The following is a 72,089-nucleotide window of genomic DNA, read 5'->3' on the forward strand; positions in this document are numbered from 1 at the left end:
CTCTGCTCTTTATTTTCCACCTCCTCCCAGTGTTGATTCATATAATTTTTTCTTACTGGTTTCTTGATCTCTTCATTCCTCATTTATTATCATAACTGCTACTCTCAGTGAAACCTCTATCTTGTTATCATGGTACACGAAAGAGATTCAGGCATGGGCTCACCTTTTATTTGTAGGGGTAGAAACAAAACTATGCAAAAGACAAACACCTCTTCCACTTGAAGGAGGATCGGGTAACGTCTGGCAGCACAGATTTTGCATGCTGTGATAAGAGTTTACAGTGGGGATGGGAAAGACAGACAGGACCTCAATGCTAACACAGCCCTTGTACCACTCAGAAACAGCAAAGGACCCAAGTTTGCCTGCTAGGCAGAACTGCCTTGATTAAAGAGAAATTCATCACAGATAAAACCTTGTAGCTGCTTGCCACTCAGTCTCCATCTTCCACATACATGCCAGGGAGGAAGGCACTCAAGAAGAGGCCAGAGTTTGTGAGGAAAATATGCCTGATCTATTCCAGTGCTTCTGGCTGCTTTAATATCACTGTGAGCAAACTAAGATGAACAGAATTGACTCCCAGAATTTTACACTTGAGCAGCACTAGGATTCAGGGAAGGATTTCCTTTGACACGTGTGGCAACCCATTGCTCCCAAATCCATGGGGTGCTGGCTTGGCTCACCACTGACTCTCTGGGGCAGTGACTGGCTTTTTCTGAGACATGGGCCTACATGTAAACACAAAACTTCAGTTCTGCATAGATCAGCCCTCTGTAGAACTTTAGAAATTATAGTTTATTTCATTCAAGTTTACTTCTTTTTACCTTTTCCAGTGAAGCCAATTATTTGGCTGTGTGAACAGTCAATTAGCTGATGCTTATTCTTTCTCTTTCTGGATCTGACAATCACCTTTTTGAAAGTACACAGTGGGAAATGACCCATGATGACACTGTAATAATCAAAAATGCCAAATGTGCCTTTAATGAGTTACACCTCCAGTGCTGAATGCACAGGGCTCACACTTCCAGCCTTAGCACAATTTAACAATGGTAGAAGAAGAAATAACAACCTTCTTTTATCCTGATTGACAACTCTTCATTTACAGGACAAAATGCAGCAGGGCAACCACACTTTACAATAACTTTTCTCTCTTTATTTCTTGTTTTTGTGCCTATTAACCCAGCATTTTATTTTTGGAATTCAGGAGCATGTGAGAGACACACAGAAATCTGAAGTCTAATTAATTTCAAGTCAACAAGGAATACATCCTATAACCTCCTTTTAGAGGCTTTTTGAGGCTTTTTTTCCCTCTCTCCTTTTAAGGTCTTCTACCATTTTACATTAAAATTAGGATCCTAGGTGAAACAGGAAGTTTTTAAAATGTGGATTCCTTGGCTGGGCATAGTTTTCATTTACAGAGTTGTTGCTGCACCTGTAGTGGTCATAGCTACTCTGAACTACCACAGTGGCTTCACTGGCAACTGCTCATGTGGTTTGCAGGGCATGGCAGCTGAATGTGGGACAAAAAAGCAGTGACAAAAGCCATTTCCCACCACTCTCCCCCTCCCCCTTGAACCATAGTGTTATGTAGTGCCTTCATTTCTGTGGATTTTTTCTGGCTATGCTAGACTGCTGGAGCACTGTTAAGCTGTTGGTTACCTGAAGGCAGCTCAATGTGCCTGAGGCAAGATGTGCACTATCAACCTATCAGCATGGAGAGTATGTGAAAGAACACAAACTTCAAAGAAAGAAACACTTCAGAAGACATCTACAGGCTTGGAGGAGGATCTGAGCAATGTCAGAGGGGATTCAGTCTGGCTGCAGAGATGCTAACACTCTTAGGAAGCAAAGTTCAGAGATTCTTCCTATCTCAACATAGAAGCAGAATGAAATGAAGAAAATTATATACTTTAAGGTATTCATTTTCTTAAGGATAAATATTAAGCCCAAGAAAGGCTCTGTATGCATGAACAATGCAGAGAAAGGGTCAGGTCTATGTTAACATTGCATCTGAGATAGCTGTCCTTCAAAGCTTGTCACTGTGATATTTTATGGAAAATCTCTTTGCCAGGATTTCTTCTCCTGGGAACCTTCAGCTTCTCCCTGTTTTGCTGCTTTGGAATGTGATTTGGAGAATTGTTTACCCAGCATGTGAAATTGTTTTAATTTAATGACCAATCCCAGTCCAGCTGTGTTGGGACTCTGGTCAGTCAGGAGTTTTTATTATTCATTCCTTTGCTAGCCTTCTGATGTCCCCTTTCTCTTTCTTTAGTATAGTTTTAGTAGATATTTTCTTTTAATATCATATCATCATATCATATCATATCATATCATATCATATCATAAATCAGCCTTCTGAGAACTTGGAGTCAAATCCTCATCTCTCACCTAGTCCTGGGGACCCTCACAACACCACAACAATTAGTGACAACAAAAGCTATTTCAACACCCAGCATGCTCTGGATATCTGGCATCTCATGTCCCTACTGACCTTATTGGCAGCTGATGCTCAGTTGGAATTTCAAGAGAAAACAGGCCCAGCTGTCTTTTTGTCCCCACCACCATTTTTTTCCAGCAGGAAGCCACGACAGACAGTCTTGTCCACCTGTCATGGTCACAAGACATCAGCACACAGAGTTTGGATGGAGGCTGTGGGGCCAGACAAAGAGTTAAAACCCTTTTGAGTATTTCATACATGAAAAGCTTTTTCCTGTGTACAAGGGGTACCCCTGGGGATAGTGGGTGAAAAACTTGGCCTTGATCTAGGTAGTTTTCTAAAGCAGAAACCTTAAGGTTGAACTCTGAGAGCTCCCTATTTTTGTCTGGAGAACAAGCGAGATATGGAGCAGGGGAAAAACATTTTTAAAGAGCAACTACTTTTAAAACAGTGGAAGTGCATTGACTGGAGCCAAAAATCTTATTCTGAGCATCTAAAATTATACAAGCTAGTTATTTCTAGCCAGTTTAGATGCATGAATCTATATTTTGTGGTATTTATAAAAAGTAGGAACTTTTGAGATTACTGTCTTGACGTTTATCCGTGTCCTTCCATGATCCACATTGCTGCTCCAGCCTTTGGGTATTTTTGGGTGACACCTGAGCAGTCAGCCAGTCAGTTGACCTCCATCCCTACTTGCTTACAAAGTAGATTTTAAATTCTCTGGAAAGCCTTTGCACAGGTGGCTGCAACTTGATGTAGGCAGATCAAACACTCCCTCTGTTGTGTAAGTGCTCAGTGGCCTTTGTGAACTCCATAGCAGGGACATACCAAAAACACTTACAGAAATTTGGCTTATTCTAAATGATTTCTCATTTCTTTATTTTTCCTGAAGACTGTGTTACTGAACTGTATTTATATATATTTAGACTACATATGTGGCCTTATAAACTGTAAATGTTTTTTTCATTTTTCTCAGGTTTTTTGTTTGTTTAGTGTTTTTTTTAACTTACTTAGCAATTGCAAGCCCACTGCAAGAAGACAGAACAAGGCATGAAGGATGAGGGAAGAAAAGATGTTTGCTCTGATGCATCTGACAGTCATGCAATTAAGCTGCCAGGAAAGAAAACCAACGTGCTTTACTTGTCTAAAGGGTGGTTTCAAGCCAAGCACATTTTGTACTGCACATTCAAGGAAGTAATTAGCATATCTGGCATTGTAATAGCCCTGCTGATGGGCAACAAGATATTAGTCATTGCAAATAGCTGCAGTTTGTGACTAAAGTAAATTACACGGATGCTTGTTTGACACCATTTATTTGAGGAGAAGGAGCACACAAATGCATCCAAATAAATTAGAATGCAAAATTACATTTGTGCCTTCTTTTTGAGAACAGGATTAAATTTATTGTCATAAATTTTACATGCTTGCCCCACATTGACTGGTGCATTTTTAAACTAAGTGGGCAGGAGACAGTGAGCAGAGATCCCCTAGCCTGTGCATTAGCACATGGGCTCTAAGAGCTGCAGAGGTGGGGATTATTCTAGCTGAGTCCATTATTTGCAGTAGTGATAAAGACAAACAGAGTAACAACAGATGTAACTTTCTTTGTGTAGGACTCTGTGTTCCTCGGGTGAGTCAAAAACCAATTCATCTGAATCAGGTAACCATGAAAATGCAGGTGTGATACAAGACCCAGTGCAGAGCAATGCCAAGGTAAGGAAGGAAATTTTTGCAAGGGACTACACTCGGGCCCAAAATGTCAATGTCAGATGGGAAATAAGTCAGCCTCTGTTCTCACACTGCATAGCCTGAGATCAAGGACAACCACATTATTTCTTTTTCTGGCAGAAGCAAAACGAAACAAAACAAAAGCCAAACCATAGAAAAGAAATTAAGTCTTTCCAAGTACTGCTTTCCATAAAATTTCCACTGGGTCTTCAGAAAGTCTGTGTGTCCCTGCACACTCAAGGATGTCACCTGCTCAGCTGACACAATACAAATGGCAGATCTGATACAACAAGCATGTGTCAGCTCACATGTGACAGCAAGTTTAGCATTCAATTATCCATAAGCACTCACTAGATGAGTCTTTGTAAAAGTAAGGTCTCAACTGAATAGCAGATCTCTGTGCATTGGGGATGGTAACCAAAGCTCTTTGCTAAACTGGGCTGCTGGTGCAGTGGCCTTGGCATTGGTCTGTGCTGTGAAACCTGCACATCACTTTTTACAAGATGCTATCTTAGATAAAACTCACCATGGACTAAGTGACAGAAAGGACCTATCAAAGAATCCCACACATGGCAAGGCAGGGATTTCTTTTTTCACCTAGAAAAACATCTGATTTAGGCACACAGTGAAATGTCAGCTGTGATTATCAAGATTACCACCGTAGGCAGGTATCCATAGGAAAATTGTGAAAACAGATAAAGCAGCATATTACCTGCATCTATTATTGATTACATGAGAAACTCTGGGTATACAAGGGGCTTTGAAGAAGACATCCAAGAGGGATATGTTTACTTTTCTTAAAAGCCTCAAAAGGCACCAAATCAGTTTTGCTCTTTGTCAGAGGACTCATTTTCATTTTATTGACCAAATCAAATTGAACTTTAGTAGTTTTAGATACAGTGTTCTTGGACGACTCATCTACTGGGAATCTCTCTGGATAGCCCTTGCTGGCACAAATGTTGGCAACTTTGGTGGAGAAACACAGACATAGAACTGCAGACTTGCAGGTGGAATTGCAGTTTATATGTGAGGAGGAACCACAGGGGAAATTTAATTCTCTTCAGGGGAAAAATTCTCTTCAGAAAGATTGCATTCTCTTTTATTTCTCAAGAACTTCTTCCATCCTGCTGCTTTTATTTTGATTCTTTTTTGGCTCTTGGCTACAGCTTATGCTTTTATAAATTGGCAGTGGGAATACTGAATGCTTCCAAATTCTCACTACTGCAAATGTTCTCATTGCTCATTCAAGAATTAATCCTGCATCTGGAATACAGTTAGACTCCTATTCCTAGCCCAGGTAACCACTGTGAACTGAACTATCTAGCCTTTTATTATTGACACATACAAAAGTAAGATCATGACCTGATCTGAATATTAGCTCATGCACAGCTGTGTATGCTGCTTGTGTCCAAGCTCTCCCCTGACAGAGCTTGACTGGACTGGAAGATGAGGGCTGGGCTCCTGAAATCACTGATTTGGGTGCTGCTGCTGAGGTCTGTTCATATTCAACCTGCTTTCCCCACTGCCTTGTTCCTGGCCCTCTCTGGGACATCCCCTTTGGGTTAAAAAAAGCCTTTATTACTGCAGAGATGAGTGAAAACTTGATACATATATAAATATCTGTACAAAATGCAATATCAGAGTGAGGCAGGCTCAAGGAGTATTTTGCTTTTCCTATTTATATATTTTTTGTGCCTTTAGAATTACTTAAAAACTTTTAAAAGTAATAAATGGGCAAATCTAAAACTTTTTCTGTGCTATAGGTTTCCTAAGAAACATGAGCTATTTGGCAATTCCCTGGTCAAAGGGACTAGGTCGGTGTTTTCATTTGTCCCTTATACAGACAAAAGCCCTATCCAAGATTAAAACCAAGGCTGTAGTAATCTTGATAGGCAATAAATAAATCTGTGAATTTGAAAACCCTTTACAGATTGCACACAGCAGCCATTGTGCCAGTGCTCCTCAGAAACAAGAACTGAACAGTGTTACCTTGGCCTTAATCATCACAGAGGGCAATGGGACTGTTCCAGAAACAGGACTGTGAACTGCAATGAATCCACCTGCATATTCAGGAACTCTCCTTTGGATGCAGGGAGTAAGAACACTCTTCTTCCTGGAAAAATCTACCTTTGTATGCAGAGACATGCTCTATCTATCTATCTATCTATCTATCTATCTATCTATCTATCTATCTATCTCATTTGTTTCTCTGGAATGCGTAGTTATATTTGTATCAAAATGCTTGCAATTTGAATGGATGTTCCAAAGGAAGATGTCTCATTGATGAATTAAATCTAAATAATACAAAGTGACTCTGAGCAGTCAGAGTAATTTGTCTGACTGCTGTCACCAAGCATTGCTTCTGAAGATAGAAGATAAAACTCCTTGAGATTTTCTGTTTCCTAGGTAAACAGCTGAAGGAAATGTGTCTGTGTTCCTCTAATCTTGCCCTAGAGCATTTGGATTAATACTGACATCACCAAGCCCTGTGTCAGTGGACCGAAAGAAGAATAGCACATTCTGGTGACTAATTCAATACCAACAGGAGCAAGCAGCCTGAATTCAACATAGAAAAATATTTTTAGTGGATCTCTCATGGGTTTAGGACAGAAACCAGCCCTTGGCAAGTGTCATCACTCACCAGACAATCAGCTGGAATTTTGAAAGCATTTGAAGATATGAAACAATATATTCTTACCCTTTAGCATTTCACCTTGCACAATCAGTTTAAAGATAGCTCCATTTTTAAATTCAACTTCTTTGGACAGACCAATTATTTAGACATATCGGGCAATCTGCAGTGCTGATTTGAGCACAGAATTTTATAAACAAAACCAAGCAACACGAGCCAAGGTACACTTAGAGAATTAAAACCACATGACTTTCACTGCAGTTTAGTATGTTCCCTTTGCTTCCCTTTGCCTTCCTTTTCCTCTTTTTTGTCGCCTTTGCATCAATCTAGTTAGGATGTAAGTAGTGTTTAATAAGAGCACATACTGATGGGCAAGGCACAGAGTCACCCTTGCAAACTGAAAATTGTGTTGGTAGGAAACAAGCTGTTCTGGTGGGACTCTGTTTTTGCAGGGAATAGAGGAGCTGGGGGCAGGCAGTTTCTTTTTGAGGACAGGACTTGCTATTGCTTAAACAATAGAAAGTCAGAGCAGAACCCCACAGTATCTTCTACAACTGCTCTGTGTTATGAGTGAAGTCATTCAGGGCAGAGTAGGTTGGTTTTCATGTCAAGTTCTTGCTCTCCATGCAGGTGGCGAGGTAGAGCAGGTAGGGAAAGGGCTCAACTTGGTTTTTGCAAAGTATCATTCCAAATGGAAATGACCTGGATGTGAGAAGATAATAACTTGTAATGAGAAGAGTCACTTGTGCTTTCCTTTCTGAAGGAAAAAAGAGACCCCATGAAGACAGTGAAATGTCACAGATTACACTGCTCCAGGCTGATCCTGGACTTCACAAGTTCTGTCTCTGGGGAGAGAAGTGAGGCTCAATCCAATCACCTAAATGTCACCCATTAAGGGGAGGGGGGTACAGGAGCTGATTGGTGCAGAGGTGGCATGCCTAGAAGGGAACAATACAACTTTTCCTTTCAATCCCACACCTTGCTGAAGTATGGTCTCTAGCTGGAACAAAATAGAAATTTATATTCATTGGTAAATGGGAAATAATCTAGATGTGAGTTTCCTGATTACATATATAGCTCTTGAGGTCGGAGAAAAAAAAAAAACTCAAAACATTTTAATTTCTTAATATGCTGACCAAGCTATTCACATAGCCTGCACTTATAAAACATTACTGCAGATGTACAATTAGTTTTCTGAAAGCTCTGCTTGGTATCATTTTACTTGAGTATGTAGCCAGCATTTGTCTGCATAATAGGACTTAAATATCCAAAATTCAATAAGAATTCAATGTAAATATTTAAATCTAATTTTTACTAGCTGACAAGCACACACATAAATATTATCAGACTACAATGTCAGTCAAAATTACATATAATTCAGTGCACTTGCAAAACTATCAGAGCTTATATGAGCTTGTGAGTGCTTTATGCAATTAAATGGATATGAAAATTAGCTTGCATTGCCATGCTGTAGGCAGATTGATACAATCCTCTAGCTAAGACCCTGTGTGACACCATGGCTGGGCAGTGTCAGCTTTCCTTCACTCATTTGAAAGAATTAGAAACCAAGCTCTACTGCTGTTCAGATAAATGGTTTTATATGCCTGAATGACATTTGTTTTCCTGCTAGAGATATTTATGTAAAACCACTCTAAAATCAGGCCAAGGGAATAATGGGACAGAGCTGAAAGTAGCCAAACATGGTGTAGTTTGACAGTATATTTTGTTTTCTTTTTCTTATCTACCCTGGATTTCTTCCTTCTGTCTCATCTCAAAGGCTGCTTCTCTGAGACCTCCTGAATAGTGGTTGAATTTATGGTTATGCTGATCTCATTAAGAGCCTTTGTGCCACAGCTAGGGCACATGACTCAGTTTCTGCTGCCAACAAAAACATTTGTGAGATGAGAATGATCCCTCATGTTATTGTAGTGGACAGTTGTTTTGAATACAAAAGTGATTTCATGGAGCTTGGGAAGAAGATAAGCAAATGTTTCTTCTGATGCTTGCAACTGTTTCATGATTTTGTGACAGGTTCAGTTCCCAACCTTTAACCTTAGTGGATTGAATTTCTCAGGTTTCAGGAATAAAGAACTGATCAGTAGTTTAGGAATAAAATTTTTCTAATAAAAAATAGACATACATTTCCAGGAACACCTACTTTTAACTTTTAGCCAATGGCCACAACTCCTAACCAAAATTTTTCTCCAACTTCTTCCAGGGAAGAGGGCAGCTGATTCCCTGTCCTGGTGTGGTGCTCTCCAGCCAGGTGTTTCCTTAGCAGTTAGAAGACCTGGCACAGTGTAAACCTCAGCATGTTTAAGTCAGAGGCACAAGCTACAAGAGAAAAGCAAAGAATTGCTTGATGTTGTCCCTCTGGATGCCTTCCAGGTCTGTGAGGTTGGCTGCTCTGCTGGTCAGGCCCCCTGACCTTAAGAACCCAGGCACAGGTACTTTGTTTGGCTGTAATTTGTTAAAGGTGAGGAAGGTGCTGGGTGACTAGGATGGTTATTCAGCTTGCTTCAGACTTGGTATCACAGGGATTTTGAGTCGGATGTTTCCTTAACAAAAACTGTTCAATGACTATATGATTTAGAGATGTCCAAAACTGATAGCTATGACTTGGTTTTAACCAGATGGATTTAGCAAACACATTCTAAAGATCAAGGCTAAGGTCAGAGAAACTTATGAGGCAGGTTCTTTGTGGACTTCATGGGTTCAGAGCTCAGAAATAAAGAGCTGAAAAGTCAAGAATTCCCAAATGTAAATTCCGTTCTGTTAGTTTCATCTATAATTAAGTACAAAACCATTATTGTATTTCAATATCTTTTGGGATTTTTTTTGTAATACCAACAAAATTAATATTCAATGAGTGAAACACTATTAATTCTGCAAAAACATGTCTGCACAATCCCACTATTGTTAGAACTTTACAAATATTTTATATTCATATAACATCACATTTAGCATTTGATATCTAAAGTCTCAGACATTGACTTGGTTCCTGAAACTCAGTGAGCATGTCGTAATAGAAAACCTCACAGAAAGTCTTATTGAGTCAATCCAATTTTGATCCTCAAATGCTCTGAAATTATATTATGTTGTAAATTCACAGCAAGCCCTGTGGCAGGGAAGAACAATGCATCTGACTCCACGTTGCCAGAAGGCTAATTTATTACTTTATTATACTATATTATAGTAAAGAATACTACACTATACCATACTAAAGAATATAGAAAAGATACTTACTGAATGCTAAAAAGATAATGATGAAAACTGGTGACTCTCTCCAGAGTCCCGTCACATCTTGGCCCCAATTGGCCAATGAGTGAAAACAACTCACACTAGAAACCAATGGAACAATCACCTGTGGGTAAACAATCGCCTAAGACATTCCACATGTGAGCACAACACAGGAGAAGCAAATGAGATAAGAATTGTTTTCCTTTTCTCTGAGGCCTCTCGCTGCCTTTCAGCTTCCCAGGAGAAAAACCCTGAGCGAAGGAATCACATTCAGAAAATGTGAATACCACAATGTTAGAGCTGGGACACAAAACAAACTCTTGTCAGTCTCTCTTTGGAGCAAGGCAATTGTGTTGACCATTTTTCTTGAGCAACAGCACTAGAGCAAAGAGAATTTATACAGAACAGCTATGAAAGAAAGTAAAATGGGAAACTGTGGCTGGTAACCTTAACTGGAAATGCACTCCATGATCCCATGTATAACACAGACACAGAGAGAATTGATATTTTTTGAAGGCTGAGGACATAAGCAATATATTCTGGAGATGGCAAAAGAAGCACCTGAGTGTGAGTGAATATGGTCACCACTTCAGCAGGAGAGTTTAGGCTGTGATTGCTGCATTTTGAAATTCCAAGGGGAAGAATAATAGATCAATTTAAGCATGGTGGATATGTTAGGCAAAATCAATGCTTGTGCAAATCAGAGCACTTGCACTGCTCCCAAAATGTCACTATTCAGAATGTGACAAGCGATAAAAATTTCTGTCTTTATTATGCCACAGACTTAAAGCTTTTAAAATGTTTTGTATGTAATGCTTTTAAAATATGTGTCTGTCTTCTGAGTTGAAAAACAGGTTCTGTTATCTACAGCAGTAGCAGCAGGAGGGCATTTATTCAACTTTCAGAATGACATAGTAAACAATATTGTGTGAAAATCATATTTCTGTCTCCTTATCTGAACCAATGTGTTTTAGCAGGATAAGAGGTTACTGCACATATATTTTTAAATCATTTGCTGCCTCCTTATGCATCACAGCTTTTCCTTTGGGAGATTCTCACATATTCTATGCAAAGTGCAAATCCAAGAAGAGGAATGGGAGTTTTATGGTCTAGAAGATGGGAGATCTGGATTCACTTCTGACCCCTGATTTTCTCTGCATCACTTTTAAAGGTGTGGTATATTTTGTGCAGTGACTGAAAGATAGTGCTGTTCTATGTGTGCAACAATACTCAATATTTTGCAAGATTTTATCGTGTTTACTTTCTACTGGGCTTTTTTTGCCTTTTTTTCTTCTCCTCTCTTCCTGATAAATCTGCTTCCTTCTGGTTCTTGCACCATTTTAAGCTGCACATTGCTCAGCTTCTCACATTGCTCAGCTTCTCTGTGGGCTAGTAAATTTCATTATTGTAAGCAATGAAGATATACTCAGGAGTGACTGAAGCAAAAGGATTAGGACTTCATGCAGAAATTATATTTCACAGACTGCAGTGAAATCTTAGAGATGATCGTGTTGCTTCTATGTGAATTACAGACAGGTTTTCAAAATAAACTATAATATTCATAACCCTCAGAACCCATCACTCTAATGAAAATTAGTATTTTATATGTGAAAGAGACAATATTAAGATTAAAGGCAGTGGGAAATTGGAAGGACATTACTCTTGCTAGAGAAAGACCAGTGGTTTTCCAAAGGAAACAGAATCTTTCAATCACAGATATTGACCAAGTTTTTGAACTGAAACAGAGAACAGATAATACCTTAGCAAAAACTTGACTTGGAATAAATTAATGTTCAGCCATTAGAGATCAGAAGGAGGATGGGAACCTCACATATATATCTCTCTCTATATCTATCTATCTATATATATCTAATTTCTCTTCTGGAGAATGACATATCTCTGCCAAAGGTCAATTGCTTGTATGCTGTTTTTTTCCCAGTGTTTGTAATATGGAACTTAAGCATCTGGGTAGAATGGAAATAGATCACATCCAGCTGATACTGAACTCTTTCACCTTGGTTTTCCTCTTTAAACAGTCCTTGTAAGTGCCAGCAAAAATCTGCCATGCTTGAGCCTGCCTACCCTGGGTAATCATTGCTTCATAAGGTGTTGTCATTAACGCCAATTCAGCTTAAACATAAATCCTACTCAAATCTGACCATTCTTTTCCATTTAATGGTGGTAAAGTTCTTGTCTATTTGATCTATATGACTGTGCAACTAGAAACAAAGAAGATGGAAATTAGGCTTGTATCTCTTTACTGAGATACTTCACTATTCTTAAATACTTTAAAAATATTAAATTGAATGGTTAATCCATTATTTAAAACATGGTCTAATGGCTTTGAAGATTACAGTAAGCAATATCATAGCAGGAAATGGAAGATAGTGTGGAGAGAATTACACAAAGTGGAGCCGCTTGATTTAATTGTTTTCACTCAAGGACATTCTCTCTTGAACCTTGCAAATCTGGTGGCAAAAGTATCCTTTGCTTCTTCAAGGTGTAGAATTTTAGAATTTGAAAGTAACAGGTTCATGAGAAGAAAAGACCTTGGATATAGACAGGGCTGCTCAACTTGGGGGCATTGTAATCCATGGATCTTTGTAGGCCTTTGAAAAATGCTCTTTTGTAAGAATGACAGAAAAAAGTGAATAATTTTAATCACTTTATTTCTTGTTCAAAATACATATGAAACAATTAGAATAAAATTATTTCAAATGAACTCTTTGATTTTTCTTGTCTTTTTAAATATAAAATTATCACAAACTGTACACTTCATGACATTTTTGAGGTTTCATTGTTACATATTTTTTTCAGAACTGACAAATAGATTCACACTTTCTAGAGAATACATTGTAAAAATACTGAAATGTGTTACAGCTCTCAAATGCTAGTGCAAAAAAACCCATTTACTATCAGTAGTACAATTTATGTTGTCAAATTTCACAAATGGCCATTTAGCGCATACAAAAAGCCAGTAACACAAGTTCAAAAAGTTTTGTTTTCTTGTCTCTATAACGCAGAAGCCAAGGATATTGACTTGAACAATGTCTAGGTATCAAATCACAGACTTCATTTAAAAAGTCACATCATGAACACTGAATAAAGGGTACTAAAACAGTCAGGTATTTAATATTAGATCTTGGTCAGCCAACACCACATAGCAAGAAGAGACAAAATCTTAGAAGAACTCTGCAGTTCTTTGTAAGCTACATAGACTTGGCAACATTTCTGATCTAATCATAAAGAGTACTTTAAAGGTAGGGAGTTCTGTTAGAGTTTGGGCCAGTTAGGGCTTAATCCAGAGCCCTCACTGTCACAGCAAATCCTGACAGACATTGTGTTGGGTGCTGTTGTTAAGATATCAAGTGTTTCAATACTAAGTGGGGTTTTTTTAGCTGTCAATATTTCCTGTGGCCAGGAACTCCATTTTAACTTCCTACCTTTTGAAGCATACACTCTGGAGAATGCCTTCCCCACAAACAAGCATATGCCAGGAAAGCAGGATGTTCTGTGCTGAAGCAAAGATGTGGCTGATTTCTGTTCTCCTCCCCCCGGTTCAGTGCTCACGAGGAGCACACTGAAGCCAGTCAGCTCGAATGCAGCATGGACTACAAGCTCATGGAAAGGAAGGAGAAGCTTTTTGGGACTCCCCTTGTGGTTGGTGGCTGGAGGAGCACCTGGATGGTTCAGAGGAGCTGGTGCTGCAGTCCTGCTGCCCAGGGCAGAGCAGGGCAAGGAGGAGATGCCATCTGGCTTTGCCCACTCCCATCCCAGCCAGCAGGGCTGTACTGCCATGGAGGGAGCTGAGGTTAACAGGTCAGAGTTAACAAAACATTTCACATAGTTTTCTGAACAAGCACCCTCATGATCTCCCCCAGAAAGTGGAGAGAGCACGAGTCAGGAGTGCCTCTCCAAATGAGGGTGCCAGCTTGCCAACTTCTAGGGTATAAAATGACCCATATCCCATCCTTAGACATGTGCATTTGAGTCCAACATATCCTACAGAAACCTAAATAGAGAAGCATAGAAAGAATTTAGACCTACACTTGGAAGAAAAAGAAACAAGGAACAATACTAAATATATATCTAGGCTTTTTCCTTCTATTGAGAAATAGTTTTCTATTTATTTAACAAAATTAAACTTTGTTCAATATTTTTTCCATAGAAATATAGACTGAAAAGGAGTGCTTTATATCTGATGTGCAACAGGGCTATCTAAAAATTCCATATCAAAGGTTTAGTCTATACACACACCCTCTGAGCTTCAGAACAAAATGGCATTTTGTGAAAACCTGCAGGCCACCATTAAAAAGGAAAAATCTGTAAAAACACATCACCTCCATGTCTGACTACGTACAGCAGACATTTTTATTTACCAAGTCAGGCAGCTGAGGCTCATCTTTCCTACCAGTATTAGTAAAATCAGCATTTTCAATAGTAGCTCATACCCAGAGATGTGCTGAAGATTTCTAATACAGTCTGAGCTGTCAGAAAGTGACAAAACCATGGTGGATGTAAGAGAAGTCATTCTGCTTGCCTTGAGACTGGGCTCTTTTCATAAGATGCTGTGACACATCCTCACATGTAACCTGATGAGGAGTGCACCGAAATCAACAGCAATGGTCCTGCTGGATTTCAGTGTTGGGCTGGCCAAGTACAGAATGCTTTCAGAGGAAATTACATATTAAAAAGACCTACAGAGTGACTTTACTGGATACATTTAATGGTCTATTGTCATGATATTAAGAAAATATTTTTGTTTTAATCAATACAAGAACTATTGGGGTATAAAGTAGCAAGTGATTAGCCCAAAAGAAAGCCCCTTTTTAAAGCATGCTAGAATTCTTGTATATTTGGAATAGGATGATAAATAGATTTTTTAGGGATGCAAAATATATAAATGAATGTGTATTGTTAATACTTACACCTTAAGAGGCTGAAATGAATCACTTTTATTGTGCTATATTATTCCAATAGCTATTCAAACTACAGTAGATACATTTACAATTTTGTGTTTTTCTTGAGATAGCCCAAAAAGGGAGGTGGAATATTCTAATTCTAGTCAGAAAAAGTCACGTATAAAGGAAAATGCCTTTTTGCCAGCATCTTTGTGTTTTGCTGCCACACATATTTTTTGCTGAAAGGCTTTTTAACTTCTTTTTTTTGCATCAGTATTATTTTCAGTGCATGAGTAGATTGGTACTTTAGTACCATTTTTTGCCCTACTAGAGATTAAATTAGAATATTCTGTCTTGAGAAAAACTCAATTTTTAACAACAGTACATGAAAAAAAAAAGAAAAGGAAAAATTTAAAAGTTATGTTGATATAATTTGAATGAAATCTCTTTTCTCAGCACAGCTTGCTCATCATTAAGCCCTCTTTGGGTAGAACTGCTCTTTGACTTGATAGACTGCCCTGTGCCTGGAGGGCAGGCAGAATAAGAGCCAGGATTTGAGGGGTTAATCCACAGAGCTTCTCTGAAACCTGGCTGTGACCTACAATTGTCTGCTACTGGTAAGTAGCTAAAGTGCAATAGTGCCAGGCTCCCTTTCAGAGGAATACAGAAAAGGTCCAGCTGTGCAGATTTTGGCTGCTGGCTAAGATAAAGCTATACTTTCTCATTAGTGACTTTGATTCCATAGCCCAAAGTTACCTTTGTGGACTAAGAACTGAAAAGGCTTAGGTTTAAATAAAATTAATCAGGTTCTTGTACTATAAGGATAATTAAGGTCATTAAACACTTATAATACATGAGGCTTGAAAGGAATAGATGTAAGAGTGGGACGTGCTCTTTGGAGAGTCCCCAAAATCTTTTTTTTCATTTTCTGTGGTAGCCAAAATCTCCATTTACATGAAGAAGAAAGACACACCCATCCACGCATATCCATTTGACAAAAATAATTACAGCTGGCAATTCTCTGTCTTGTTCAGCTATGCAGTCATTTCCCTCATAACTATTATTACACAATTAAGCCTCAGAAAACCATGGTGAGGGAAGTAATGGTCTTCTGTTGATCACTCTGATTTTTAATAAGAGGCAGCCACTCCCAGGGTGAAACATTCACTGTACACCCACTACTATGTGACAATCTGGGACAAAGGAATAAAAATTCATTATTCTGCTGAACCTCCATAAATAGGAAGAACAGGAGGAGACAGAATTTGGCTGAAACCTCAGTTCCAGGACTCTATTCATGCACAAAGACCTGTGGGATATTAAGGGAGAAATACACCATAATTATGACTTCTTATTTTTGAGTCATCAGAGAATTAGCACCCGCAGCAGCCCAATGACTTGTCCACCATTTTATGGTATTAGTTGAGGCTTGACTTGAGAACAAAGCCAGGACCTTGTGTACCACAGCAGCATTTCCAGAGCTGTTTCCTATTGGCTATTCAAGCACTCTGGGTCAGGAGCTTTGATAATGTGAAGAGGTGACATTATATAAAAATGTTTTTTCATCTGCTGGAGATCTTACAGCCTTTGTCAGGTGCAAATAAATAGGAGGCCATTACAGCATCCAGAGAGGAATGTGTCTGAGCACATGTGGGAAATGTCCTTTTTTTTGCCTCAATTGTCCTGCAAGAAAAAGACCAGGGGGATAGGATGTGCCATGAGCAACTACCAGTGCTCTTTACACTGTGAATCCTCTGAGAGCAAGATCTGTGGGGCAGAGGGTTGTTTTTATTTTAATAACAGACTCAGGTTCTGAAATTGGCTCCCACTACCCTCGTGAGCTTTCAAATGGCTGTACAAGATATGAAGTGGGGAAATTATGTTAAAAATCCCTTTCTGTTTGAAATATTTGTTACACATTTATTTTTCTCTATTGAAAAGACTCCTCAACCCCTTTTTATATTTTTGACTTTGCCTTTAAGCTTTTTACCTTTTTGGTTTTTTTTTTTTTTTGTTTGTTTGTTTAATTTTCCAGAGGGCTCTCTTCATACTCTATAGGCTTTTCCCTTCCTCTCTTGTCTCCTGTTATGGCTCAGATGTCATAACAAAATTTTAAATATCTTTATTGTTCAGTCCACTTCTGATCCTATTATCAGTCTCAACTCATAGCATATTGAAAAAAAGCAATTCAACCCTTTTTCTCTCTCCTCTTGCAGACTACTTTTATGGAAATGTATCTGCTTCACAAAAACATCTAAGACCCTACAATTTCTCCTGAAATTAACCTAGAAAGTGTCCCAAAACACCCAGATTCTTTTTTGTCAATGCTAATCTTAAGTGCCTGAAATTCCTACCTGTGATGTTGATGAATATTTGTTGGAACATTCCTGATATTTGAAATCACACAGAGCCAGGCAACTAGGAATTCTATACCTGCAGGAAAATATTGCTTTATAATCAGAAACACATCTTTCCCTTTCAAACTACGAGGTCCCAGGATATTAGGTCTTAAATCTATACCATTATTCTACACAAGCAATTTTAAACATGTTCTAGAGCTTTATTTATTGTACAGAAAGTTTTTACTCCCTGCTCTTGTTTAAATTTTATCCTATTTTCCTCATGGATGGATGCATGGATTTACTTTACTTCAGGGTCTTGAATTTTTAAGGTATGAAAATATCCCAAACTGTTTAAAAGCAATCTCTCAAAGACACTCATATTCTTGTATTTTGAAAGAGAGGAAAATCGTATAAAAGGTAGGTTGCTGCCATGAAAACATGTTTCTGGCACTCTTTTCTAATCAATGGCTTTGTGAACCCTGAAGTTGGGATGAAATAGCTGTGCCCTCATCCTTTCCTTGGTCTGTCTTCAGTTCTTTTGTTGTGTCAGGCTTCCTGACTTCACCTCTCCAGGGGAGAGGCAGGATTTCCCAATTCTTTAATTTTTGCTGGGCTTTGGGACACTGTGTCTGACTTAACTGTGTCAACACAGGCAGTCTGAATGGATGTGCAGCTTTTCTTTTTGAGAGTCTGTGAGTACTCTACTTCATTAAAAATAGAATGGCATTTAAATATTTAATCTTAAATATGCAAACTTAAATATTTCAAATAAATGGAATTGAAAATAACAGTCTATATGCATATTTGTCCTGTCTCAAGCTTTCCCACCCATTCATGGGAGAGCAACCAAGCCTATTTTCTCTGTGAACTACAGTACCAGCTTGCATCCCCAGCCTGCTCAGACGTAAATCTTGTCTGCTCTGAATCAGATCTCTTGATCTTTCCTGTGCCTTTTTCCTTATGCCTGCATGGGATTTCTCCATTTTAGATGAGATGCATTTTTCAGACTGGCTATAGCATCAGCAGACTCTCCCAGGCCACCAAGATGGACATTAACATTTTATACAACTCATTTGCTCCTGAGAGACACTCCCCTGTCAAATATTTTCTGCCTGTTTTTCCCTAAGATAGATTTTTTGAACTCACCTAGTTCAGCACCAATAGTCAACTCAACATATTGTATTCATAAATTATTACTGAGCAGCTCCACTTTCATCACAGCAGCTCTGTGACTTCCTGCAGATCCAACTTCCAGAACATACTGCCTTGATTTATTTTTCAGGGAGTCATCATTCCTTTTCCACAGGAGGAAGCTTTAGTGTTCTGGCCACCTATTTAAGCTGTATTTATATGTATTGGTTATATTTTGACAATGTTGGTACTGAGGATCTTCAGTAGCATTGACATGGCTCAGCAACACAGGCTTAGCCGCAGAGTGTGTAAGAAATGTCCTCCCTTGGATCAGCAAGGCACAAACACTTGTCAATAATACCAACAAAGTGACTAGTCTCCATGATAGCACAGTGCCAAATTGGTTTTTCCTGTTCTTCAAATTTAACATGCTTTGTGCCCTTCCAGGGGACTGGGCCCCATGGAACACAAGAATCACACTTGGGTGGAAAAAAATTCACGTGGCAATAGCAGAGGCATTCTCCTCTCTGAGCCTGTAAAGAGGTTTCCCAGCAACAGCAACATTGTAGAGGTGCTATCAGATAAAACATCAAATCACAGCCCTGAGCACCTGCTATCATCAAGCATCCCTTAGCACTCAGCACAAGATTGAAGGTGTTAGTTCCATCTTCCTGACCAGATTGCCCTGTGAAATTCAAATCCCACCTGCAGCTTCACTTTCTCTTAGATTTCTTGCTCCTGGTTTCCTTCATGCTGTCAAAACCTGCCATTTTCCAGGGTTAAGGAAAAGTGCCTCGTGCAGGAGATATTTATTCATCTAGATAAGTAAACAAAAGACACTTTTAGAAGTTAAGGTATATTTGCCTTGGAAAAGGCAAATGGCTGTGATCAGCACCTCAATGAACTCCTATGCTTAATGCTGATGCTTCTTCAGGAATGTACTTCTTTTGTCCAGTTTTCCAGCAGAGAAAGAAAGAACAGGTGGTAAAACTACTGGAATTATTATCAGTTTCAGGAAGAAGGTTTCAATTTCAGGGCATTTGCAGATGCATGGAACAGCTTTGTGTCTACTGCCACATTTTCCTTCATCTTTCCTAGCTCTGAGTCTGCTCTGTGCCATAATGTGGCTGTTTTCAGAGAGCTCAGTTTAGACTGGCAAGACTCAGAAGCTAAATGAAAGTGAATCTTGAGTTAAACTGAGTCTCTGCTGTGGTGTGAATGAGAGAGAAAATGTCCCAGCAAAACCTGCATTAATATTTCTCATATGTATGGTATATTTTATCCGTATTTTGGATGGTCCGACACATATTACATGAGCTTTGTCCAAAAGTCACCTCACTGATTATGAAATATGCATCATATTTTAACAGCTATAAAATTTTCAAGCCTGTTCATTTGTAGAAATAATGTCATATGAACTTCTCAGGTCAAGGAACTGTCACTCAGTACATATTTGTCAAGTGTTTATCATGAACTGAAATGTATTTCTGATTAGCTGTGAGTGTCCTGTTGTAACAGAAGTGCTAAACAATAGTGATTGTACATCCAGCAAGTGCAAGTACTTGTATGTGCAAACCTAGGTTTTTGCATGCTCAAATAAGGTGATTTTCAAATTTGGCAGGCACATATAGGGATTTCTGAAAAATGTTACATTTTCAGCAGAAGAAGAACTCTATTACTGAGTTCTGAAATACCCTTCTTTTGAATGTTTCCTCACTCAAAAAATACAGACAAATGATTTCAGATGTATAAAGCCTATTAAATTAATGGAGTATAATAAAAAGTTAGTACATACAAAAGTTTGTAAAAAAGAGATAGCAAAATAATCTTGTAACTAGACTATCACGTATATGTTGTACATCACCATGTTAAAAATTTTTAAAGAGATTGCATTGAATCCAATTAAAAAGCTGAGAAAGAGGAGAAAAGGATGGATCAGATGAGTCTTGTAACGAAACTTTTTTCTTAATATTGCTCCAAAAATGCATCCACAGAAAGAAATTAGGTAACTGCTTTTTCCCTTGAAAAAAATCAACCCAATGAAAACATTTATTGGTAGCTCAATACTTTCCTAACAAATATGGGAAGTGGGGGTGATTCTTTAAGAAAAATGTATCATTTTGTTACTTAACCATAAGTAGTCCGACGAATTGCATTTATTGGAGAAGAAATTTTGCAGGGGAAGTTGCTGGCCACTTTATTTCTGACAAATATTCATATCCCTAAGACCAGCATAGACGAAGATGGTGAGGAAGGAGCTGGTTGCCTGCTGGGAGGGTGAAGGGAAGGGCCATGTCAGCAGGACTGTAAAATGCTGGGATCCAAAGCTGAGGTCATGGAGTGCAGAACATGACTTAAATCTTTGTAAGCTTGTGCTCACCTGTGCAGTGTGGGAGTATAAAGAAAGCCTGGCCATGCAAATACAGTTCTTAAGTACTGGTGCTGTATCCAGTAAACTGCTTCAAGCAAAATAAGTTAGGCCTTTAGGAAAGGAAGATTTTCTAACTGTTGTAAAAGTAGTACAATATATTTTAAACCAGCCTTTTGCCACATTTTTCTTCCCCAAATCAGGGTCATGTATAAGATAAGGGAGAAATGTGGATAAGCAGAAGAAAAAAGAAAAAAGGATGGGAGCAGAGAACTTGCAACTTCTCCAAATTTCCAAATTAAAATATTTAGAATTCCTTAATGAAGATATGCATCGAGCAACATATTCCTTGACTTAAACTGTGCTAAGCTCTTCCTTGGTGCTTTTGTGATGTCACTGGGAGTAAGTTGTGAACCAGGCTCTAAGGCCAAGGGATGGGTTATGCTAAGTATATATCCTGTCTTTTGAGATGGCTAAGGAAACAATGGAGAAAAAAAAAAATCTTTTTCACTAGTTCTATTAATCACTGCAAAGGGAATAAAGATAAATACTTAAGGGATCATTTCTGAAGCTAGATGTCCAGATGATTTTGCAGCCTGATTTCTCTAGATGAAGAGCACCCATCAATCAGGTTTAGACACAGAAGTCATTCACTGTTGTTATTAACAACACCAAAAATAACACAACAAGGGGGCACAAGCCGAGCCTTTGGTATTTGACAACAATTAAAATTTAAGAAAATGAGTCTTGAAGTACCTTACCACCTATGATGAAACACACAAGATACTCAGAGAACAGTAAAATAGGTAAAAATATGTTGCTCATTGCTGAACACTTATGCTACATTTGATCGTGAATTTGTTCGCTTTTTGGATATTAGGTGCAAAAAAGTGCAAAGAATATTTAATTAACTCTTACAGTACCACATTACAAAAAGTATTCTCTAGGCCAGAAAAGCCACTGTTGATATAATTTATATTAAGATAAATGTATACATAAAATAGTTTTTCAATCTCCGTATATATATATACATATATATCTGTTTCTATATCAGCCTTGCAGAATCGTGTTGAAAATTATCTAGGCCACAGAATTTTGTTAGGATAACAACGATGAGAGGGGAAAAAATCTCACAGAGGAGAGTTTGTTCTCCTGTTAAAAAAATTACTCATCCAGACTAAAAGGAGGAATGAAATTCTGCAAGGCTGCTCTGTATTTATGGTGATGAAAATACAATCTTAAGCAGGGAGGATCAGTGTTCAGCATTACCAATCCTCTCTGGGAGAAACCATTTCTGCCTAGAGGCCATGAATAACAACCTGAAACAGGCATTCAAAAACTTGGGCTGGAGCCTTTTCTTTTTTCCCTTTTTTCTTTCTTTTATTTTCTTTTTTTCCCCTTATTTGTAAAGACTGTCTGAGAGATTGATTTTTATATTTATTTGCTTTCTTGCTGTGTTCATAGGCACAGGAGGCAAGGTATAAAAGTGCCTCCTTTTTTGACGCCTGTAATGTTAAGACCAGCCCTGCTAGCTTTTCTGGAGCAGTTTAAGACACTTAAAGGTATTTTTGTCTGTCTTAGAGATCAGTCAGTGGCATGGAGGGACTGGATCTTTAGGGACTGGACACTGGATTTTGTGTCGGCCAGGCTAAGCCAACTCAAAATGGTTCTTCAGAAGTTTGCCAAAATGACTTTTTCCCTTCATATCCAGATGAATTCTCAAAATTTCTTTCATTGTCATAGATCAATCTTCCTGTGTAACTTTTTTCCTGCATGACACTTCTGTAAAAATGCTGTTTTGGAAAACACAATCTCCTCTGTTTTCTTTATATATATTGCAAAGATACAAAAACTGCCACCTCCTAACTTTTTCTAATTACAATCCAGCTTTCAAAACCTCAGACCCAATCATGCTGTCTGTGCTACACTCTTCACAGAAAGAAATAAAAGAAAAAAGGAAAAAAGAAAGTAACTATCTAATTTATCTGATTGAGGTAAACTGCAGTGTTTGGAGATAAATCCTCAGAATAATATGCAGTTCTCTTCTAGTTTTTAAAGTATCTGACTACAGCAAATAGATTTTTGCATTTGCTGTCACTGTGTATTGTAATAAATGAGTTTACTTGCTTGTAAAATAGTCACATTTCGATTTGTCTCTCCATAGACTGACAGAAAACACATCTCAAATTCATATTTAGCATATGTGTCTAGAGGCATCCAGCCAGCAACCAGAAACTAAATTCCATGTGTGCTGTGCACTCAGTAAAAATAACTTCAAAGAAATCTAAGTCTGTCACATTAAATCAAGAATCACTAAAATGTTGTGGGTAACTGCAATATTTGGTCAATTTTGTGAAGAGATAAATCACATTAAATCAATTCCTTTATGTCTGAGCATTCTCTCCTCTGTAGATTGACTTGTGTAAAGATGCAGCTGTCATCATGAGTGCTGGAAGGTTATAACTGCATAGATCCAGTTCTCATACCTGTTTCAGAAGGGCTGGACTAAAACCCATTGAAGTCAGTAGATCTGCCTCATTGGCTCCAGTGGGCTTTAAATCAGCCCTTCCTCCCTGCCCAAGGAATGAACTGATTTTCCAGCTACTCAGAACATGACAACAGTTGGTTTTTTTCATGCAACATTCAGTTTGAAGTGCTATCTTGCAAAGTCATAGAGAATTTAGTGCAATTTAGAAGGAATTTACTACATGAGCTGTCTATGACTATTTACTCAAAAGAATTAGGTGTTAAAAGGTGCAGAAGTTTTCAATTACTTAAAAGATCTTTTTTTCTGGTTTCTTTGCCTCTGAAATGATACAGGCCCCATCAAACCACTGCTTGAATACGAGCCTGAATATATGCCAGAGCTAAAGCAGGTGGATGAATTTGCACAAGGAAGGGTTATATTTGACTCGAGTCAGCCTCATTCACACTTTAATAAATTGTTATAAACTGCTGTATAAGACTTAGAATAGGAAAGATGTATTTTGATAAAAAAATGTGCATACAGTTCATCTGCAGAATGCAAACCTTCTGTTGATGTAGATGTGAGCTAGGGGGAGCTTTGGACACTGAGCACGATGGATCCATTCTGCCTCCTAGGGTGTAAGCGGTGGTTTGGGTGAGGAACAGGATCCCTGGCTGTCAAAACTGGTTGCTCTGCCAGGTAGCTGCAAGAAAAGTGTTATTTTTACAATGTCATCACATCTGGATGTGCATCATACTCATTTCAGAGGATGAGAGACTCTCTCAAAAAAGAATCCAGATCACATCCAGACCCTTTTTGGTCTCTGGATCAAAGTCTCTGTCATCAAAGCCTCCAGCAGAATAATGAAATGACAATTTCTGAAGTGACCTTCTAAAAATGCCTCTGACTCCTTTCATAGGAATGGGTTTATTTCACCAACAAGGGTGGCACCTCTGTCTCCTAATTTACATAGATTAGACAGAGCCATGAACCTCTAAAAGACACCTCTCTGCTGCCTTGACTCAGTTGCCTTGCCCCCACACTCTTCTTGGTGGTTTACTGAAGCCTTGATATGCTTTTGCTACTTCTCACAGGACATGTTGTGCAGCCATGTGCTACAGAGTGGGGGAATCACATGGTCTCAGGCAGCAAATAATTTTTCTGCAGATTGCTTTTGTGATGGGCTAAACAGTGTCTCTGTGCCCCTGCTGCTTCCTAAGGCTTCAATATGTGTCTTTCTGAGTCCAGAGCTGTGAGGATTTTGTGTACAGAGCACCAACAATGTGTGGCCGCAGCAGATCGCAGAGGGAGTCCAAGCCCAGGGACCTGTAGATATAATCACCCCTACATTTGAAAAAGCTTCCAGTAAGCATCTGTTGAATAACTCTGGAGGGAGCTGCTGGTATGTTGCCACAATTTAGCCTAATTTGCAGGCCAGTTACAGATTAATGTTTTAGCAACAGCAGCTTATGCTAAAGATTTTTGAATAGGAAATGATTGCTTTTGAAATTTTTGTAAATGATCTCTTCTAAGTAGCTGTAAGCTCTTTATAAAAATCTCTGGAAATTTAAAATGCCTAAATGCAATCTTACAGTGCCATCAGAGCATCATGGAAATTGTTGAAATGGCCCTTTCAAGTGATAGATAAACCCATACAACTAGATTTAGGCTGTGCTAATTATCTTCTACATGCTCTATTGGTGCTGCACTGATTTTCATGATTCTCAGAAGCCCATAACTGTGAGGAGCAAAACCATGCAATATCAAGGATAAAATTTTGCTACTTCTTACCTCTACTAGCGGGTGCCAGTGAGTTATTGGTTTACGTGGGTAAGCCAACATTTCGTTCCAGTGATCTCTTCCAAGGCCTTCGGCGTCAATTCCTGTCCGGCACACTCCAATGACCTCATTGTGCCCTACTCTGAGAATTGGAGAGTGAGAAAGAATTTATTTTTTATAAAAAATAGTTTTAATAACATCTGTTACACAATCCTCTTTACTGGCTTAGTGTGGCACAGAATGCATGACCAAAGTTTTCTCACCATTTATTACAGATATTAGTTGTAATGGTAGTATAGTAATATTAAATTCTGTAATGGTAACATCAAAAACCTCCAGCCACTACCAGAGTGCTTCTAGCAGCTATAAAAATAGCAATGAAAACATTATCCTTGCCATTAAAAGGTTACAACCCAAAAGACACAAGGTCAGAAAAGGATCATAATACACAAAGTTATCTGAAGTTTTTCGTGCTTGAATTTTGTGTGAGAGGAAGGTGAAGGAAAATGGTGGGGAATACATTTCCTGCTGCAAATGCTTCAGACATAATTTCATAAACTATTTCTTTGCTCTAGCTGTTGTGATCTTTGGAAATTCAGTCAAAATTGTGAAAGATAAGAGTCATAGTTGTAATAGGCTATACCTTAATACTTTGTGCTCCTCACAGTGTCATGAACTGGTTGAGGAACACCAGAAAGTAATTTTCTATACCTTGACTCTATGTACCTTAGAATAATGCTTTCTAATTTCCCCTTAGGAAGTGCTGGGAAGGGAGGTGCTGAGGACTGAAAGTGTGCAAGCTGCTGTGCTCCTTCCCTGCTAATGGCACCACGGTGCCACTCTCACATCTGAGTGAGAAAGTCTTCCTGGCAGAACTTGGAGGACAACCAGAAATCTGATGGCAAGGGAAAACAATCTGAAGGGTGATGTTACTAAATTGGACTTTCACTGTTTATTTGCCCTGCAGTCTCAGGAGCTCATTACTAATAGCACTTGAATGAAGCAGACTTGGCTTGGGCAGGATTCTGTCAGTCACAGTCTTGATCAGCCTGCAGTCCTTGAGCCACTCTAAGCAAGAGTCTTTTCCTGTCAGTTCTCAGTGAAGGCATAGATAATTAGCCTAAGACATGTTATCAGTGAGTGCTGAACCCAAAGGTTACTTATTGAAAGGTTATTTTACTGTCTGAATCAATCAAAGAAATAATTACTACTTAGTTCAAAGACATAATTAGCACTTAATTCCTTTTAAGCCATTGAAATTTTCTTTACCTTCAAATACTTGCTATTTAAATAGAAATTTGAGGTGTGAGGGACTTTTTTAATCTAAAAGAGATACCTGATTTATAAAGTTTGTACATAGTCCATCCCCAGAAATGGCAGCAATGTATGTCAACCCTAGCAGCCTGGAAGAAAATGGAGCCAGATTTCTTCCTTATTTCAGTCATTTATGACACAGATGGAAAGCCATGTGCTTTAAAAGGCATGGAAGCTTTAAACTTCTTCATGAAAAGGCCCTAAGGCTTTATCTTTTGTGATGCTGAAGCTGCTTGTAAGCTCAAGGCAGAAAGCAGTCACTTGCAGTGATCAGGAATTGTCTCTGGTCAGAAAGAGAACTGTGCTTACCTGTCATAATCCATCACTGCAATGGAGAGGCTGACCTGGTCCACGTTCTCTGGAGGGATATCAAAGATGATGGCCTCATTATAAACAGGATTTAGTGTGTTCTTCTTTGTGGTTGTTTTCCTCTTTTTCAGCCTCCGTCCCTCGCACATCAGCGACACTTTGACATACGGATCTGAGTAACAGATAATCAGTTCATCCATTAGGACTCAAAGCCATTCAAATGGTAGCATAAGAACAATATTTGTGGTAGGAATGTTATACTGCTAAGGTAAAAGGTTGCAAAGACTTGAGTGAGCCTGGAAAACACTGATTCCATCATGCTGTAAATGCAAAGGAATTGTACAGCCATTCTGAACGGACACACTGGCTGCCAGTCCACCCAAACAGGGTCTGTGTTCATTCTCTGCTACTTCCATCCCACAGCCATGTCAGACACACAAAACCCAAGGAGCTCTTACTCATCCCCTTCCTGAATAGACTCTGCCTTTTTAAAAAGAAATAGATTCACCTGATGCACCAGTTATATCCATTGCTTTGAGATTCCGACATTTGATGACTGTCAAAGTCATTCTCCCAGCAGTAGGCAAATAACAAAGGGAAAACATGATCTCACCCAAATCTATGTTTTCCTGGAAAAGAATAGCAATTATTAGAAACCTGATCATGCTACCCAAATTCAGTTTAGATCATGCCAAACTAATTTTTTTTTAACATGGAGAGAGGCTTCTTTTTCAGCCTCAGCTGCTTCTGAAGAAGTCACAAGCAATTTTCAAAAATTATTTCTGTAAAGTACAAGAGGAGCAACAACAAAATAATAGTTTAGAGACAAGATCTTCAATTACTAAACTGTGAAATTAGAATCAGAGACAAAACTTTCTGGATTCCTGATATTTTTGTGTTGAATTCACACAAATGAAATGGTACTGAAAGTAGAATGTTGAGTTCTGCTCTTAAAAACACTCATAGTCCATCAGCACAAATAGAAAAAAATCTGATGGAATATTTAGATCATGCACATTTACATGCCATTTAGACACTGGAATTTATGTAGGAGAATAATTTCTGCACAGGTGTGTGTATAAAAAGCTAGTCCTGTCAAAGTGCTTCAAAAAGAAGAGCATGCTCCTAAAAGTTCCTTTTTTTACTGCTCTCAATGTGCTTTAAGAGGTTGTTCTGTTTCAGAATAAAAGCAAAGGAGTAGCAACTACTATATGAATTCCATATGAATTAATAATCCTCACAAAGAGACAGGTTCTATATCGAGACCATGTGCTAAGAACTCATGAAATAAGATATTGCCTTACAGTTTAGATGCTACAACACTTGAGGTGTGTAACCTAAGGGAGTTTCTACCAGTTCTTATTTTTTCCTTTTCTCAGTTATACAATTATGCCAGCACTGCTAAAGTTTAGGTTTTGAGATGTTTTTTATGTTCAAAATTGTTCCTATTCTAAATTTTAAATACACCTTTGCTACCTCCCCACCCCCAAAAAATTGCATATTAAGAACTTAGGCTATGAGTTTCTAAGGGGCTTGTAAGGAAGCTATTCTGTAAGGCAGCCACTCTCAAGCATGTTCATGTGATCTCAAAGCACTTTTATTTTTGGACTAATACTAAAAAGCTTATTTTTAACATCTCAGCTTCAATATTTTATCTGTCCAACCTACAGTTACCCTGAGAGCACAAATTTGTTTGAGAGCTGCTGGATTTACCATACAGCTGTTCTAGCATCAGAAGGCAAACATAATATACTTTTAAATGAAACATATTAAAATAATGATTGCTGTGTAGATGACAAATATATTGTTTACTGTTATAAGACAAGACTGGGCTTCTTGTTCACATTTTTCAGCTGCTGTGAACAGTTTTATTGACTCCCTTCAGGCTAATACTCTGTCTAAATTGAAACAAGTATTTCACATCTTTCTTGAGTAAAGATGAACTTAATCACATGCTTCAGGGTGTAGGTATTTTTGTATTATTTTTTGTTATTGTTTTTTTCCCCTGCATTGCAGACTAGATTGAAGAATGCAGTTTTGGAATAGCTTTAAAGTCTCTGTTGCAGTGGTAATAAAATATTGACTTTTGTGCAGGTTGGTCAATTCACAAGTTCAGTCATTTTGCTGTGATTTTGTTTTGACAATTACTAGTATGATAAGCATGTGAACACGCACTGTGAGCAAATTCCATGCTTGTCAGAATTTCAGATTTCTCAGAATTTCAAAATGATTGGGCTCATTCAGTTCACACAGGACAAATGCAGCTGTTTGACCTCCCCCTTTCTTTGCCACAAAGAGTGCAGAATTTTGTGCCAGAGACTAAATTCCCAAACCCAATTTTCTATTTCAGAAAACAAATAAAACTTGAACAATTGAATGGCAATTCTTTCCACTCATTTGTTACAGTGGCAAGTGATGTATTAAATTTTACAGTTCTGACATATCTGAACACTGTTTCAAGTGCAGCTTCTCCTACTGGCATTACTCTCTGAGTTTAGTGTCTGATGGTTGTTTCTGATATCCATATATCAAAGAGATCTCACTCTTTTGTTTGAAAAGAAAATAGAGTTTCCTAAGTTTCAGTGCTTCAAAGTTACCTAAGGTCTGTATAGAGAAATGTGATGAAGATGAGTTGGATCATGAAATGCCATAAAAAGATCTAATTTTTTCTTCTTCAGAGAGATGGTTTGTGTAGGTGAATAGAGAAAAAATAATTTTTGAAGATGGGAGTATGAACCTGAGTGTTTTATTACTTCTTTTTGAAGAGGAATTGGGTAGACACTCAAAGGTTTGTGTGAGCTCAGCTGTTAAAGCAGAATACAGCCTTACTTTAAAAGAAGCATTGCTCAAAATGCTTGCCAAACTCACTCTGTTGTTACTCTGCATTTTTGAAGGGCAGAGAAAAGCAGTTTCTGCTCTGAGGATCTGCCAAGACTTTTCTTCATACATGAGTGTGAATGTGTGAAGTTCTAAATGTTCTTTGGAAGAATTAAGATTAAAATCATACCTATATAATTATAGTATAAGAAACTGGGTATTGCAAAAAATGTCTGAGATATCTCCATTTTCACACACACACTTTTATTGTTAATTTGAGCACTAGAGATTCATAAATTTGGAGCTGAAAACACAGATTCAGAACTCGATTATAAACATAGTAACTCTTTGTTTTGTTAGATTCTTTTTTAAACTTCTCATGCCAGTCTTTGTTAATCACATTGATTATTATGAATAACATTTTAAAATTCTCTGGATTCTTAAACATTATCAATTTTAGTTGAGATTTAAATACAGCATTCAATTTAATTTAGAATCTCAATGCTATGGAAAATTCATGTGTTTTTTCACTCCATAATTTACTAGATAATTAAGTTGACACAAATAGTCTGACAGGAGCCCTTCAGTACAAGCAAACCTGAAAAACCAAGACATAGACTGCCCCCAACAACCACATCTGCATCACAGTGTGCCTCAAACAAAACACAATCCAGTGGTTGTGATTTGTGCATATTTTTAAATAATCCTCAGATTGCCTTACATCTATCACATAATTTATGAAAATTGCATGACTTAGATGGCTCCCATGACACTTCATCTCTTTCATAGACCTATTTTTATTTTTTCTTTTTCTTCTTGAACTAAATTTGGGTTTCAATTAACAGCTAGCTTTATGGATTCTTGTAATGATTGTCTCCCACTGGCTTCCAATAACAGGTACAGAAAAACCAGCATCCAGCACAGCTGCACTTATGCAAATGGAAGCTTCTGTTGACACCTCATATCTGTCCTTCACTTATTTCCCTGTGAAATATTTCCCTTCTGTATCCACCAGCCACCACACAACATTAAGGATGTGAAACAGTGGCCAGCACTCCACCAGCTTTTATAGTTACCCTTTTACCTCTACCCCATCCATTTTCTGGTATGGTGGGTCTAGAACAAAATAAACCAAAGAAAAAAATGGTCTCATAGGCACATATCAGTTATTCTGATGAACTCTGTGGGTTTTGAGCTACTGAATGCAGATTTTTAAAATTAGCATAATTCTCATCCCACATTAGTAACCACGTGAATGAATGCGCTAATAATACTTTTCCATTACTTCCATTAGGGTGGATCCATTAGGATCTGTCCACATTCTCTACTTTGTGGGCTCCTGGGAAATTAGTCCAGGAGTTGGCACAGTCAGAAATAAAAAATTCTTATTATATTCTATTTGTTATCATACCCAATGGACACCAGCACTCTCATTTCCACACATATGCCTGTAAAAATTCCAGCATTTCTACAGAGGCTGTGCTCCCCACTCACAATATGGAGAAAAGTGAAGGGATATAAAGAGAAGTTTGGAGAACTTGTAGGGGAGCATCAATTAAACTGATTGAGGTTTTTGAACTGCTGTTGCTGAAAAAAGCACTGCTGCCACTTGCTCCAATTAATTTTCTCAGTAGTCTCCACAAAATTCAATAAAAGAGACAACTTTTAACTAGGAACCTCCACAAGTTCAGTGGGGAAGGTGGCTATGGATCCTTCCATGCTCAGGGTGGTTCTTGATACTCAGGTATCAATCCCCATAACTCTGAAACTGAACAGGAAAGCTGTTTACTGCCTATACTGATAGTCTAATAACTTTCATAGTCTCCCTCCTCTATGCCAGCATCTTAACTGATTTCCTATGACAGCAGAGATGAAAAGATTATAGGGACCTGATATATGAAAAAAGGTGTCATTACTGAGTCACAAGTGAACTTTAGACCATTTTTTCACTGATGTTTGTTTCCTCTTCTTTTCCACTAGTTTTTCAAGTTTTGAAATTCAAACAAAATCTTAAAACAGCAACTTGTTCTGTATTCTTACAATGAGCTGTGTAAATGGTACTGGAACTGGAAAATTTACATGATTTTGTTTTTACTAGTCTGTCATTAATTTCCATGGTTAAAATAACAAGTATCTGTACAATTAGTAGTGCAGTAGAAATTAGATTCCCTCAAAAAATTACTTGTTGGTACTTTATTTATCATTCATATTATCAGAATCCCAGAAACAATTTCAGTTCTTAATCTCAAGTTTAATATCTGGAACTACTTTCCTATTAATTGTAATTGGAATGATGTTTTAAAGACTGCATGTAAGTGTAGCACAACAAAAATACTAATGGTAGCATGAACTCCATTTGTACTTGATTTCTAACCAAATTAATTTCAAATTTCATTCTCAGTTTTCCTGCTATATTTTGAGCAAGCCACCATAATGAATAATAATAGTAATTTTCTAGCTACCTAAGAAGGTGCTCAAGCATTTGCTCTTCTAGACTTTTAGCTGCTTCCTTTAGTTACACTGAAAACTGTTCTTCTGTATAGTATGTAAATTTAAAGAAAAATGTGTGGGCAGAGTTAGACCTTTGGATGACTCGAATATTGCAGGAAGATAATTCCCCCATTCCACAGATTTCTCTTTCTCTGTTTAGAAACACATTATATATTTCTGCTTTCCAATAAAAACTATTGACATTAAGCTTCAAGAATCAGGGACAAAATATAACAATGAATGTTAGGAGTTGGATGGAAGGAGAAAGAAGACCTGCCCCCTGAGAAAACTAGCTAAAAATGTATTAAGGTATTCCGGGTTTTGAGGCATATAGCAAGAGTTCAAAGAGTGATAGTAAAGAACAGAAGAGAAATCTACCAGTCTGTTTTCTCATTTATGCCTTTAGAATTCAACGGTACCCTTGCTATCACAGAAATTATTAAAAGTTCTGTGAGGCTCAGGCTGGAGAGCTAATTCTGCCACCTCCCGAGGGGATTTTCCTTTGGAAACCTTGTCCCCACTGCTAATATTTATTTTTGTCTTCTGTTATTCTTTGCATATCAAACCCAGCTCTTTCCTTCCTCAGCACCAGCTCCTGATTGAGCTGTTGCCCTGGGAAATGAATCAATTAAGTTTGTGTTTGTTCTTGCCTCTGTGGAAGACAGTATGGAAGCAGTGGGGCCTGTTGCTCTATAATGACTGTGTTGTCTGCTTGTGGGGGGCTGATGCTTGTCTGAGCCTGTCACCCTGGTTGCTCTGGGTAACTCTGCTGCTGGTTGCAGCCCTGATGGCAGAGGGAGGATTCCTTGAGTCTGCAGAATGCCCTGAAAGCCTCCTGGGTACTCTTTGTGCTGCTCCCTCTGTACAGAACCATCTGTCTCGTGCACCAGGGGATTGTTACACCTTGCCAGGCAGCAAGGAAGCCCATTCCTGCCTCAGAACTGCTGAGAGCAGAGGTGCTTCTGTGAACTAACTGTGACAGGAGAATAACCCAAATTGTATGTGGCCCCCCCACAGAAAGATGCTTTTCTGGAGCTGCAGTGCAATGTCTGCAAAGAGACTTTGCAGTGAGAAACTCCAAGAGCCCTCAGGGCACAGCAGGTCAGATGAGTCATGCACCTGCAGCTGCCACAGCACTGGCTGGAAGCAGAGATATTAAAATCCCTTGAGGAAACCATGCCCTTCATTCACCTAATATTTATTACTTTTTGTGTAGAGTGAAAGTAGCAGTTTGCCTCCAGAAAATCACAATATTAAAATAATTTGTCATTTCAAATGAAAAGAAATATTAAATAATAATAACAGAAACCTTCCCTGCCTTCAATAACTGGACAGAAACCCACCCTTTCTCCACTGCCTTTTCTAATTATCAGCCAGACCTAAAGCAGTTCCAAACCTAAATGAAGGTCTCCAAAAGGTTTGAAGAATGATCCAGAGTATTCTCTCACATGCTCAGCAGCAGCACTGGTCTCATGGATCCCTTTATCACTGGCCCTGAGCAGAAATGCAAGTGCCAGCAGTTCTTGGCTTAGAAGGGGCTCTTCCCATTTACAGAGATGATCAGTGTTCCTACACTGACAGGCCCTGAGTCCTTCACACCTGTTTAAGGCTCTGCTGGACCTTTCAGGTGCATTTCCAGAGACATTCATAGGTCTAAGTGCATTCTGATGAAGATGGGTAGCTGTAGGGCTTGGACCACTACATTGCTGGTGATAAAATATTTCCTAATAGTACCGCTCCTTGAGCACTAGGAAACAGGACAATCCTTAAAATGTGGCCTCAAGGCTGGGCTACAAAAACACCTCTGCCAGCTCTCTGCCACAGCTGCCTTACTCAGGGAAAGGTCTAAAGCTTTGTCCACTTACAAAACAGGGGAGATGGAGAAAACAAAGAAAGATTATGCTGTGGGTGAAATTCAGAGGTGGGCTTTATTCTTGTTTGACGAAGAAATCAGAAGAACCTATTTCCATAATAGAGGCCAGCAGCCAGCAGAATTACCTGTGTTATTTCCTACTCAGGCAAGAGTTTGATATAAATGAACTGAGACAAATGTTACTGTCCTACTTTTTTAAAATATATACATTTAAGCACTTCTGTCTTTCCCAGAGATGCTAATAATTACATCCCAATTGCTTTAGAAACAGCAATCATGCACCACAGACATCACATGAAGACTGTGTCCTTACAAAATCTGCTTTTACATTCCACTTCACAAATGAGCAAACCGCAGCACTGAAATGCCTGGTGTTGGGGAACTAAATAATAATCAAGTTCCATCTGTCTACATGAGATAATTCAAGAGGGTACAAGTAGATGACAATTTGATGACTAAGATCCCCAAGAGACTACCACTGCTGGAAATGGGAACGGCTTTCCTCTAAATTCTGAGCTTTAATTTTTTTTTCCCAATTGCATGGTTTCCTATAATTGGTTACTGTAACAGACTTCACAGGAAACCTTCAGGAAAAAAAAAGCTTACTGACAGTCACTTGCCAATTTTTTTAGGCAACAGCATTAGAGGAAGTTTCCAAAGCAGATGATAAGTATTTTTAAAAGTATTATAGTAACCTTATAAATGTTTACATGCAGAAATTGTTGGATCACAAGCAGTGGACTTCTTGCCTAGAAAATTTTAAGACACTGAATATTAGAAGTGCTTGTTAGCAATTCCAAATAGAGAGTTTTCTTTTTTTAAAGTATGCAGTATATTTTGATAGTAACAAAACCTCAGAAATGTATGCAAAACTTACAAGCACTTGACAGAAACAGAAGCTTCATAAGTTGATTAAACAATCCACTTGATATTATTTGTTTGCCTTTAATATTATGAATTAATTTTCTCAAGTGTAGAGAGAATTACAGTGTTCCAATATAATGAACAACCTTCACAGGTAGTCCAAAGCTGACTCTTGATTTTTTTCTCTTTTTTTTAAATTAATCAGGTGAACAGAAGCAAATAATGGATTATTAATTGAAAATTCAATCACCTATGCAAGCAAAATTTGGGGATATGGCAGATATCTAAGATACTTTTCCTACACTACTGATTTTGCTCTAAATTTACATTAATAATCCAACTTTAAAAAAGGAATATACTTTAGCACTTAAACCAGGTACATGTTACATATTATAAAACATGGTATGTTTTCAATATAGAAACAACAACAACAGAAATACAACAGAAATACAACAGTGAAGCAATGGTATGAATGAAGAAATGAAGCCAAAAACCCAAACTACAAAATGTGAATAAATATCAGCATCTGAAAACAATGAGAATAAAGATGAGTGTGTGCATGGGGGCCAATCCTGGCCTTCCATAGAATAACTTCAAATGATTATTAGGAGCAAATAAATTATATTAAAACTGTAGATTCACACAGAGTCATTGGGTTTAGAGCCAAAAGGACTCAGTGCAACCACCCAGTCTGATTTTCCCAGACTGTATTTTCTGTACCAAATAAAAACTCCTTATGGTTGGACGAACAAATCTTTTAAAAATTATGTTAGCTACTGACAAAGAGTTGTTGCATAACAAAGAATCTCCTGATCTCCTGTGGCAATTCCTTCATAGGCAAAATGTTGCAATTCATCTTCTTGGTAAATCTCTCTAGTAGTGTTTAAGACTGCAGAGTTTGGTGTCATAAGAATAGATTATTCTCACAATGGTAATAGGAATGTTTTTTACCCTCATTTTAACTTCTGAGTAGAAAATTCTTGACTGTGGAAGAGATGTAAAAGATTCTCAGCTGAGGAGAGGCTGTTTCCATTGTTTTTTTTTAAGTTTTGGACTAATTCTTTGATCTATCACTTCTATTATTTTCCACATCTATCATTTAGCAACAGCACGAGCAGACCACTGGGTGTAGGAATCCCGTCTGAGCAGAGATAAAAAACTTCTCAGAACATACTACAAAACAGAGCAAAGGTGAAGAAGTAAAAGCAGGAGAGAAATGTATTTGCAGAATGGCATCCTGTTTCCTGGGCTCTAGTGGGTGGGTATGGCCTTTTCCACTCACTCAGCCTGCTTGATTTGCAAGGATTCTTTATGAACAACAAAGCATATTTTCTTGGATTAGAATGATTTTCCACCAACTGTAGAACCAGCTGGATTCTTCTTTTTCAAGGTTTATCAAAGTTCAGTTGACTCTGGCCAACACTAGTCATTTAACTGCTAGTTAGTGACTTTGGTAAACTTTATATCTGGTGTTTGAGAGAGTGAGTCCTCACTGATTAACATCTCACACAGTATTTATTCCTTTGGAGGTTTGGCTCTCTCAAGTTACAGTTTCTGAAATGACAAAACTAGAAGCCTGTATTCCTATTTCATAAAACAGCTCAAGTAAAACACAAGGCAGCACATTGCACATACAGTTAGTGGACATCTTCTGGGAAGGCTTAATTTTTCCAGGAAAAAAATCAATTGCCAGTTTCTTAAATAATTTTCTGAGAATAGAGTAAGGCTTGTGAAAGCTGATGAGGTTACCCAGCACTAGAAGAGATCTCAATTTTATGTGCACAATGTTGATTTAAGTGGAGACAACCTTTTCATACACATGCAGCACTTAAAACTATACTGACTGAAAGGCTGAAATCCAAAAACCTCATGCTTTCTTTTGAGCTTGACACAGAGGAAAACACCAGCAAAGTGAGTTAGGCCCTAAAACTGCATGCCTTAACCTTAACCCTTAGTGAGGAAGAAACTTGAATCAGGATCCAGTGCCAAGTTTAGTAAGCATTTTTATCCATATGTATATTAGGGTCAACCCCAAATGCATAATCTGGTATGGCATTTCCATCTGCTCAAAACCAGTGATGAACAGTCCAGAGATTATTATTTGCTGAAGCTATCCTATTTATCAGCTAAAAACTTCATAGACACACCTGCTGTCAGTGACCAATGCTTTTAAGTAATTACTAAGGTATTAAACACAATATCAAAGCTAGAAAAAATTTTTAAAAATGGTTATGTGAACCATATTCCAAGACCTTAAACACATTCAGTTTTAAGCTTCAGAACACAGTTCTTAAATTTACCTTAAATCTGAGCTTGGTCAAACTAAGCATACACAGATTTCTGGAGGTGTGCTGAAGGCTGTTCTGAGCAGTTTGGTGGGCCCAGCAGTCGAAATAAATAGCTGCTGTTGTGAATTCACATTTGAAAACTGACTCCACTATTTGACACTCTCTGATATTTATCTTTCCTCAGGGATCACAGTGCTCATGCTCAAACTGGCCAGGATGTATCAGTGCTCCATGTCCTTCTAATCATGCAGACCTAGACCTGTCTAGCAGGTATGAACATCATGAAAGCCTTTGGTGAAAAAGGCATGGGAAGTCTCTGGCTGCAGAGAAGGGACAGTGTGAAGCTCCTGTCACTGATGTGTAGCACTGGCCTGTCCTACATTCACCCCTGTGTGGAAATCCAGCCCGTGCTGAAACCCTGGGATGAGTCACATTGTTTGGATACACCCACAGAAACAGGGATGGCAAAACTTCTATATAAATAGCATGCTAGTTGAAAAGAAACTGAAACCAAAAATCAAAACCAACACTCTACACCTCACTATTTTAACTGGTTTGTTTTTTTTTTTCCCTTGAAATCCCCATCAGGGAGGATGAGTTTGGAATTCAAGGTTAATAAAGCAATATCTGGAGACTGCTGTCCTCTGGTAGCCTGTCATTCATCTTGTCACCTGTGCACAGACCTCCTTCTCTTGCTTGCAACAATAAATTAATTTCTATTTCCTAATTCTTCTTGCTTGTACCTCTTGAGTTTTCCTAGCAACCATCAGCAATGCAGATACAACTGCTGGGAACCCTAAGCACAGTGCAGTCAGCAAAGAACATTTTACACTTCAAGCATTTTCAGCTTCTTTTCCTTACCAAGGCTTCTAACCTATGAAAATTTCCTAACAAGAGCAGGACAGGATGGGCCCTTTTTCTTAACTGATGGTCACTTTGCAGGACAAGGTGTTTTGCTAACAGGAAAATGTTATTAGTTCTGGCTAAGCAATGACTTTCATGCTGTAGTATTTAATTAATAAAAGTGATTTATATACACACAGTGAGCCATAAAGATGACAGGATGCTCCCAGAAGATTTTTTGGTAATTAAATTTTATATCTTCCCAAGTATTATTCTCTGTGCTCAAAGGAAAATATTGACAGCTCCTCTTTTTAAATGTTTTTTTTTATTTTGGACTCTGCTGATAAACAGGGTACACTGCCAAAAACTACAAAAGAGAAATGAAAATATGATGTTAATGCTTTGGTAACATTACTTACTGTGGTGGCACAGTGGATGTCTTTCCATACATTGGCTTCCCTGGAGAGATCTGAGACTTCAAAAAGGTTATCAAGAATAACTTCCCCAATCATGTCATGTCTAGAAAATCTGTCAAAATCATAAACACTGAAATGCAATTTCCTGTTGCTGAGTTGATCATAGGCTACAGGAAACTGAAAGGTTTCATCAAAGACTGGATTTAATGTCTTTCTGTGAACTCGTGTCTGAAACTTCTTTTTCCTATCTGGAAGCAGATAAATCTTAACGTAGGGGTCAGATGTTCCTGTGAAGTCTTTAGCAGGCAGATCTAAGGCTTTGACAATTGTGACAGCCAGGAGTTCATTCTCATAATCGTACCGGAGAGTGAAGTTAAGTTTTCCACATGTTTTCACATCTTCTTGTTGCCCATCAGAATCCACAGACTTCTGTTTGTAGAGTTCTGGTTTTATTCTCCCAATGCTGGTTGTGGTCTCTCCCCTTTGCAAAACCGGGTCTGTCCCCATGTTAAAATCAACACTGGACACTTGCATCTGCCTTGGCAAGTGCCTCCTGAAGGAATTGTGCCTGCACACACACACAGACACACATTCACACAAAACAAGCCATGGTTATCTCTGGGAAACAACCATCCCTCAATAGAAAATATAAGAACAAATCAGTGAAAACACTAAAATTATTAAAAAATAGCCCTCTCCACACCCCCTTCAGTGTTTTGCAAGTGTTCAAGCGTCCTTGAGAGGAAATGATCATTCAGAATTAATTTCTTGGCCCACGAGACATCCACTGTCCCAGAAATAAATATATTTATAACTTTGCTTTCAGACTGTGCAGCTGAAACTGAATTCATGTTCTTTCACAGAACAAGGTGACAGTTCCAACATCGCATGATCCCACTTTTCTAGGGCCTGAGTAAAGTACAGTCAAACAGAAAAGAAAAAGCACTTGCAGAATTTTCATCAGTACTCTCTGCTTTTTTGGAGGTATTCCATGGTGGTTTTCCAATTAAATATTTACCAGCCTTCACACTGATGACTGTAAAAGGCACCTGAAAGGGAAATGCAGAGCTGTGTCTGGAGGGTTTTAGCATAGTGCTTTGCCATCCTACAACGTTTTACATACACTTGCTTGGTATCTGCTACACTGAGGTGCAGGCTGCTTTCTCCAGAAGCACTGGGAATATTTTGTTCTGCTTGCAAAGCGTTTCAGAGTTTTGCCAACAATTTTCTGCCATTCCTTTTTTTTTTCCTTTTGTTCTCACAGTTTGCCATGCAGTGTATTAGAAAGCTGATTCCTGTGCCACTAGCAAGAAACAGTATGTTAAATTCCTTGCAATTCTGAATACAATGTTACATAAACATATGTACTTATGGGCTTATCTTGGCTTATGAATCTGAAAGGAAAGTTGTGCTGCTCCTACTAAGAGTGAAATCAAACCCCTGGTGTGCCATACAACCTTAGAGTAGTATAAAAACACTGGACAAAAAGCTTCACAGCATTTATCAGCAGCAGATGCCATTATGACTACACTATCCAGATTATTTTTTAGGCATTTTCACATTTCCTTGGTACTTCCCTACCCCAACAATCTGTGCTGCAGAAGCTTACCACCTCCTCCTGTGAGCCCACTTAGTTGCCATTAAAGAACAATCTGATTGTCAGAATTTCCTCTGCTTTTTTGCAATCAATTGCTTATTAATGCCACATGTAGCCATGCCTTATTGCTTGCTTTCCCTGTGGTGTTGTGTTCTGAAAACAAGAGGTGTCACAGCTGCGTGTTTCTTTCTTTAAAACAGAAATGCAAATTGTCCATTTGAAAGCAACCAGGACTCATTTCATAGATATTATTTGTATTTCTGCTGTAAGTGAAGAGGTTGCAGAAGGCAAGAAGCACAAAACTGCTGCAGTTCAGCTAAGCAGAGATACAAGAGGGTAATCTGCAGCTATTAAATAATAGACAAGAACGTTTCCCCTTTCAGCTGTTTCAGTCCTGCTAGGTGCAGGGAGCAGTCCTAGCTCAACACAAGAACAGGGCAGGGAGAGCTACATAGTCTAGACTTGAAGTAGCTCAAAAAACCCCAGGTGTTTGGATGTCAAATTTAGATGAGCACTACACCCCTCTTGTAACACACTTGGCCTTTCTTCCTTTACAGATAGGCAAGTGGAAAGATTTTCTTCTCTCTTAAATGTAAAAGCTCCCTGAATTCATAGTGTCTAATTTCCACATTGGAATGGAGTGAGGAATGAAAAGGCCCTGACTGGTCAGAAAAGTAGAATATTGTCCTCAAGGAGTTTCACAGCTGTTCTTGTGCTTTTGCCTCCAAGAAGCACAAGACCTCATGGGTCTGCCAAACATGGTAAAGGGGCTGAATTCCACCCAAAATGTAGCACAACAAATTCCTGAGCAGGCAGCAGTTTAGGAACTATCTTTTTAGTGTCTTTGACTCCTAATGAGGTCCAGGCAGACCTGTGTTACCGCTGCTTCTGTCAGTGCCCAGGAAACTGTGCAGAGAGGCCTTCCTGAGTGCTCCCCACACCTGCAGCTGTACTACTGAGATGCCCAGACAATCACAGAGTCATAGAATAGTTTGAGTCAGAGAGGACCTTATAGATGATCCAGTTCCAATCCCCCTGCCATGGGGGATGGTGTTCAAGCCCTGTTGTACATAAGCAGTGGCTAAAACTGCCTTTGCAGGGGAAAGAGTGAAGCTGATTATACAACATCAGTTTCAGCAGAAACAGGTACATGACAAATTCTATTTTCTTCAACTTTTCTTGTATTTTTGACAACCTGGGTTAATGTGAGCAAAAGCAATATATGAGACCCCAAATCTATGATTTCTAAGGTACGAGCTTTCTTTCAAATTTTCAGACTTTATGCACTTCAGATTCCCTACTGAATTGTTGTGAGATGTCACTAAGTAAAAGAATGCATTTGTGTGGCTGTTGCCTGTGGGAATCAGCAGCACTTTTGCTCTAGTAAGCCAAAGTCCTAATTACACAGTGCCTAGTATCTGTTCTGAGTCACAGCATTTCACCAAGACAGCTAATTGGTCTGCTAATTATTAAGATGTTTCATTGTTGTCATGGCAACATATTTATCTTCCTTTGTTCTGCAGTAACAAAGGGATTAATGACTGTGATAATGAAATACAAGGATGTCAGAAAACCAGGTTGTTAAAATGTGGCAGAGCTACCAACAGATGCAAATCCAGGTATGCAAACCTCTACTGACTCTTACATGCAGCACTCTCTAGCAGACTTGCCTTCCATAACAGAACAAATGCACTTTGAGTACTAGGAAATCTGCATGTAAATTTAATATAAAACTGTATTTTCATGGGCATGATGACACTATGAAGCTGACTTCTAACTCAGTGAGACTGCCACATCTGTGACAAAAGGGAGGGATAGGGTGCTGGTTTATTATATGACTTGAGATTAATGGGGGGTGACTTGGGTCTAGCTTTCCTAGATGGCATTCGAGCAATCTTTTGGCCCAAATCCAGAAAAGAACATGATCACTGGTGGTATTTAGACAGAACAAAATCTTCTCCTTGCAACCACTAAAATCAACAGATATGTTTGTTTGTCTTTAACCTTAACAAACCCAAGCACCTCACTTTTGCCTTCGTGCCTCTTGGAAACTGACTGGCTCAACATATTCCTCTCCAGCTGACACTAAAGAACAAAAATAATGTTCTTGGAAAATACAGGTGAATGTTTGAAGAATGGATTTCCATGGAAGCAATAAGCTATACTGTAAAATACTATCACTAGTACTAATACTATCACTAATACAAAATATTATCAAAATACTAAGTATGGGAGAGGGTGGTTCTCAAAAACACAAAGCAAGGTTATTTGCAAATGAGCACTACTGCTGCAGTTCTTCTGCTGTAGTGGTTAATTGGTATCAAGGACTAAAACAGGTCTTATCAGGGACTATGAAAAATATGTAGGTATAACTAAACAGAAATGTATCATTTCCCCATACTAACATGTCTCTGTGCTAATCTACAGTATAAAAAATGTGATCAGGCACATTTGATTGTTTCTCTGATTGGCTTATTAAAATCCTCATCCTTCAATTACAATTGCTTAATATGGAATAATTTATTTTATTAAGAGCTGATGGCTGCATGAAGCCGTCACAGAAGTGGTTGCAACCCTTTAATTTGCCTCATCTCAGGTGAGCTGAGTGCACAGGAGACAATCCAGCCAGCAAACATTCCTCTCATTCCTCAGACCCTTTGTCAATGGAATACATTCAGGAAAGGGTGCATCTGAATCCTCAGAACTCCTGAGGACAACAAAGCAGTGCTGCATTGAAAATGGTGCAAGAGAAGTTATGCTACCTCTGCATCTGCCTTTGCCTCCTTTTTATTTAGAGGCTCCCAGTCAAGGACACCAGAGCCAGGTTTCAGCCATTTTGCTGGTACATTGTTGCCAGCTGGTCTTAACACAAAGAAGGAGTAATTCAGAAACCTGGTCTAAATGTCCAGCCTCATTCTCATACATGATACTCTAGACAGCAGCAATTAATATGGGCTGTTAGGTTAGGACTCCCTTAAGGCAGGCAGAGTGTAGATAAAATGTTTACAAACAGAAAGATCACAATTTCTGGGTAATTTTTAAGGCACCTGTCATTCTAAACATGTTTTGGAAAAGGATGCAGAATTTTTCACCAAACTCTAAAAGAAGGTGATGTTTCCAAACACTGCTACTGATTGGCTGTGGTGGGACAATCAGTTACTCAAAGAACAGGAACTGTCCCTTTCAGAGGAGATTTAACCCTGATAATCTTGAGAGGATAAAAAGAAACCTCCCTTACAAGGTTGCAGAAAGACTGGTATTGATAGGAGGCTTTACTTGTGTAAAACTGTCCTTAGCTTCACAAATATTTTGTATTCATTTAGATCCCAGTCCAAATCACTCTAGAGACCTGTGAGAGTATTTTCACTGCCTGATGTAGATCTGGAACACATCCCTGGAACTTCTTTCTTCCCCTATAGTACAGTTGGGACTATTCAAGTCCATTTTCCAGCCAGCTATTTCTTCTGTCGATTCAGGAGGTCAGACAGTCTGAATACTTGGATTTGATGGATAAACTCTTTCAGTTAATATCCTTTTAGGCAGCAGTGAGCTGGGTAATGGGCTTGCCAGGCTAAACTGTACCAATTTTTTCTCCTCTGTGTTTAGTGCAACAGTTACAAGTTCAGAATTATCCGAGTGTTGTGGGAATGTTCCTCAGTGTTTGGATGCTGTGCTCCTGTTCTGAGCAGATGGCTACAGTAGCAGGAACCAGGCATAGCCAGGGTAATGCGGCTTAAAGCCAGCTGGACAGTCTCATAATTCAGGAGATGCTTGGGCTGCTAAAGTCAGTCAGACCTCCTCTGGCTGGAGTGCTCTCATTTTTGTGCCTTCTCTCTTCATGTGCCTTCCTGCTGGCTGGTCCATGAGGTTGGAATAGCTGAGAAAAAGCACTTGAGCACTCACTACCACAACGAGTGCACTGAGCTGGCAAAACATTGTCTTTAGGGCTCCCAGGAGGCCAGCAAAGTATGTGCCCACTCAGTGTAAAGCATGTGTCTTCTCCTCCTTTTGCCTCTAATTATTGTGAATGTGAGCCTTTTTTTTTGTTCTTTTTGGGATTTTTTTGTGTTTGTTTCTTTGGGTTTAGTGGGTTTTCTCATGTGGTTGGCCTTAGCAATCAGCATTTTGAGAAAAAAATGCTACTTCCTACACACTACCTGTACTGTAACTTATGGCATTACGCAGTACTTCAGGTGCCTCTTTTAGCCTTAATTTTCCCAATCTTTGCTTATAAAACAATCCCCTTTTTATTTCAGGATTTGATCTTTGCAGTTCATTGTTTGTTTCCATGCATTAAATTTACTGACATTGTTTGAAGAAAATCCCATTTGAATCTATAGGTCCCTGCACGTCTTCACTGCTTTTCAGTATAAAGTGGCAACTAAAGCAAAATTAAAGTTTGTGTCCTCCTCTTTAATACTAAAGAAACCACTAAGGAATGCTGCGTGCTTTTCATTTATTTATAAACCTATATGGAATCTGTACAGCTTTCAGATCACTCCATAAAGATCTGTATTTTCAGACTGGAATTTTAATTCCTTCGTAATCAGCAAACCATGTCTTCAGGAAATGTGCCACCAACAATGAGTCTATCATTCATTTGGTTGAAAGGGAAACTTTCATCTGCAAAACCAACTGATATATCTGTAAAAAACATCTCTGTGAAAATATAGACTCGCAGTTCTTTAAAAAAACACTGAATTATATTTTCCTGTAATCAAAACCCAAAAGGGAAATGCTTGAAGTGGCAACAGCTATCTTTACAAAGTAGTAGAAGATGTAGATTTCACTTTCATATGTTAAAATGATTATGCAAGTGAAGGTACACTAAATGTTTCAGAATATTCTGTCCAAAGAGCAATGTGGCTTCACATTCACATGATTGATGTTTTACCCATAATTTCTAAGAAACCTGTGAATAATCCAGGAATGCTGGAGATTTTCAGCAGTGATCCTGCTCTACTTGTTCCTGGGAAAGGTGCCACAGGTGTGGGTGCCTCTGACCTACCTTGATGAGGACGTGGGCTCCGTGATCTGCCTCTGCATCCGAGCATGTCTGATCAGGTGCCCCTTGAGCGCATTCTGCACCTCTGCTGGTATATCAGGTGAAGTGTGGCTGATTTTCAGCGCAGCTTCAAGCACCTTGGTCGTAGCTTTCCCATTTTCTTTGACTTCCTTTTTCTCGCTGTTCTCCAAAACCTCCGTGGGAGCACTGGAGTTGCTCTGTGGGACATTGCTGGCACTGGAGGTGAGGGGTTTGCTCCTCCAGCAGGGCCAGCACAGCTTCCAAAAGACAAAAAGCGAGACCACCAGCAAGGCGAGCCCGCAGAAGCTGACCACCACTGCTAAGAGACTGACTGAGACATCTGCAAGGAATTAGAAACAAAAAGCATTGTGACAGACAAGCATGCAGAGAAAGAAAAGAATTAAAAATGACATAGCAAGGAGATAGAAGCACTTTTATTATTATTAGGTCTCTGTAGAGCTTTAAAGTCCTATTAAAGGTTGTGGGTTGCTTTTAGCTTTTTTTCTTTTTCTTTTTGATATCCAAGCCTGTACTTTTAAGATGTTATTGTTATTATTTCCTAATATCTGCTTCAGAAGTTGTTGAGGCCAAGTGCCAGTATGTGTACTGCTCACCACATACTCACACATCCTTCTCAGGAATTTTCCTTCTCAGGAAGTAAGGAAATAATCCCAAAACCTCCCAGCCATTGTTGGCTAAGGTTGTTGAGATCAGTAGATGTAAGAAATATTGACCTAGTTTGCTAAAGCAAAGTTATTATAATCAAACAACAAATATCCTCACTGAAATTTAAAGCAAACAAATGAGAATTCTGTTCCCAAATCTAGATTTCCAATTTTGAAAAGAAGCCCCTATATAGACAGCCTCCTCCCGATGGGTAATGTACACATCCCTTTGCTTACTGGCTTCAGATGGAGGATACAGATGCTGAAAACATCAACACCTTTAATTTCAGTCAGAGGTTGTTATGTTTAGTTCTTTAGAACATATATTTAGAACATCAAGAAAATGTTGATGGAAAAGTTAAGCCACAGTTAACATTTTCTATCAGTACACATGAAGACAGATTAGATCTAAACTGCTAGGCTGATGCACAAATTTTTTTGAGATTTGCCAAACTTCTGGCTCTGTGTGCCAACTGCTTCAGAAACATTTTAAACCCCAACATTTAGGCGTAAATGGGAAGATAAAGTCTGTCATAAAGAAGAGATTTCTGTGGTTATATCATCAGCTCTGGACTAAGGCTGTGCTAGACCAAGATAGCACAGATATATCAGTATCTAAAATTCTGCTGTGAAAATGCAGCTGGCTTCAGAGAACACAGTGAAATGCCCCGAGCTGTACAGAGATCATGCTGTACACTGAGCTACTCTGGCTGCCCTGTCTTTGACTTTTGCTGCCAAAACTGCTTAGAATATCCAATAGCCTGGCCAGAGGTAGGAGAACAGATTTCACAGCAACAAAATTCCACGGACACACACGAATTTTACAAGATGGTGGATCACCAGGACTGCCAGTTGAGCCCTAATTAGGAGTTTTATTCTATGTGACATGCTTTCATTTGATTTTTTCCAGTATCCTGTAATATTATAACCAAAAAATCCCTTTCCTTGTCAAAACAGCCTTTTATATGCCTTAAAATTATTCACTAAGCCTTGCTTAAATATCCCTCAAGTAATGGCTGCTGCTGTTTGTTACAACAAATGTTGACAGTTTAACAGCTAATACTTAGTATCCATAACTCCAGGCTACAGGCTACTAAACTGAACCACTGGAAAAGTGCAAAGAGAATTTGAGCATATTTTTAGAGATTTTCATGTGAGTAAAAAGGTATGGACTAGCTCCATGAAACAATATGTACCTCACTAGTGCTTATGAGAATTGAAGACAGAAAGATGAAGCAGAATGATGAAGATAGGAAGCTGAAGGTGAAAATTTGGGAATGTTTTCCTTATCAATATATCATATCCAGATGCATCTCTCAGTAACAAACACTGAACTTTGTCCTCATGAACATGTGTGAGAAAAGCAAAAATGTATAGAAAATGTTGCAGTCTGGAGATCATACCCTTCCAGCCAATTCCTAGCCATGGATCAGGAATTAAAATGGGTAAATGATCATTCTTAGTGGGTGGTTTGGATGTGCCCTTCTGTTTCAGCAGATGACAGGCATTAATAGCGAGGAGAGAGGCTCTTGCATTACCTCAGTTCCAGGGAATGGTCTGTAGTGGGTTGATTGACAGATGCCAGAGGCCCATCAAGGCTGCTCTGTCAGCCCCCTCCTCAGATGGACAGGGAAAAAATATAACAAAAAAGCTTGTGGGTCAAGATAAGGACAGGGAGGGATCACTCAGCAATTACTGTCATGGTCAAAACAGACTTGGGGAAATAAATTCATTACCGATCAAATCAATGGTGACTAATAAAACCAAACCATAAAACACTTTTCTGCACTCCTCCTTTCTTTTGGGGCTCAGCTTCACTCCTGCTTTCTCTGCCTCCTCGCTTCAGCAGCACAAGGGGATGGGCAATGAGGCTGCATCAGTTCATCCCACATTGTCTCTGCTGCTCCACCCCCTTCAGGACTCGTCACACTCCTGCCCTGCTGCTCTCCTGCAGTGTGTGGTCCCTGGCAAGGGAGCCAGCCCTGCACAAACTCCAATGGCAATCCTTCTCACACACTGCTCCAGGGTGTCCCTTCTGCTGGGAGCAGACCTTGGGGAGCACACTGCTCCAGCACCAGCCCACTGCAGGGGCAGCAGTTATTGCAGATATTTTTTCCCCCAACAAGGGAGAGAGAATGATGCATCTGACTCCATCTTATCAGAAAGCTAATTAATTACTTTATTATACTATATTATTCTATATTATATTACATTATATTGCACTACATCTAAACTGAATCTGCCAAGCACTCAACTGCACACACTGCCCAGAATCTCGTGACTGTCACCCGACAGTCCTGACACACACACGATAGGCCCTGATAGGCCAAGGAAACAAAACCCCATCACTTTGGGTAAACCACCTCCATATTGCATTCTACTTTGGCACAAACAAGGGCACAGCCAATGATAAGGATTGTTTTTCCTTTCTCTGAGGTTCAGAGAATGTGAAACCCAGAAATATTCTAGGGAAGAATTGTGCCTTGCGTTTCTCTGGGAAGAGAAATATGGCGCCGAGGAGTCTTGCCAGCAAACCTGCTCCAGTGAGGGATCCTCTCTCTTTCCACAGGTCCACAGATCCTGCCAGGGGTCTTCTGCAGGGTGGGCTCCTCACAGGGTCATGGCCTCCCATGGGAATTCCCCTGCTTTGGGATTGGGATGGGCTGCAGCACTGGAGACCTGCAGTGAGGCACTCTTCTCACACCTGGAGCTCCTCCTCCCCTCCTCCTTCACACACCTTGGTGTCTGCAGGGCTGATCCTCACAAATTCTTAGTCCCCTCCTCCAGCTGCTGATGCACAGCAGATTTTTTATCCTCCCCTCTTAAAAACATTTTCCTGCAGCCCCTGTGTGTGGGGGGCTCAGCCTAGGCCATCCTGGAGCCAGCTGGCCTTGGCTCTGTTGGACACGGGAGAAGCTTCCAGAAGCTTCTCACAGAAAACCCCCTCCTGCTACCAAAACCTGGCCAGGCAAACCCAATGCACAGTCAAAAGTGAATTTAGTATATTCATACAGAGGTAGGACTCACTGAAGAACCTTCTTTGATAGATTGAACCAGACCAGGCAACCTGGCCAAATTTTTTTTCTCTTCTCAAAATATGACAAAAAGTGGAACTCTTGAAAATGTTGATGGTCTTCCAGAGATAAATAAAAATTAAGGAAAAAAAAAGGAGAAGAAAACAAAAAAAATAAATTCAATTTTGGGTGATTTGCAATATTGCTAGCTCACTTTAGGGACAGTTGGCATAATTGGGTTATATTTTGAGAGGAAGACTTTTAGAACTGAAAATTGTAGGGTTTTTTTTTCCATTTGGAAAATGTTGAAGGAGGATGTTTTAACAACTTTGAAACTGCTGGAAACATTTCAAAACCAGAAATATGAAAATTGATCCCTTCCAGCAGAGCTTCAATTTGATGAATAGATACTATCAGCTGAAAAACATTGCATCAAAGCATTTCTAGCCAATTCTAATTTAAGTTTTTCACTGCAAGACATTTTTCAAGCCTTCAAATAACTTCTTGTCTCCTTTCAACACCTACTCCTGTACTTCAACTTTCTCTAAGCTGTTTTTCTGGATTTCCATTAAGCTACTTCAAAGTTGAAAAAGCTCCCAAAATCTTTACAGAAAATATGTTTTATATCCGTAAAATAATCCCATGAAATATCTAAAGTCTTACAAGCAGAGATAAGGAACTAATTCTATAAACAGCTGTAGTCTTAATTTTTTGCTATTTTATTAATAAATTAAGCAGCCTCACATATTGAATTTCACAGTGCAACAAATACAGGAAATATTTGAATTGCAAGAAAAATTACCAATAAATAGTTCATTATGAAAAACTACTTAATTACATTTATTATTACAATTGCTAAAAAGCAATGCCATGAAATAAAAATTGACATAAAAAGCATATTGTTCAATGTCCTTCCTTCTGTCAGTCACTGAGCTGAGCAGTTATGAGACATTTGTTGTTATGTGAAAAGTGAACTATCTGAGGAGCAGTCAAACCCTTTGTGTGTTGGGCTGGACATGCCTCTTATATGAAGGTTTTATAGGAAGTTTGGTTGAAGAACGTAGAACATTAAGAGGAAGACTTGGAGCTTCTTCACATCCCTGCTAAGGAATCCTGATTGGGAAGAAAAATGGGTGCTGAAGGATGGATTTGCCATCAGAGCAGGGTTGCACTTCACATACAAAAGTATTATTTTAAGATACAGAACTGGTGACAAATTCAAAGACTGCCTAAGTTTTTATGGGCAGAGGAGATAATGCTGGGACAGCATTAATTGTCAACATTGTGAATAATGTCCAAAAGAGAACAAAACCAATCTTGCACAAGTCTTTCTGAACTGGTAATTGCAGGTTGTCTGCAATGATTTAGATGTGCATAGAACAGGACATCCCTCTGAAAATTCAGGAATATTACAGAATTATGCATTTCCCATTCTTGTTCTCATGCCTGGTATACTCAGGAATGTCAAGAAGATATTTTTTTCTCATACCATCCCCTTCTGGTCAGTGGGAGATCTTACAATGACTTAATTTCACTCTTGGTGAACTCCCTTTACTGATGTTTGTTCATTTCTAGTCTTGATAAAATTTAGTAACTGAAAGCATTCTGTTCCCTCATGGGTTTGTATTTAAAACTGCTCTTTCAACATATGAAATTTTGGGCAATTTTATATTTCTCATTTAAGACAGGCATGTGTATTGAGAAGACTCAAAAATCTCTTTATTTTTATAAACATCTTCTGATGCATTTCTACCATAAAAGTCTCCTTGATAGCCATTATTTTGCACCAGGTAGCCAGTTTTTTTGCCTCAGGCAAGTACTTCAGAAACATCCCCATGTATTGCTTTTTTTTTTCCTTTTCTATATGCTAGGTAATGTCTTGAGCTTTGGCTTTGGTACTGTGGATTTCAAAAAGTTTTTGTTTAGAACTTGGCTCAGAAAAGTTCTGCCCATGGATCTGTTTGCAAACATGCACATTGGCAGACTTCCATTTCAAAACCAAATGAAGGTCACTTACATTTTAGGCAACATATGCCTCATGAGGCTGAATTTGGAAAAAAACATACTCCACAAACCCGTGGTATTGAATGGAGACAGAAACACCACAAAGAGCAGTGATGTGATGTGGTGTGTATGCCCAGGTGTGTGAGGGTCAGACACATCTGATATGACCCACATTACATTAGAAAGGATTCTTCCCAGGAAAGGAGCAGGGGTGAAAGAAACACCTGGGAAAAGGAGGGATCTAGTCTCTTCTGGCTCATTTCTTTGTCTGCATCTGATCTTGATTCTCTATGGGGCAATGTCTGCAACCTGTGTTCATATTTTTCTTTAACTTTAAATTTGTTCTCTTGTTCATCAAGCCATAAGTTACTTCATTCTTTCCATAATAAAGGAACTGCTGTGTATGTAATACCAGGAGTCAGCTCAATCAGATAAACTAATGTCTCTGATTTTCTAGGATTTGAAGGGAAGCAGGGCCCTTATAAATGATAAAAGGTCTGGGGCCAATAAATCTCCCCTATCCCCATGTAGATGAACTAGTTGGTTCAACCATCATTTCTGCTGTTAGATTTCCTTGGAGAAATTTTAAGCACATAAAAACTTACTGGTATTAATTTTTACTCTGCATTAGCAGATCCTCCACAATTACCCCTGTCTCATCCAAATCCCTTCAGATGGGGACACGATGCTCTAGCATGCCTCAGAGAGTGGCAGGTGCAGAGTCTTGTATTTTCTCTCTCAATCTGAAACTGTCAAAACACCTGACTTAGATATCAAATGGCAAAAAAAGCCTTTCACTTAAAAGAGTAGGTGTGACCTCCTCTCCTGTTCCCATGGAGAAGCATCCTTAGAAGATCTTCCTCAGACTTTTACTCTGGCCTTATTGTGAATGGGTTCCCTCTCTGTAAATTCATTCTGGTGTCTGAATTTGTTCCACACAGCCACCACCCTCTTCTGGCTGGTAGATCACTTAATGCTAGCAGAACTCTGATATTTTTTTTCTCACAGGAGGGGAGCCAAATGAATTCAGGGATCACTGTGATTTACTACATGATCACAGCATGCAAAATTATTATTCTCTTGTCAAAATCAATTTATCTAAGCTATATTAGAGATTATGGGTCTCAATTTTGCCTGGCTGGGTCTCTAAATTATTGGTCTTCACTCTCAAGGCTCTTCATGGCCTACATGCTTTTCTGCTTGTTGTCTCTCACTTAATCTCAACAGGAGGGACTCTTTGCTAGACCCACACCTTCCCATTTACCTTTCCATTAAATGAAAAAAACCCTACACCCTTATGCTTGGTCCTTTGGTGCTTGGTGCAATTCTCACACCTTTGAGGATCTCTTTGTGTCTGCAAGAAGCTCTCACTCTCCTCTTTCAATTGAAACACACCATGAGCTCACTGGGCTGCTGCTTACCACAAGCTGTAAGGAGGTTCATGCAGCTCAAGTGTCATCTTTGAATTGTCATGGCTATGTTTATTCTTACACAGCATTATATAACAAACATCTCACACATATGACAGGACCCAGGGAAACACTATATCTCTTCATCATCTTTACAGATTTGTTCTCCACATGGTATAAATCTTTCTGTATTTCCCCTGTATTTCATTATGAAATGTGTATAGAGTAAGATTATTTTGTAAACCTCTTGTTTTTTCTGTGTATTGCTGCTGTCTGCATTGTTGTGACTGCCTTCACATTTGCTGTAAATAAGTCTGGTCTCAGTGTTACATTTACCCCCCTGGATTTGCCTTTATGCTGCTGAATTAGATGTATTTCTGGTTTTCACAGCTTATTACATTGATTTTGTAAGTTATGTTTTTCAGTAACCCTGCACTTTTTTCCCACCAAGCCTTATTTCTCTGATAGTAACATTGATCTAACCAGGTGATGAACTGTATGGTAAATAATTTGGTCAGTCTGTTAACTGTTAAAATGTTTATTATTTGATTTTCTCACATTCCCCTGTAGCAGAGTCACTGTTTCATTTCTCTGTAACAGAATGCTCACTTGCTTCACACAACAATTACTTTATCACAAAGAAAAATGCTCCTTTCTTGTATGACAGCCTGATCACAGTAGCCTTTACATTTGTCCAAGCCATTTCTCATTCCTTTCAAGCTTACTTTGGCACAGTTGAGCGGAATTTGCAAGCACTCTGTGGGGTAAATCTCTACTTCCCCCTCCCTTAAATGGATCGAGGCAGTGCAAGCACAGCCACAGCTCACACTGCTTGTGGATGTGTATGCACTGTGTGCATGAACACAGCGTGTTCAAAGGAACCAGAACTAAATGTAAACTAAATCAGCTGCCACCCAGCAGGCTGAGAGCTGTCAGAGAAGCTTCTGACAGCCAACAGGAGGCACATGGCATGGCTCTTCGTGAAAGAGTGAGTCTGTGTCACGGACTGGCTATGAGCAGGATGCTCCAGTGCTTTCCTACTCCCTCTGTACTTTTATAGCAAACTGTCAATCAGGGGTAGGGTTAAAAACTTGGTAGGTTAAACTGTTATGTTAACAGAATAACTGTCAGTAGAATATTTACATGAATAACAAATGATCCCCTAGAAGCTGATGCTCTTTGCATGGTCAACTTTCAAAAATCAATTGTCTGACAAACAAAGGAGCAAGAGTGAACATCACTCTCAAGATATTCACTACCCACTCTAGTGGGCTAAAATATGCCCTCAATATTTATAGCAGAGCTGGGTTTCCAGCTCTATAATAAACATTTGTCACCCATGGGAACTGTTAATGAGAGAGCAAAGTTTTGCATGACCAACAGGCCTAAAAAAAGGCAAAGAGCACAAAGTACCCACCATTTGCAGAGGACATAAAATGAATTTTAAACATGTGTCCCTAGAGCAGAATGTCCAAACTCCTCTCATTATGCTGTATGCAATTGGCTAAATCTTCAGAAATGCTCACAACTGGGACCTTTGATGTGCTTGGTTCCACTGAAAATGAGGAGGAATGCTTAGCTGGAAAAAATTAATTAGAGTCCTTTGTTAATGAGATAACCTGAGCCAAGATACCAGTATAACCACACTGCATATGTGAGTTTGGGACAGTTATAGAAAATGAATAATTTAATAAGTTTAGAGATAAATTTTATTATGTGAAATCCTGCACATCCAGCTCCCATTTATTTTCTACCTTAACTCTTATAATTGACATCTTAATTATTTTGCCCAAATGTACTGGAGGTGTAAAATAAAAACAAAACAGCTGCACATCTAATTGTGCATCTTGCCAAAAATGCTATAACTTTCAGAAGGAAGCTCACAGTCATCTGATCATACAGAGGTACTATAAACCTAAACATCTTCCTAATCTTTTCACTTGAGCATTCCCCTGAGGTGAGCAAATTAATAGTTCTTATCATTACTGGGGCAGAAAATATAACAGCAGATGTCTATATTCACTTGTCTAAAGTTCTTAGAAATTTACTAAATTTTCTGTCTCATGAAGATTATTTGCTATGAGTTCTGTAGATTGATTGTTCATTACACTAAATATGATTACCCCTTCTTGACCCAAGTAGTGAGCAGTAATTGTGGGTCCTAAGGTGTTGGTGCTGGCACTGAGAGGAAAAAACCTGTGGAATAATCAGTAATTTCTTTGATGTAAATCTGTCTGTTCCCTTATTGGCAGGAAACCTGAATAGATCCCCTTTCTGCTTTGTTGTTTCATTTTGTTACACTCTGCCTTCCAAGAGCCATACTCACCATTTTTTTCTTTTGACTGTATCTCCAGCTTTCTCTTCTTTGTTATCTTTCTTATGCTTCTTTCTCTCATCTAGGCATTTACACTATCAAGAATAATCACTGCCCAGTGTCTCTGCTTCCCTCTGCAACTTCTTGGGTCATGGGGTCAATATTGTCTCATATTTTGCTTTGAGCCTGTGATTGGGTGATGCGTCTTGTGCCTCAAGTAGCTGATTCCTCTGAGATGCTCAGCTGCTTTTCATGGTCTAGCTGAACAGAAAGCCATCCCCATACTCACTAACATAACCATACCAATGTAGTTCTAGTTGCATTTCATAGTGTCTTCAACTTGCAGAACAGGTTTTTATCCTTGTGTTAAGTAGAAATGGTCTCCTTTCCTTTTTACTATCTACTCTTTTACTTTCTGAAAGGTTGCTTGCACCGTTCTTTCCTTTTCAAATATGTGTCTCCTCATGGTTTACAGAATCACAGAATATTCTGAGTTGGAAGGGACCCACAAGGATCACCTAGTCCAACTCCTGGCCCTGCTCAGGACCATCCCTAAGAATCACACCATGTGCCTGGAAACATTGTCCAAATGCTTCTTGAGCTCTGTCAGGCTTGGTACTGTTTAGACTTCTCTCGTTTAGTGACATCTCATTGGTGATTTTTGCCTATTCTATCTTTGTGATACTTTTAGGTATCTTTTTGAGATGAGGAAAATGGGATTACCTTAACATTTCCACCTTTAATGAAGAGGATCTATGGTTGTTCAGTGCTCTGGACAACATTAGCTTTATCCATAGAGATGACAAGGAACTCTAAGTGCATTTGAAGAGGAGATGTGACATGCTCACCTTTCAATGGCACCACTTCTCTCAGCTTAAACTGTATTTAAAGTATTTCTGCTCATAAAATTGATGAAAGTTATATTTATATCTTGTCTACCTGAGTGTTTACATATTAAAATATTGTCAGTTATCAGCAATGACAGTGTGTCTGGTCCTCCTCTGGAGACAGAGTATTACTATAAGTTCATTAGCAGTGTTGTTAATGAGATAATGCTCAATATACTGTGCATCTCAATAAAGTTGACACCCATCATCTAATATTGGTTTCCTTTTAAGGGGGAAAAGTGAGATTCAGGAATTCAGCTGAGATGTGGCATCCAGTGGTTCCAGCTCCTGTTAACTCTATTTTTTCCCTAATCCAACAACTGTAAGGCATTACAAATAGAAACCCAAGAAGATTGTTGACTTTCAAGAAATGCTTAAAAAGAAGCTCATCTTATTATACCCAATACAGCATTGAACCAAGTATTGAAGATTCACATTTTCTAAACAGAACATCTTGGTTTACCTCATGGAATGTTTTGTGTCCTTCATATCCCACCTGTTTCTACACTGACTTTGCAGAGCCCAATTTTACAGGCTCCATAGGGTAATGCTGTTTTCATTCAACCTTCTACCATTCAGACCAAGAAGACTAGCACAGAGCATGATCAGAATATTCATGATCCGTGCTGGGGGAAAGGCTGCAGCCCCCTCACCCCTCCTTGCCTTGCTGCCCTGCCCCCGCGGCTGGGTCAGTCTGGGCTGACTAGGGCAGGGTCAGATAAAAGTGATTTTGATCTGAGATACTACAAATAACACGAAATGTGTGGGTATTCAAAGAAAAGAAAACAACAACAAAAAGCTCATCAGCTGCGGCGGCAGCGACAGCGCAGCTGGGGCACACGCTGAGAACCTGCTGCTTTACATGACCCTGTGTTAATTTATTTAATTTGCACTGTTACACTTGGCATTTGCTGGCCATAATGCAAGCTGTTCATTTGCATTTATGGATAGACAGCAGAGGTTATCAATCCCATCTAGCAGAAATTAAGCACAGAACTTTGAGCAACTTTCAAGCCCTGTCCTAAAAATAAGTGCTGAGGAAAACAAGGTGTCCAGAGAGCACCACACAGGATAATGTAAAGGTGCAGAGTTGGTTCCAAAAGGTGCAGAAAATCCAGATATCAGGGACGAAAGCACCACTATTAGGACTCAAAATCTTAGTTTCAATATGACATTTTTTCTGAATTTGGAATGTTTAAATTAACCCAAATTTTCCCCTTCCACCCTACCCAAATTTTCCTGGGCAAGTGTCCTGGGCCGGACCGAAGCTCTGCCCTGACTCCACAGGTTCCCACTGCCTGTCAGACGGCTCTCCTGCCTCCCCCAGCGCTGAGCGGAGAGGATGCAAAACCCTCAAACCCCACTCAGAAAGGGGAGACTGCGAGGCGGGACGTGCCGAGCTGCGCCCCGAGCCCCGCGGCTGTCCGCCCTGCCCGCCTCCCAACCTGTTGCCCGGGCCCCAGCGTCGCACGCCAAATGCAGAGGGACGGCCGGGGACAAGAGAGGGAGAGCGGGTGCAGCCCACGCGTGGCGCGCCCGGCGCACGAAACCGCTGCCCACCCGTGACAAGAGCACGGACCGCAGCCCTCTGCCCCGCTGCCCACCCGTGACAGGAGCACGGACAGCAGCCCTCTGCCCTGCTGCTCACCCGTGACAAGAGCAGGGACAGCAGCCCTGTGCCCCGCTGCCCGCCAGCACGGCCCCGCCAGCACCTGCAGCGCCGGGCTTCCCGTGCAGACAAACTCCCGTCGTGGGGAAAACCTTGCCGAAGCGGAGCTGCAGGTGGCAAACGAGCGAGCTGCGCGGGAACGGGGCCGTCTCCGGCGGCGATTTCTGTCCCCTGGGCACCTGTCCGTACTCCCCGGCCCCGCGCCCGCACCCTCGCCCGCTGCCTCCGCGTTTGCCCTGCCGCGCTGGTCCCCGCCCCGGCGGTCCCGGCGCTTCCCTCAGCGCTGCTCGGCAGCCTCGGCGGGCTGCGAGAGGGAGCGGATTTTAAAGCGGGCTGCGTGCCTGCCCCCCCCCCCCCTCCGCCCCCTCCGCACGCAGGGAAAGCAAAGGAAAAAGTTGCGCTCTCCGGCCGCCCACGCCTCGCCGTCCGCCCCGCGGCGGCTGCAGGACGAGCCCGGCGGCGGCGGGGTCGGTGCCGGTACCTGCGCCGCCGATGCCCTGCCGGGCGCTCTCCAGGGGGAAGATGCCGGCGCACTTCTCCCTCTCCACCTGCCCGCCCAGGCACAGCTCCGAGATGATCTGCAGCGCCTTGTGGCAGAGGCTGCCCACGCCGTCCTCCGCCGGGAAACTCATCTTGCGCCCCGGCCGCCGCCGCTAGGCCATGGCCGGAGCGGGACGGCTCCGCGCCCGACCCGCGCTGCCTCCGCGGGGAGCGGAGCGGGGCGGAGCGGCGGCGGCGGCGGGAGCGGCGCGAGTGCACCGAAGAAGTAGTGAAGGAGCGGGGGGAGGCAAAAAAAAAAAAAGGGGGGGGGGGAGGGAAAAAAATAAAAAGAGGGGGAAAAAAATAAACATCCACTTAGCAACGCCTTTTGTGGCTCCGGGCTCCGGCAGGCGGCTCGGCCAATGGCAGCCCGGCGCGGGGGGCGGGGGGCCCTCGCATCCCCCGGGAAACTTTTCCTTCCCCCGCCCCGCGGCCCCGCTCGGTGCGGTGCGGTGCGGTGCGGTGCGGTGGGCGGCGCGGGCAGCGGCGGGCGGAGCGCGGTCCCCTCCCGGCCGCAGCACCCCCGGCCCTGCGGGACAGCGGGGACTACGGGGGGACAGCTCCGGGCGCTACTCCTCGGCCGCTCATCGCGCAGCCAGCAGGAAGCGGAGCTGGTTCCCCACCGCTCCGCTCGTTCTTCCCCCAGCGTTTATTCCGAGGTGACTCGGCGGGGTGATCAGCGCGGGCTACCGAGCCGCGTCGAGGAACTTCATCGACCAAATCACCGTCTCCACTCCGCTTTCCCGAGGCGGAGGGAGCGGGACGTTGACTGCCGATTTCTTTAACTTCTGAAGGAGTTAGAGGAACCTTACGGTTGTCTGGTTTGTTTCCTCTACAAATTCTGTAAAGTTGGGTTATTTTATAGGTAAAAAAGTTGCAGCTACACCGTGTGTTTGAATATACTTCTGAAAATCAGCGCAGTGTATACCACTAGTGGTTGTTTCAGTTATTAGCTATGGAGATGAACAAGACTTCATCTGTTAACTTGTTCATCTACTTACTGAAATTCTGACACAATTTTATGTTACTGAGGGAAAATTCCTCTAGTTCGATGGCATACATATGTCTTGCAATGCTTAATTCTAACTAGGCATAGATGGAAGGATGTCTGCCAGCAGTTTACTTAGCAGCACTGCCTGTAGTCTGCTGCTTGGGTGTTTTGGTTTCATAGGCATGAGAAGTTAACTTCTGTGCTGCTGTGCTTTTTTTCCCCTCTGGATTTTGAATTTTTAATCTAAAATATCTCTAGCAAACTGTCAAGTTTAACAGTTGAAAACTTTAAAGCCACCCTTCGGTAGATGAATTACAGAGTAAGAAAATGAATTATTATTCCAGTTTTAATTCTGAAATTCTATACTTTACATAGCATAGATACCTGTTAAAAACACAAGGAGATACTTCTAAACCCCAGCCTTTTGGTGGTGCATTTATACAGATGAATTCATGCACATACACTTTTCAAAATCTTAGGAGAGTAGTAGACTGAGTTGTATACAAACTGTAACATCAACACAAAATCTGTTCCACAGAGCTTTTTTTCAGAGATGTAACACCTATTTCAGAAATATCAGATGCTACTAAAGAAATTCTTCCCCATTTAACACTTTTCCTGAAACTAGCACTGTCAAAACCCTTTGTTAATGCTGCAAAATGTTCTGTCAAATCTTAGAATGTTTAGACTGTAGCTAGGCAGGGCACAGAACTGTGGAGGTCTATTTAAGACTCCTTTCACCCTCATAGGGAACTAAATCTGTATAATTATTAAAATAGTCTTGCTAGCAATAAAAATGTATGTAGATATTTTCATCAGAGTGAAGGCAACTGCTGCCTACATTCAAACTTCAAAATATGAACATATTTACTGTCTGTGTGACATTTACAGTCCTGCTCCCAAAATTCTGTCATGCATCACCAACTAATAATTAAGCAGTCTGTTTCTCTTTGAGACTTACCCAGAACTCTAGCAAAAGCTAAGAGGAGACACATACATAGAAAGGGTCTTAATCAGAAATTGGTATTAATGAGAGCAAGGACTGTACTTGAAGGCTGAGACCTAAGCTTCTTCACATGTGAACTTTTCTACAGACTGTGCCCATGTATGTATCACACAGCCCAGCCCATGAATGAAATTTTCTGTCTCTGAAGTGAATGGCAGCTTTGCCACTGATTATAGTGAAGTTCCACACATAGACCAGTTTGCTATTCTGCTTTTTTATTTATGTAATGAGACTTTGGTGCATTTCTCTATTGCTTGTCTTTGCACACAAGAACTTCATTTCAGTGAAAATCACACCACCTTGGTGTTTTTGATATTATTGATATATACATAGATGCAGAAAAGCACAAACAGGTGTATTCTACAGTAAATAATAAAAAAAAAAGGCTCTTGCTTTTGAAGATTTTCAGATAGGTATCTGGAAGTGGATACCAACTCCTCTCTCTCAGATGTCCTAAATATTTTTTAAATATGCTTTTAGGTAGATAGCAAACACCAGCCTCATCAAATAGTTTTACTGTACCTTTATCAGAGGCATCTAAATTATCTAAATCCTGTTTTTCAGTAAATAGCATGGATATAAACTTCAATTAACCAATTGAATAGTTTTTTTCATTCTAAATACTATGAGATTATTTTCACCAGGAGATTAATGATTCTTCTGGTGAGATATGCTGACTAACTTGTCCTAAACCAGTTCCAGAAACAACTTTTATTTTTGGAGTCAAGTTATTGATGAAGAAGATAGTTTTCTATTGAGAATTTTAGTCTTAAATATAAATTCAGATTACCAATCATGGCATTTTTTCTCCAATATGTTCTTTCAGTGGAAAACAACTTTTTCTGCATATGGAAGGACATAACAGCTTGTTTTCGAGCTACAACTCCCACTGCTTTGGTTTTCAATAGCCTGGCAATTTTTAAATTAACATGCAGCTGCATCGTGTGCCCTGGTATCCACCAAGACCATTAATTTTCCCTGTGGCAGTGGTCTCACATGGTGTTTTAGGACACAGTAACCTCTTGCCTCATGGGTTCCAGGCAGTGCCATCAGACCAGACCATACCAGCTCTTGCTGTTCTGGCTGTTGGTCATCACCAGGTTCATACTGCCTTGACAGCTTCCTCTTGACTAAGGGAGAAAATACCTCTTTATTTCAAATTAATTGCACGTATTCACATCCTCGTGTTGTCCACGAAGTATCCAACCAGTGGTAAGGGTACTGTGCTCTGGACAGGAAAAAAAGGGGAAAATGCTTGGTTCTGTGAGAAGTATCCTTTAATGGAGACTGTGTTGGGGGTTTTGAAGATTAGGCAATATAGGTAGCCTGTATATAAACACAGATAAAAATTTTGGCCTTGGTCTCTTGATTTGGAATCCAATAAGGATGCCAAAAAAAAAAAAAAAAAAAAAACATTGGGGCTGGGGGGGGCCGTGGGAAGAGACATTTCAAAATTCAGCTTTTAAGAAGCTGTGAGTAGAAGAAAAGATGGAAACTATAGGTTACAAACACAGTTTGTCTTTGCAACAGTTACAATTTTTTTGGTAACAGTTACATTTTTCAGATAACATATCTCTAAATTCCTTGTAAACATCAAAATAAACCCTGAAACATTAAAGATTGCTTTACTCTGTCTACATATTTTTAATCCTTTTGAGTAAGAAGTGAAAAAAAAGAAAGGCTTAAAGAAGTGAAGAAAAAGAAGTCCAGGAGCCAGCCAAAGCTGAATGTTCCTAACCTGTGAGTTAGAAAGGAAGACTGCCATGAGCACATACGAACAGAGACTCTTCCTTAGTTCATGCAGTAATAAAAAAAAAAAAAAAAAAAAAAATCTAATTTTTAATTTTCTTTTTTCTACCATTCTTATAATTTATTCTTCTTGCTTCCACAGTTTCATAATATGTGGTACTACAGAGTCCTCCTCTGTGTTTCTTCTTCCAACTTCTAATTTACTGTGAATAAAACTCACAATCATAAAGAGAGCTCCCCATATTTTGTCCAAACAGATGCTTCTTCAATTTTCAGAAATACTGAGCAACTGTTACTTTATTTTTTTCCACTTGATTTGGTGCAGTTGGTACTTAAGACTACAAATCTGAGCAAAGACAGTCCTTCAGGACCTGCACAAACAGATGAAACCACTTCTGAGAGCCAGCAGCTAACAATGTTGGCAGTTTTGTGAAAACATTTTTTAAAAGATGTATAGCTTGGAACAATTTATGAAGATTTACTATAAGTCCTGCAGAATAATTGGTTGGGGAGAGAGGACAAAGTGATTACTACTGTATTTTATTTCAAATTGTGCTTTTTATGTGATACATGGCATTGACAAATTCTTGGTGTCTTGGAGCCCTGCATCCACTCTGAGTTGTTGTTTGCTTTTTAGCTACTAGCAGGTAATTACATAAAATCCCTTTTTTCACTGCAAAATTCTAAGCATGGGGTGTGGTGTTTTTTATGGCTGTTTGAGCAGGAGGAATGGCAGAGCAGCCAGCTGGGAAACCAGCAGATCCCTTCAGCTCCTCCCGGCTCATGGGGAGAGTGGATATTGTTTGGTCCTCACTTGGTGTGTCCAGTGGACAGACTGTTGGAAGAGGTAAGGACAAATTAAACACAGTTTCCACCTCTGATAGTGGGTTTTTTTTGTTTGGTTTTTTTTTTTTTTTTTTTTTTTTTGTTGTTGTTGTTTTTTAAACTAGATGAAGCATTTTTGGGTCCAATCAACCCTTTATATCTGCCATTTCTCAGCTGAAGGGTTTGAAGGGCTTCCTTGTCTCCTCTCTGTGGCTGTATCCACACAGCCTCTCATTTATCATTTTCACCTAATTTTTGAAGCAGAAGAAAAGCAAGGTCACAGAGAAACAACATGTTTGAGCATGTATGTGTGACATGGTGCCTTAAGAGGACATGTTTTATTGAATCATAGCATGTTAACAATCTCTGCTGCCATTTTTCTTCCTATTACCTTCCCTTCTTTCTCTTAGTTGCACCTTCTGAGGAATGAGGTTGTGATTGGCATAAGCAAGCTTTCTTCAGCTTCAGGACAAGATATCACACTGAAATAATGATTTGCAAAGTTGGTTGGTTTGAAGAACCCATAGAATAATAGGAAAAAAATATTTTTCTTCTCTCAGCATACTTTTCAAAGTTTTTCCTGAAAGCCAACTTTCTTAAAATACTCTCTGGTAACACAAGCCAACCCAAAGCTTTGGTGAAAAAAGGTATTTTTTTGCTACTAGAATTGTTCAGTGCAGCCAGGTTTTGCTGATTAATTTGGGCTATTCCTCTGCACCTAATGAATTTCTGTCTCTGTGCCTTCTAGTGATACAGCTGTGAGCATGCTCCTTAATGATTTTCAAGCTCTATTATCAAGCTAAACACAGACACAAGGAGTTTGTTTGGTGAATATAATTTTTGTTCCAGTTTTGTTCCTCTGTACTTGATTTTCATGGTTGAGTGCCTCCTATAATGGCTCCAAATTTATTCTGCTTAAGAAATATTTAATTTAAAATTCCTGATAAATTAAGGGTATTGTGGCCTCTTTGGTTGTATCCTGCTCTCACAGCAATACTATTCAGTGAATGTGTGATTAGGTCCTAATGGAACAGCACAAAACTCACTGAAATAATTTGTGGTAGTGTAGCTACAGCAAAAACATTTGCTTTGAAGGGCAACACTTTGCTGCAATTCATTTAATTCATATCCTAAGATAATTAGAATAAAATAGATCAACTATTATGGAATAAACACCTGTTCACCTATACTATCAATAGCCACTGTAGAGATGTACATGTAAGTAATAAAATTACTACATCCATATAAATCATTAAGTTCCACACAAAAGAAACAAATAATTACTACTCAGCATTGTCAAAAGAGTAAAGCTCCATGCTTTTAGAAGATAGCATCTCTGCCTCGACATTCATTCATGATAAATGAGCCTCATTTCAGCATTTGTTGAGAGCAGGAGACCTTTATCCTGTGACATTGTTCTATTCCACTGTCATTATTTCTTAATTAGCTCTGTCATCACTAGTTTGGAGCTTGGTGTATGTTATGGGCCAAATTCAGCTTTGACTTAAGTGGGTACAGTGTCATTTTATCACAATAGAAATGATGTTCGTTTGCGTCAGGACTTTGCTCGATTCTCAGCTCTGAACCAGTGCATCATGGAACAAAGAACAACTTTCCTTGTTCGCCACAGGTGCTGGAAAATAAACACAGAAAACGAACTTTTAGAGTGAGAAGGTGCCCTTCACACATCTGGGGACCAGTCTCACCCTGCTGCCTTCCTCCTGCCCTTGTCATTCTGCTGGGGGACTGGCAGAGCTGCCTGCAGGTGTCTGACACGTCCTGCAAGCCAGGTCTGCTGCTTGCACAGTGAGAGGGGTTCTTGCAAGGTCTGATAGTGGCAGCAAGAGCACAGTAGTCCTCCACCATCCTCAACCAGAGCAGTCCTCTTAGGTAATTGAGGGCTAATCTGATTCCCCCTGCTGTGCTTTTTGCACTTGTAACTCCTGCTGCATAATATTTTGGCTGGGTCATGGAACCTTAGCAATGTGCCCAGTCATAAAGTGATATCTCATGTTCTGGTTCTCGGAGAGCCAGCTTCCCACCTGGATCCTGGTAAATAAATTCTGTTGGGTTTAAAATGACCTTTTCCATTTTCTAATAATTTGTAATTTAATTTGTTTTTCAGTGAGAGAAAGGAGCTAATCCCTGGTAATTCTAATTAACACAACTCTGATTTTCCATAATCATTCAATTCAGGGATTTCTTCCTAGCCCTGAATCACTGCTTTTGTTTACAGTCAGGGGAATAAGTCAGACACAATACCCAAAGACAATGAATTAATACCATGCAGAGAGCTGTTTGGGGGGGGTCTCCCATCATCAGAGTGTGGTTGCTGCTGACTGGACTCTTTGGAAGGGCTGGGGCTGGCAGTGAGCAAAGCTTCCCAGAAGGGATGGGAAGGGAGCACACAGGGCTGTGGCATCAGGGTTTTTTCCCTGCACCGGCTGACAAAATGGGCAAGTCTGCCACACCAGAAAAAGTGTGCTGCGAATTTTTTGCCTTCAGCCTCAAGGAGGTGAGATGTCCTGGTGGGGACCTACAACTGAGGCTTTGCAAATGGCTTAAATAAATGGTAGGAATGCTGATGCCTTCCAACTCACCTCGAAGTCTGGTTACCCATCTTGAGTTAGTAATCATATCACAGAGTACAATATTTACAAATTTCTTGATCTGGTGTGTGAGCACCGGGGAGATTGACAGCAGCAGAACCTGCCTAAAGGTCACAGCAATTAATAGCTGTGAAGGCTGTATTAGGGGTATTTTATTTTAAGCACTTTTTTTTTTTTTTTTTAGTGTTTATGGAAAGAAAATATTTTTAAGCTTGTTTGAATAGGCTGTCAGATTGCCCTACCACATTGGTAAGAGTCCTGGGATGCATATGTGGATGTTGGAAAGAGTAAGGATATATGGAAGTTCCTTCCTTGCTGGAAGGAACAACCCAAACATATAAAAATCATGTCTCAAAGGTGGCTGAATCATGAATGTTTCATCAAGATTTCATATCATGGGTCTCTAACTTGTCATACAATCATAGTGTATATATATGAACAGAATTTAAATAAATAAATTCTGGTGAGGAACAATGTGAAAGAGGTAGAAGTTTCAATCATTCTTGGTCAGACATCTGAGTCTCTAAAACATGTAATTCACTAACTTTCATGGGAAGGTTCTCCTGATAGCTGCTCTCTGTGTCCTTACAGGGAGGTGTTGTAGAGTTTCTTTAATTCCAGAAATAACTATCTGAGAAGGAACGTGACAGCACTGTAGAGGATGCTTTACCATTTCAAAAGAAATGCTGCAAAATGCTACATTTGTTTTTCAGAATTAGTTCTCACAGGTGCTTTTTCTATTAAAAACGTTTTTCCCAAATGGTTTACAATGCACATAGTCAAAGGCAAATATAATGATAAAATCATATAATGATGCTTTGATAAAGTCATATATTACCTGACTGAGAGCAAAATTCTGGACTTCTGCAATTACAGCATCTTCCATTAACTGGAAAATTCAGAAATCAAGACACAGTTTTAGGGGAGAATTGCTGCCAAATAACTGTGAACATGGAGTGCTTCATATTCCTACCCGTGAATGATGCACTTAGGGAGAAAGCTCTGAGATGAACTTTAAAAATGCAGGTTTTAAAGCAAAACCAGAAAGAAAAGGAAAGTTTTTTTTGTTTTTTTTTTTTTTTTGTAAACTTAAAAGCTTTTGCATAAATTCTGAGTCAGGCACTGTAGACTGCAATTTCTTCTGCCCAAAATGGATAAATATATGGCTGCATTCTTCTCCATATCAAATTATCATTTGATTTAATGGAAAGAAGCTCACAAAGAAGCCACTTGTAGGTCTAGCTGTGAGACTGGTAATCTATTCATATTTTGATGAAGATTTCACATTTTGCTCTATTTCAGAGCAGCCTAAATTATTTTTTAATATACACTAATAGATATTGAACCCATTGGGCCTGTCCATCAGCTTAAAATCAGGTAGAAATCAGATCTCTTGAATTCTGAAGGCCTTAGCCTATAAAAGAAGAATGCAGAAAAATTTCTTTGTCTTTCTTGCATTTAGCTATCTACAGTATAGATGTATGATCTGTCATCTGTTCATAGCTTATGGACAGAAGTGGGCAGAAGTGAATTATCTGAGCCCTCTTACTTGCTACCTTCAGATGAGATAAACTTTTCTTTTGGCATACCTATTCTCCCTTGACTGGGGAGTGTGGTGGTGTTTGAGATTCCCCAGGACGAGGGAAGAGATGAGAATCTTGACTCCATCTTTCAGAAGGCTGATTTACTATTTTATGATATTATATTATATTAAAAATGCTATACTAAAACTATACTAAAGAAAGAGAAAGGAGACATCAGAAGGCTTAACAAGAATGATAATAAAAAACCCATGACTGACCAGAGTCCCCACACAGCTGGACCATGATTGGTCATCAAGTAAAAACAATCCACATGGAACCAATCAAAGATGCACCTGTTGGTAAGCAACCTCCAAACCACATTCCAAGCAATCAGATAATTATTGTTTACATTTTGTTTCTGAGGCCTTTCAGCTTAGAAGGAAAATCCTGGCAAAGGCATTTTTTATAAAATATGTCAGTGACAGGGGAGGGATGGCCAGCTCAAACAGGAACAGGAATTGCAGTGTAGGGCAATAAGTCCAACTCTGAAATTTTGAATTTCAGTCTTCTAGGACAGTGGCACCCACAGAAAGCATTCAGGTGTTGCAATGTTCTGTGAAACTCTGGAAGTGAGAGGTTCTGGGGAAAGAGATTTCCATTTCACTCGCCTTCCAGCTCTCACACAGACTGAGCTCATGGGAGTTTTTGGATTTTTTCATGATGAACATCATCTGTGATGGAAGCCATAGTCCAAAATACTTTTGGAGTCTTCTTGTAGAACCTTTTCCATCAGCTACTTGTCTTCTGGGAAGCCAGAACCCTTCCACTGGTCTCCTGCAGGAGAACATGACTCATGAAACATCCACAGATCCACCTGATATTGCTGTGTGGGTATGTGGAATTACTTACAATGAATACAGGTGTGCCCTCTGGGAAGTGGTAAATCTGTTCAAAAAATGAACCCAAACTGGTCTGACTGGAACATCTTTAATAAAAGAATGAAGTAAATGTGTGTTTCTGCACACTTGCAAATTCACTTGTGTATGTGTTATACACATTCTGTGTGAGGAACAAACCTAAATAAAAACTATATTTGCAGTAATTTTTCTACATCATCAGCAAAATAAAATTCTATAATTTCTAAATCTGAAGGTAATCTGAACTCATTGGAGAGAACAGCAAGGCTGGGAGCTAGTGAACGAATCATTTTATAAAAATATTTTTTACGGCAGTGATGGTGAAAGTAGATTTTGTAGAAGAAGGATCATGAGGACGTAAGGGAGACTGATATTTAAGAGATCCATTTAAAAAAATTAGAAAAAGTTGCAGTGGACAATTGTTATATGAGATTTGGTGAACAAATCTAAAGAAGATAGAGTCTGAAATAGAAAAAACCTGACTTGATATGAGTTGTAGTCAGCTACTTGAGTGAGAATTAACAGCAAGAAATTCTTCAGAGGAACTAAGGAAACATACTGGAGAAAGTAAAATCAAAGAAAGTGTAAATAAACTGGGGAAACAAAAGATAAAGGAACGTTAAAAGTTATGCCTGCTCTGACTAGCAAAAAATCGCCCCAAAAAGCATAAAACTTTGCTTAAAAGCTAAGAGGGGACCTGAAAAAGAAAAGCAGGCTAGAACAGGAGGTGAGGCTGACACCCTGTCGTGGTTTGAGAAGAAATTAAGTTTTTTGAGATAGTGTGGTCACGCCAATCGGTGTTCAGATTTTAATATTAGCACCTGGTTTGTCCACTGAGGGCATGGATACGGCTCTGAGAACACAGGGGTTAAAAGCTGTGAACTCCCAGGGGAAACTCTCTTTGGGTTCCGGTCTTGGAAGAGAGCAGACCTTCCCCTGCCTGGCTCTGAGCTGGGCGGGGGAGGGCAGCCATGCGGCCGGAGGGAGGTAGGCCAGGCCTGGGCCGAAGGGTGGAGGAGCATTGCACTGCGAGGGCTTCGGGCAGCCATCCCCCATTTCCCCCCGGAGGGAGAGAAAGAGCGAGAGAGAGAGCAGACTGTGCTTGTGATAGCGCAGCTGGCGTGAAGGAGAAGGGGAGGATGCCCAGCAGGGCAGCCAGCCCTGGGAGTTCATGAACCAAATCGGCAGAGCCTGGGACTTTTAACCCTTCTTGGGATGATGGAAACCTTGCAAATGCTGATTCCTCCTGGAGTTGAAAAAATAGAGCGAAATAGCAAAAAAATAGGCAAGTGAAAGACATTGAGAAAAGTTGAGAAGAATCCTAAGTAAAAAGAGATAATAGAGTGGCCTTTAGCTAGACTTTTTTCTTAAATAGCCATGACAGAACCCTTGAGTTCCTGTGACACAGAGACTGCATTCTAGGGGGAGGCAATGGCTCAGAGCCAAGAGAGTGCAGTGATGTGAAAGTGTGTGCACAGAGACGACGAGTGAAGAGGGTAGTAGTAGTGCCCTCCATCTTCGAAGAAGAAGAAGAGGAAGATGATCTCTGTTCGAGAGACCCCTCAGCCCCAGGGGGTGAAATCTGGGGGGGACAGGTGTCCCAAAAAGAAAGAGACTGTGCTCTTTTTTAGAACTGGACAAAGCATCCTTAAAGAAAAAAAACCCTAGAAGCAGCTCTGGTCCATGTGCAGTGGTGAGAGCACTGGACATGAAAAGAAGAGGTCATGATGGCAAAATATTCTCCGGGCGGTGCCACACGTGACACAGAAACACGAGAAGTTTCGACTGTTTCCTGGGTGAAGTCTGTAGTGCAAGAGAGACTCCTCTCTTCTCGAAAAATTAAGAATTGATTATCTAAAAAGTAGTGATAGACTGAGAGCGAGTGATCTAAAGAGTAGTAACAGAATCAAGAAATTTAGTGGGGGAAGGAAGAGGAAATTTAGAAAGTTCATCCTGTGTTCTGTGTGTTTTTCCTTGTAGTTTTAAGTTGATAAAGTTTTTTTTCTTTCAATCTTAAGTTAGAGCCTGCTCTGCTCTGTCTCTGATCACATCTCACAGTAGATACCAAGAAAAGAAGTATTCTCATGGAAGCACTGGCGTTGCGCCAGGCTCAAACCATGACACACCCAAATGTTAGTGAGCAGTGCATTTAGTCCAGAGACAACTGGTGAAAGTGGCCAATGAAGTTCAGAAGCACTGAGCACTGATTCAGGAGCAGGTAACACATCATATTTATTACAGTGGGATGGAGAAAGCTTTATTGGCAGGGGATCTCCAGCTCATACACTTGGGTTGGCAGTACCAGATAGCAATACCTTACCCACATTTAGGAACTAACACCATGAGGAAGCATCATTTCTTGCTGGTTTTATCAACCAGAAAATTATCTAATTTTAAAATATTATTATTATTTTTTACTTCAACAAAAAAATCTGTATGTCCTTTGGCTGGGAGTAATCAAAGAGGACACTGTTTTTAAAAAATATATGACAATAGGCTCTAAAAAACTAAAAAAAATAATAATGCAGTACTTTAAGTATGAGTTTTGTATAATCTCTATTGAGCAAAGCCATGATATTTCATGGAGGATGGGAAGCTTGTTGAACAGTAAGGATTCAATTAGCATTCAAGATGAACACTTCATTTTAGCTGTTTAGAGAGACAGAGATTTGCATATTTACATGTATGTATATGCATAAAATACATAAATGCATCTAAAGCTGGTTTCTTTGTGTCCAAATTTCAGCCCCCTGCTGCTTTTGCTTCGTCTAATTTATTGTTGTCCTACAGTGGCAGAACAGTCCTGAAGTTGTCTGGGTACCTGATTAATATTATCCAGTACCTGCTCAGGGCCAATCCAGAGCCACTTGAACTAATGAGCAGATTCTTGTTAAGTTCCAGGGGTTTTGGTGCAAACTCAAGAGATGACTGTTACTCAACAAAAGCACTGGATTCCTGCTGTTATACAATCTTAGATAATAATAATAAAAAAATGTGTTCAGAGAGTTGAAAGCAGAAGGCACAAATACTCCATATTTTAATATACATATAAACACATCCACAAAATGCATTAATCTCCAAAGCAGTAAATTTGCTCTAAAGCCTTTCATGTATCAATGCATGTGTCTTTTAAGAATGTACAACTCTCTACTGTTTTTTGTTAGCATTACATCTTTGGGTACTAAATAATTAAGCACTTCGTCTCACTTTTCAGTAGAGGGCACTCAGAACAAATCATAGATCAAAATAATGTATGAAAGACACTAAACATGATGCAAAGTATTCATTAAAAACTCTCCTGTGTCTTGAACAAGGCTACTATATATTTACATCTGTTTCATATGATAAGCAACTCTATGAAAAGATAAAACTTTTCAAAACTTGAGCTGTCTCTTGTGCACATTCTTTTGTGCTTCACAGCGTGATGTAAGCAAGCTATTAAACTTTGGGAAAAAGAAGTTTGTTCCATTTAATGGATTAACTAGCCAGGTTCTAATAAAAAATTTAACAACCTTGTAATGAACTGAGCCTGTCCTCTCCTTTTGGATATAATGAATAGTGTATGTGTGTCTTGGTAATAGACGTCATTCCCTTTTTTGGTACTGCTGATTTAAAATATGTAAAGTGGAAAACATGCAGGTTTTGTTTCCAGCAGAAACTGATCTGTATATGAGGAGAAAAGGGTCCTCATTCCTCACTAGCTTTATCTAACTTTTTTACTAGTATAACTCCAATGAATGCAGCTAGCACATCATTATAAAAAGAGCAGTGCTGTGTAAATCTGGATAAAACAATTTGATTATGTTGGCTTTCATGAAGGAAAATGCAGATTCCAATAAAATTTAAATAAATAAATTTTAAATAAATTTTTTAAATAAATAAAATTTAAATAATTTTTTTAATAAAATCCAAGAAAAGAATCAACCTGTGTCACGTAGAAGACTTTTACAAGGCCATGCAACAAGTAGCAAGTAAATGTAACAAATTTAAGGCATGAAAACTTTTGATATTTTTCTTTGTTATATAAGAGCTCCATTTTGCTCAATGAATAGAAAGGAAAGCTGTATTTCTTGGGGTTTTGGGTTGGGTTTTTCCCCACACAAGTAGCCAAACTTAGGTATAAAATGGATGCTTTTTGAGTTAATAGTTACATGAGCCCACAGCTTTTGTACACACAAAGTGTTCCATGAACACTTAATTTTTGTTCACGAAGGGCTTCTATGCTTACATGAAAATGTGTGTCTATCATCTATTATGTCTGGATTAAACCCAGAAAATGGAGGTGTGTTCATCTGTATCTGCACTAAAAGAAAAATAAATCACAGAATTTCTTCCAAAGATAATTTTACAAATTTTTATACATTTTTAACCTTTTTTTTTAAATCCTTGTGAAATGCTAAAACTGCTGTTTATCTAGAGAGTATGTACACCAAGACAGCAAATTTTCTCATGGCTTTCCCAGTGGGTGACTCAAATTAGATCTGCTGGAAAAGAAGGAAATTCCATCTGCATGCTAATACTTCACTGGGCATAACTCCTGGAAAGCTGGCCATGCTGAGGGTAATCTCCAGCACTCAGTTTTTGAGACCAAGGGACAGGAGCACTGATATCTGATGTGTCAATAATATGACACTCCCCCTGCTATGATAGTGATAAGTTTCTATTAAACTAGCCCTGGTAATCATCCAGAACCAGGCACCAGTTCTTTGGGACTAACCACTGGGTATAAGTAGGAAAATTGCAAACTCATTTTATTTCTGAGCTAAATTGTCACCAGCATGGGAGGCTGCTTCTGTAGAGGTGAAAAGCTAGAAAACTAATCTACCATACTGCTAACTCTAAAAGTTTAGACAGTCCTGTCTTGCTGTGTGACAAAATTCAAGGCTTTTACTGTTTCAAATATGTAACCCTGGTGATTTAGGTATTGACTTTAAAGATCCTAGTAGAAGGAAGTTTATTATATTATCTCTCTTCCATGTCAGAAAAGTACATACTGTGAAATTAAAATAACACACCATCTCTCTTTAAAGGAAGCTAGTCTGTGCTCTGGATTGATTTGTGAGGGAAAAAATAATATTTATCAAAAGTAGTTTAAATGTGTTTCA

General features: G+C 39.5%; 1 protein-coding gene across 1 annotated transcript; it reads right to left on the reverse strand.

Moving 5' to 3' along the window:
• Positions 1 to 22,646: 22,646 nt before the first annotated feature.
• SYT10 (synaptotagmin 10) lies at positions 22,647 to 57,545 on the reverse strand. Its single transcript, XM_059845923.1, has 7 exons — positions 57,306 to 57,545; positions 44,845 to 45,202; positions 38,243 to 38,807; positions 27,157 to 27,277; positions 26,649 to 26,820; positions 25,038 to 25,167; positions 22,647 to 23,949 (listed from the first exon to the last, which is right to left on the reverse strand). Exons 1-7 carry the CDS (start codon positions 57,454 to 57,456, stop codon positions 23,878 to 23,880), a joined length of 1,569 nt encoding a protein of 522 aa, XP_059701906.1. The 5' UTR covers positions 57,457 to 57,545; the 3' UTR covers positions 22,647 to 23,877.
• Positions 57,546 to 72,089: the final 14,544 nt, after the last annotated feature.

Source organism: Haemorhous mexicanus, chromosome 5 (genome assembly GCF_027477595.1).
Source record: "Haemorhous mexicanus isolate bHaeMex1 chromosome 5, bHaeMex1.pri, whole genome shotgun sequence".
Taxonomy (NCBI): Eukaryota; Metazoa; Chordata; class Aves; order Passeriformes; family Fringillidae; genus Haemorhous; species Haemorhous mexicanus.

Bases quoted from the DNA above. Each gene is read 5' to 3' on its own strand.
- SYT10 (XM_059845923.1), bottom strand. From the start codon at position 57,456: ATGAGTTTCCCGGCGGAGGACGGCGTGGGCAGCCTCTGCCACAAGGCG. The intron at 26,821-27,156 runs GTGAATCTATTT...TCTGTTACTCAG, and splicing joins GGATATAACTGGTGCATCAG to ATCCGTATGTCAAAGTGTCG. The intron at 25,168-26,648 runs GTAAGCACAGTT...TCCAATTCTCAG, and splicing joins GCAGTGATGGATTATGACAG to AGTAGGGCACAATGAGGTCA.